Source organism: Xenopus laevis, chromosome 6S (assembly GCF_017654675.1).
Source record: "Xenopus laevis strain J_2021 chromosome 6S, Xenopus_laevis_v10.1, whole genome shotgun sequence".
Taxonomy (NCBI): Eukaryota; Metazoa; Chordata; class Amphibia; order Anura; family Pipidae; genus Xenopus; species Xenopus laevis.
The window spans coordinates 34,027,898-34,093,843 of NC_054382.1; the positions used below are offsets into that span (position 1 = coordinate 34,027,898).

Genomic DNA, 65,946 nt, shown 5'->3' on the forward strand with positions numbered 1-65,946 from the left:
ATTGTTATTTATTTATGCATAGAACTGTTTAGCTTATTTACTACTATTTACTGTGTCAGGAAGGAGCACCCTGCCTCACAGATGCTAGATAAATGGACACATTTACTGCTAGAATGTTGCATTATGGGCATGTGATGACTGAATCAATATTTCACACTTGTTTAGTAAATAAGGCTTTTGGGACAGGAGAAGGCAGCATGGGATGATATGATAGCTATAGTAAGTTGATTAAACTGGCTGCTTATTGGTTGATGAGGATTAGTGGGCTGTGTTGGAGCCTCATTGGTTCTTTGAGGAATGGTTGAGATCCTCATAAATTTATGGAAGCAGAAATAAAACTGGTGCAGCAAGTAAAAGCTTTGAAGGAGGATTTGATTTTTGGAGTAGCCAATTTATCTTCAGTAGAGATTTTCACAGCACAATTTAAAATGGACTGGAGTGAAGTAAGATGGGAAGCAGGAAGAAAGGGTTTGAGATAGTTGCAGTAGTGCAGACCTATGCAGTTCAGCTTTGGTCTTCAGTACTTATATAGAGTATATTTATGAAAATAGAGAAAGTTTATAGAAGAGTGACAAAGTTGATAAAAGGAATGAAAGGTCTCACTTATGAAGAAAGGTTGGTGCTGAAGTAGAGGCGTTTAAGGGTGGATATGATATCTATGGATAAATATATACGGGACCATACAGTAAATTTGATGCTTCATCCACCATGAATCCTTTCAGCACACATGATGGTATCCAATGAGATTAGAAGAAAGGAAGTTTTATCTTAAAATGCGGAAAAAGGCTTTTCGTGTTAAATACTGGGACTCTCTCTCAGGCTGTTGTACTGGTAGATACATTAAATGGGGCATAACGTCGCAGGAGGAGGGGATCATTCTTCCATTGTACAGAGCACTGGTAAGGCCCCATCTAGAATATGCCGTACAGTTTTGGACTCCAGCGCTCAAACAGGGAATTATTGAATTAGAGAGGGTACAGAGACTGGCCAAGTTGGGGATGTTCACACTGGAGAAGAGACGCTTAAGGGGTGACATGATAACTATGTATAAATATATGAGGATCATATAATAATCTCTCTAATGCTTTATTTACCAGTAGTTCTTTCCAGCTGACACGTGTGGCACTGGCACCCATTCCGATTAGAAGAAATAAGATTCTGGCTAAATATTCAGAAGGGTTTTTTACAGAGCTGTGAAGGTGTGGAATTCTCTCCCTGAATCAGTCGTTCATGCTGATACATTATGATTACAGAGAGCTTTAAAAAGGGATTGGACAGCTTTTTAGCAAGTGAGGGAATACAGGTTTATGGAAGATAGCTCATAGTACCAGGGACTGGTCTGATTGCCATCTTGGAGTAAGGAAGGCATTTTTTCCCCCTCTGAGGTAAATTGGAGAGGCTTCAAAAAAAGAATTTTTTGCTTTTCTCTGGATCAACTAGCAGTTAGGCAGGTTATATATAGACTTAAAAGGCTGAACTTGATGGACATGTGTATTTTATCAACCTAACTATGTTACTATGTAAGACAGGAGGAAAAGCCACTTTTTGGTTGGTTCAATAAATGGCATACAACCCTGCAGAGATAAAATTGTGAGTGCTTTCGCTTACTGTATTATCTGGAATGCTTGGGACCATGCATGGATCACCATACCATATGTCTACTAAAAACAATTAACATTTAATTGTTTGCTGTCCATATGGATTAATGCAGTTTAATTACCATCCAGTACAAGGGACTATTTTATTATTACAGATACAGATTACAGAATTTAGAATAATTGTGGACTTTATAGAAGACGGCCCTTTTATAGTTTGATGCTTTCTGGATATCTGGTTTCTGAATAAGGGAAATCATACCTATATTTTGAATCCACGGGAGACAAAGGCAATGTAGAAAGACCTACTTTTTTTCTTCTCTCAGGCACAACAAATTCTGGGCCCCATTGAACACTAAGAAAGGGCCTGCTCAGGGTTTGGGGGTCATAGTTTAGTTGTATGGAGCCCAGCTTTTCTGAGCGCCCCTGCCATCAATTTTTCAAGCAAAATGCAACTTTTTAATACATACATGGTTTTTGCTTTAGTTACTATGAGGGAATGCTATACCCTAAAGAAAGAATGCCAACACCATGCATACTTCTATGAAAAATAAGTAGGAATGAATAAATAAAGTACCTTATGGCTAGATGCTGTAGTTTCATTAAAATCAATTGATTTATAGTGTCTGCAGCTAACTATGTGGGAGGAAGAGAAGGCGACTGCATGTATTCATTGTACTCCACAGCAGCTGCTATAACAAATGTATTTGCTCAAATTATTTCTTGACATTAACTCTATACTATGTCTGCACTGTTTCTCATTCACCAGTTGAATTATTTTCACCTTCAGAATACCACTCACAACCTGTTGGATTTCTGTGCACAAAAGATAGGAGCCTAATTTGTGCATCTAAATGAATCAGACCAAATGTTCAGTTTTGTATCTGCTTTTTCTTACCTTTTTTTTAAAAAATAAATAAATAAATAAATAGACTTTACCCAAATCTCATGGATTGTGTTACACTGTAGGACTTATTTATAACCCGTATCAATAGTCGTGGTCAATTAAAAATGGATTCCGTCGTTGCTCACATATTGCCTATTGCAGTGTCAGTCCCACCTCCTGTTGCATTGTAAATTGTACTAAACATAAAAATCTAGATGAAAATCGATTTAGGTGTTGGGATGACTGACCATAGCACACAAGAAGCATACTGGGACTAGAAATGAAGAAAATAGTTGCTTTCATAACATCCTACTTCCTCCTTTAAATAAAAAATGGCTGCTTTTGGACATTCTACTCTAGGTATGGGATCCGTTATCTGGAAACCCGTTTTCCAGAAAGTTTTGAATTATGGAAAGGCCATATCCCATAGACTCTGTTATAATCAAATAATCCCCACTTTTCTCTGTAATAATAAAACTGTACTTGATCCAAACTAAGATATAATTAATCCTTCTTGGAAGCAGAACCAGCCTCTTGGGTTTATTTAATATTTACATGATTTTCTAGTAGACTTAAGATCCAAATTACAAAAAGATCCATTATCCGGACAATCCCAGGTTCCAAGCATTTTGGATAACAGATCCCATACCTGTAATATACATTCTTATGTCCTACGGCTACATTTGTAGCTACTAATTTCTGCATTTTAATGTGATTCTTCATATTGTCTTATGCCTATTATATAGATACTTTATATTTTTATAACCCTTTGTGCTAAATTTGCAGGTTGCTTTTTAACAAATACTTTTAATTTGTTACAAAGAAGAGCCTTACAAAGAAGAGTTTCTAGGGTTTTAGAAGAAATCTTTATGTTGGCCCTGCAACCAGTAATGGGCAAAGAGTCAGTGCCACAGAAGACGAAACAAAGGTTTCAGAGGAATCTTACAGTATGTGTCATATGCCATGGCAAGATTCATAATCCAACAAGCCCTAACGGCTGCATGCATGTATTTTGCTTGCACTGAAAACAAGGATGGAAAATGGAAATGAAGTGTGCCCTTTAACTTCTTTTGACAGAGATCAAACTGAGGCCAGTTGGCTGAGCTCCACCAGCGGAACTGACAGCAGAAGGAGATTCCACCCTTTTGTACCTCATTTTTCCCAGACGTTGCACTTGAATACTTACTTAGATTCATTGCAGTTATTGTTATTATTCCTCTTTTGTAAAGTGGCAATAAATTACACCGTTGAACCACATAGAATGAACAACTCAATACAATAACTTTCTGTGATCAGAGACCATGGGAAGATTTGTGAATAAATAATACTGAAAATGACAAACTCACCATGAGCTTTGACTTTACAAACGATTGCTCAATAGCCTATCATGCAGCAGCTTTATAAGAAGATGATAATACAAATAATTAAAGGACATGTAAACCAAAATAGAAAATAAAAGAAAACTTGCTCAGTGTGTTCTTCTGTGCATTTCTGAAATTTTCTATTTTAATTTTTTTCTATTTCACTTAAGTTTTCTATTGTACTGAACTGAAGCCTTAAATTGTGTAGCAAACTTGATTAGTGCCCTCTAGCTCTTCACTCACTTAAACCCCCTTCGCTCAAGAGGTGTATAAGTGAGCTGTATATATATCTGCATTGCACTGGATATCTGCATATTCCATTAACCATGAGACCAAAAGGTCAGCAGAGTGCAAGCAAGATTTCCCTAAATTTCCACAATAACAATAGCAACACCCTTGATTTTTAATGATACACTACAGCAGTGCTGTCCATTTAGTAAAACATGCAATAAACCTAATGTAGTAGATCTTTCAATTTCACCCCAATACAGTAGACCTTTCAGCTTCATCCTATCGCAGTAGACAATTCAAATTTACCCTAATGCAGTACGTTTTCTCAGCATTTGGGAAAGGTGAGCCCACATACCAGAAACATGTGCTATGCTTTTTAGGTGACTTTTCTGAACATTTAAACTGGGAGTCATTGTATTTCTTAAAGGAGAAGGAAAGCTACTGTGCAAGGAAAGCCCAATAGTGCAAGCTATAAGACTATATTTATTCTGTAGAATGCTTTACCATACCAGAGTAAACAGCTCTATATGCTCTCTCTGTTTCTTTCGGATGGCAGCTGTCATATTAGCTTGGATGTGACATCACTTCCTGCCTGAGTTTTTCTCTGCTCACTCATAGCTCTGGGATCAGATTACAGCAGGGAGGGGAGAAGGGAAGCAAACTGGGCCCTGGATGTTTGAGTTGAAAAAAAGGAAGTCTGATACAGAAGCCCATGTGTACACAATAGAAGGAAAGAAATGCTTTGTTTGTTTTGACAGCAGGGTTTACTGGTGTATTTATATAGACCTTTCTGATAAAGCTTACTTAAGTTTTGCCTTTTCTTCTCCTTTAACCATGGAATGACAGCATCCACAACTGTAATTGTACTTGTCTAATCAAAGTTGTTCTCGATTTTCTTAATGTGCCAATATTTTCCTATTTGTGTAAAGGGAGCTCTGACCAAAGGATTGACCTTCAAGTGGGGTTGAACTGAAAAAGTTCAGTGGCCTAGAGATTAATCAATCTGCCAAAGACACTAGATTTCTTTATCAGCCCGCAATGTCCTTATTTTAAAGTGTGCTTACACAGATACCTTTATTATGGGTGCTGTACACATGTAGATATATTTGACATCACAATAACCTGATAATTATTGGTAAATAGGCTTTTATTAGCAACAGAAAGGTAAGCCAACTATTACTCAACAAGTGCCTGCAATTTTGAATTACTTGTACATAACAAAAGAGGCACTTGTTTACAAAGAGATTTATGACAGAATTGGGTTGTTTTATTGGGTGTCATTTTGAAAGGCCTATCAAAAGGTGAACTTTCACCCATCGATAATTACTCTTTTAAAAATCCTATAGAAATAAATGGAGAATGGCGGAATTTCACTCTAGCAGACTGTGGTGATCTCTAACTTCCCTCTTTGATAAATATCAACTCCTTCCCCCTTTTAGATTGTAAGCTCTTTTGCGCAGGGCCTTCTTCACCTTTTTGTATCGGTTATTGGTGGCTATGTATGTAATTCTGTATGTGGTGTAAAAATTGTGACAAAATTTGCAACACATCTGCTGGCTTCCATGTGTAAAATACAGCATATTCCACCAGAAATTACTTGCAAAGGTCTGAAGCCATGTAAAATAATGGCATAAAATAACAAGCCTTGATAAATTAATATGAATGAATTAATACAGTCATTTTCAGAGTCATTCATTATTACGTACAAATTATTTTTTTATTACAAAACATTCTTTGAGATGGTCTTTTAGGACTGTTACACATTTTTTTTATCATTAAAAATCATGTGATGATTATGATGATGAGAGAAATAGCTGGATGCAATATTTTTAGTATGGGTATTGATAAATATGTTCTGTGTATTTCTAAAAGCAATGTGCTAGGTTCCTTTTCCACCAGCCTCTAATAATATGCTTTATTTGGTTATTCAAATATTGACCATGCTGGAAATAATGAATAGACTCTCATGTGTTTGTTTACTCATAGCATTCATGAACATAAATGTCTGTAAGCACATGTGAATAATGACAGCAGTACAGCTCCTCTCAGTGGTATTCTGGCAGAGATGCACAGCTACTGAGTATTGCTATGCCTTTCACTTCTGTAGATACATAAGGATTGCAGGTGCCCATCTGGTCTCTCAATTCCCGCAAGGTGCTTGGTGTATTGGAGCACGGCACCTCCAACAATCAATATCAAAGAACGAAATACTCCAGCACACGTTCTGCTTAAGGGTTATACCCGTGTTTAATGTCAAGCCGAAAAAAGGTTACAACGTTTCGGGGGCATACCCCTTCGTCAGGTGATCCGTGCCACCCACCTCCACCCTTAAATATTTTACAAATCAATCCCCCCCTCCTCAATTAAACAATAAACCGTATGAAGGAGATTTACCCCAAACAATTAAATCCTATTGCTCCCAAGGAAAAGTCCAGATCAGTCCAGCAGCTCATAAAAATCTTTCAAAAAATACATTTCAAAGAAGTATTCAAAAACTTTCCAAAATAAGTCCAAGGTTCAAACAGAACGTTTGAAAAAGTTCATGTGGCTACAGCAAATTGCATATACTGTTGGGAAGAAAACGTTTTTAAAGGGATACTGTCATGGGAAAAAAGAAATTTTTCAAAATGAATCAGTTAATAGTGCTGCTCCAGCAGAATTCTGCACTGAAATCCATTTCTCAAAAAAGTGCAAACAGAGTTTTTTATATTCAATTTTGAAATCTGACATGGGGCTAGACATATTGTCAATTTCCCAGCTGCCCCAAGTCATGTGACTTGTGCTCTGATAAACTTCAATCACTCTTTACTGCAAGTTAGAGTGATATCACCCCCCTCCCTTTTTCCCCCCAGCAGCCAAACAAAAGAACAATGGGAAGGTAACCAGATAGCAGCTCCCTAACACAAGATAACAGCTGCCTGGTAAATCTAAGAACAGCACTCAATAGTAAAAACCCATGTCCCACTGAGACACATTCAGTTACATTGAGAAGGAAAAACAGCAGCCTGCCAGAAAGCATTTCTCTTCTAAAGGGCAGGCACAAGTCACATGACCAGGGGCAGCTGGGAAATTGACAAAATGTCTAGCCCCATGTCAGATTTCAAAATTGAATATAAAAAAATCTGTTTGCTCTTTTGAAAAATGGATTTCAGTGCAGAATTCTGCTGGAGTAGCACTATTACCTGATCCGTTTTGAAAAAAACATGTTTTCCGTTGACAGGATCCCTTTAAGATTAACCAACTTTCCTACATTCTACAGGGATTTGTAGTTAAACACCACCAGGTTACAATATAAACAATAAGGTCTATAGAAAGGGTTAATAATGTACTGACCAACTCTTATTATTACAAGAGAACGAATTAGCCATACCTTTCCTTTGCATATTACTTTCTATCGGAAAGTTTCAGATTAGGAGAATCTGTAAAAAAGATTGGAAATAAATTAGGAACAAAACACATTAAAAAAGGTTACAAGTAACAAGCCAGGCTGAATCCCTCATTTAACCCTCTTGGTGCCTTTGTTTGCAACAACCATATTCAAAAGGCTTCACATTGTGCCAACTTTAACCTTAAATTCTGACTGGGTGCTACTATTTTCTCCAATATCTGCCATCTTAACTGTGAAGTCCTATAGTTCTCCTCAAAAAAATGTTTATACAAGAAGGTTTTATGTTTTTTCTTTTTTTCATTAGTTTCTTTAAATCTGTTCCTTTTGTGGTTGTTGGTAATTCCTGATAGCAGCCTTATGTTCCTTTAATCTTACTTTTATGGGTCGACTTGTTTGGCCAATAAAAGCAAGACTACATGGGCATTTCAAGCAGTAAATTACTCCGTGGGAATTACAGGTGTGAAACCACTTTACATAATGTTTTGTGCCTTTTTGGGGATGAAAAGTATAGTCCCCTTTAATGATTCCTTTTTTGAAAGAATTTTTTGAGCTGCTAGACTGATCTGGACTTTTCCTTGGGAGCAATAGGATTTAATTGTTTGGGGTAAATCTCCTTCATACGGTTTATTGTTTATTTAAGGAGGTGGGGATTGATTTGTAACATTTTTAAGGGTGGAGGTGGGTGGCATGGATCACCTGACGAAGGGGTACGCCCCCAAAACGTTGTAACCTTTTTGACAGTAAACACGGGTATAAACCTTAAGCAGAACGTGTGCTTGAGTATTTCGTTCTTTCACTTCTGTAGTACTGGGCAAGCAGGAAAAAACTTCATCTGACTAAACCCATACTAAATATTATGAGGGTTCTTCTGCCACCTGAGGCAATAACAGGACTGGCATGCACTGGGCACATTTGTGAAGCTGGGACATAATTTAGATTTGAAGACATTTAGGAAAAGATGCATTCAAAAGAATATTTTAAATTAAATGCCCAGTGATATCTGGGATAGTGCCTGGAGAAACAAATACACTTCTCTACCATCTTTTTACCATTCATTTTTTTTAAGATCTGAAGCTTCCAAAAAAATTAGACAATTCTTGTCTGGGGTTGGTAGGGGTGGCAACAAAAATGGTAAAATTAATTCATCTGCCCCTGTATTTAGTAATTATTCTGACCTACCCACCTCTCTGGGAATACAGACAGATATGTTTTACACTTCAATTGTAAATTTGACTGAAGACTCAGCTATTCTTTCCTAATTTAAAGCTGAATATTTTGCACACAAAAAATTTACCACGGGATTTGGATAGAAATGTATTTGTGCCATGATTCCACATAACAATTTCTAACACCCCACTTGCACAGTACTGTGCAAAACAACTAATTACAGTGATATTATGGGCGATCATATTATAGTGTAAGTTCAAGTTGCTACTTACAAATGTTATTCTCTGTCTTTGCTGGCACCTTAAAACACAAAAACAAAACTGTTAGACATTAATGGGGGAATATAATATGTTTCGTCTGTACGAAAAAGTTTGCAAATGTTAGCAACTGAGATTTTTATTGCTTGCATCTTTTTTGACTGATTTGAGACCTCAACAACTTCTTCACAGAGTTTGCAAACAAATGGCTTTTGCGAACATGCGCAGTGTATGTAATAATTTTTTTTCTCTATGGTCTGGAAATGAGCAATTTGTGAAAGAGGCCCAGGATTTGCTGGCAACGTTCCCCCTAATGACGGACTTGGGGCGACGGCACCCGGGTCACAGCGTGTTTGGGGTAAGATTTGCAGCTTTCTTAATTTTGGAGATATGCTATTGATGTCCTGTGTGGGGAGTTAGCGTTGACGTTACTAACTCTTGTATCTAAGCACGGGGTCTGGGGCGGTTGGCACCCGGATCATAAGATATTAACAGTGAGCGACACACAGATTATGAGAAAAAGCATGACTGAACTTAATACCAATCACCTGTGGAATTGATTTGATTTTAATGAAATCAGGGAATAATGATTGGGACTTTTTTCGTTAGTTTCGGATTCACCTTAAAACACAGCCTTTAACAAAACTGTTAGACATTAATGGGGGAATATAATATGTTTCGTCAGTACAAAAAAGTTTGCAAATCTTAGCGACCAAGATTTTCATCTTTATTGACTGATTTGAGACTTCAACGACTTCTTTGCAAAGTTTGCAAACAAATGGCTTTTGCGAAGTGCAGTGTATGTAATAAAATATTGCAAGTGCGTTTTTTGTGACAAAATATTTAACAAAACTCCAGAGCAGGAGTTAACCTTTGCTTAGCGATAATGAGCAATTAATATTCACCAAAGTATTATTTTATATTGTGAGCATCGCTAAACATTTGGAAAAGTGCCAAAGTGTGTTTTGAAAGTTTAAAAGACTCAATAGCTTCTCAATTATTTTATAATCCAGTCTTTCAGGTTTGGTGAAACGTCTGGATCTGCACGCATTAGGGCACACTCACACATGCACCTTGTCTGCCTTCTTCTCCCAGCAGGTGCAATGACTAGACCCAGCAACAAGAATAAAAATAAATATTAAAAGAAAAAAACAACAGAAATAGTAACTGAAATAAGCTATATGGGTCCCTCATCCCATTGGTCCCCTAGGATATAGCTTAGGGAAGCCTGTGCATTAATTTGCCCCTACGTAGGAGTGAATTTTAGCTGGCAACTTTTGGCTGTTTGAAAAGCTCCATATTGGACTCCTGCCTTTTCCAGTTGACATAAATGAGGGTATTTTGTGTCTTAAATTGTGTTGTGAGTTTTTCCTGGTGTCCCACCAGCCCAATCAAAGCCATAACCCTAAGACATTTACCCTCAAAGGAAATGTTTTATTTTGACGGCACTTTATTTTGACGGCACTTTCCCTTTAATGGGAAACTTCAAGCTACACCACTAAGGGATGGATTAGAACAGGACAATCAATACAAAGTGGTTGAAATGAATACTAAAGCAAATCAATCCCCAGAAGTCAAAGCACATCTCCAATCCAGGATAAATAGAACAGGGAGCAAACCACCAAGGCAATGTGTATGGGGGTTGGTGTACATCCCATGAGTGCAACTAAAGATGCTGTCTTTGGAAAGTGCTTTTAAAGAAAGCTTTTTAAATAAATAACTATAGGGTTTGTCTGGGAATTTCAGACACAGTTGGGAGAATTATGTGTAAATGCATATGATAGACAGATATGAAAGTGTAAGGCATCATTAGTGATTATTATTTTATGAGTCACATGATAGGAAGGCAACAGAGGGACGTCAGAAATTGTGGTGGTGGCATCATATCCTTCTGCCATCAGTAGAAATGATGTCTTTTCCCCAAGAAAATGCAGCAAAGTCTAATAACCTATTTAGTGTGTGCTTAGAAGGTATCCATTAGGCACCAGATGGTGTTGCTTTTAACTTTTATGAAGAAAGAGCAAGAACGCAGAATCTGGAAGGAAGATAATATATTTATTTTGAAACATTATATGGGCAAAGCAGAATTCTGTTGTGGGTGTTGTAGAGTCTGAAACTGGATGGTGACCATGTACGAACCTCTTAAAAATAGGAATTAAAATGAGAAGTGTGTTAAAAGAGCACATACATATTCACATGTTATGGAGATGTAGGGTGCATACAGAAGCAGGCTAATAAGAGAGCAAACCAAAAATGTGGGTACCCTTGTAGTTTTGCTAATTTGAATAATTTGAATGCATGTAACTGCTCAATACTGATCACTAGCAACACCAAATTGGTTGTATTAGCTCTTTAAGCCTTGAACTTCATAGACAGGTGCGTCCAATCATGAGAAACAGTATTTAAGGTGGCCAATTGGAAGTTGTGCTTCTGTTTGACTCTCCTCTGAAGAGTGACAGCATGGGATCCTCAAAGCAACTAGATAAAAAGATCTGAAAACAAAGATTGTTCAGTATCATGGTTTAGGGCAGTGGTCCCCAACCAGTAGCTCATGAGCAACATGTTGCTCACCAACCCCTTGGATGTTGCTCCCAGTGACCTCAAAGCAGGTGCTTATTTTTAAATTCCTGGTTAGAAGACAATTTTGGTTGCATAAAAACTAGATGTACTAGCAATCAGAGCCTACTGTAGGCTACCAGTCCATGTAGAGGCTACCGAACAGCCAAGCACAGCCCTTTTTTGGCATCCCCATAGACTTTTTCATGCTTGTATTGCTCTTCAAGTCTTTTTACATTTAAATGTGGCTCAAAAGAGTAAAAAAGGTTGGGGACCTCTGGTTTAGGGGAAGGCTGCAAAAAGCTATCTCAGAGGTTTAAACTGTCAGTTTCAAATGTAAGGAATGGAATCAGGAAATGGAAGGCTACAGGCACAGTAAATAATTATGCAGGCTGGGAGGGGTTCCCAAACTTTTTCCTAGGACTGTATAGGTATAAGCTGCTGTCAGGGAAGCCAGTCATGCTGAATAGGGCAAAAATATTTACTGTATACTAAAAAGATTTATATGAAAGACTGCATTTCACACCGAAATCCACCACGTCTATCTGCGCCCAAATGAAAGTTATGTTTCCCCTATAACTATGCCGTTATTGTGGCCTTGAGGGGAGGTTGCATCCATCATAATTACAGGTTATGCTTTAAACCGCACAACTGCATGTGCACATTTTTACAAATTAGTCATAATTGTGCTGCACATTTTTGTAGCTGGGACAGCGTATTTTTTGTTGCTCAGCTTCCAAACATGCATGATTCTTGCAGCACCTATTGACATAGCCTGCTGTGCAAACCTAGAAGGTGGTGGTTACTTCAGGGTCTTCCAGCATCAATAGATACACTTGTGAAAGATTCACAACAGGAAGAACTACAAACGTACAAAACATGTCTGAACTCCTGCTGCAGACTGGTAAATTATAAGGATTATAGAAATAGAAAAGTCACATATGGCAGTACTGACAATATGATAAGATATCAATAATAATAGCTGGATATGGAGGCCTCCTTGCTACATAAAGGGCCCACCTTACAATGGTCACCCCTCTCCTAATGAACACCACCTCTCCGTCCCTCGCCATGCTGCATACCTTTTACATTAACGTGTGATTGGGCGAGAGGGAGCAGGATGTTATGGGGAATGGGCCTGGGTCTTAAGGGTCACAGACCACTGTTTATTTTCCTAGAGTCCCACTTGCCCAGTTTGGCCATGAATAGCACCTAACACATCCAAACACTCTGGGCTGCGCTGACATACCAAACATTTACAGAATTTGTGAATGTACTGACAGCCATTCAAGATGCTGTATGCACTTGTGACTGAAAGCATGTTAATATTTGCCCACATCTAATTTTTTGACATGGGAAAATTTTCAGAGCTTGCATACCATCATAGCAGGATATACAAGCGAAAGTTTTGCATTTATGAAAGCTACTATATAACAAGAACACTTTGTGCATTTAAGGCTTAACATACAGTATGCATAATTAGGATTTATAGAGGGAAATGGAAGGCAATTAGGGGAAAATGAAAAAGGATGGTGGGTATGAGGGAATAATAATATTTTATTCTATTTACTTATAAAGGGAACAACATACTTGCATAGTGGTATAGTCTAGCAACATTAGGGTTTTAAGTGACACTTTGCCCAGCTCTACAGGAACATCAGCCATCCACCATCAGAAAAGCTTTGGCACATTCAAATTTTGGTTTAAACAGAGGGATCTGTGATCTGATAGGATTGCAGGATATTTCCTTCGTGTTGCCATCAGTGTTGGACTGGCCCACCGGGATACCAGGAAAACTCCCGGTGGGCCCAGGTGTCAGTGGGCCTCTTGCCTCTAACCATTTGGTCTATTTCATGATCATTCTCTATTTCTTTATGGGGGAAAAATGCTTAATAATGGAAGAATAGAGTATAGTATGTAGAGATAAAAGACTAGGAGAATAAAGAGATTGAGTGAGGAGAGGAGGAATAATGGTTTGGAAAGTGGGCCCATGGTCTAAGGTTTTCTGGTGGGCCCCTCGCATCCCAGTCCAACACTGGTTGCCATACCTGGATAAAGGGCTGGTAGCAGTAAATCTTGGGCCTGGTTACAGTCAATCCTGCAGGGGCACCAAGCTGCATCCATAGAACTTGTGCAGCGATTTAAAACAGAAACCCCCTATTTTGATGTGCACTGGAGCTGCCCAGGCAACAACTATCTGGGCCTGAACTAGGAAGGGTCCCACGTACTGTAACTTAGCTATATCTTCTCTGTAGTGAACTCTTCACAAACGTAACCTGTCGCTAATTGTTTTCTTGGTGCCAAATGATGACTTTATTGTAACAGAGTACATGTGCCATTGTGCAGGCCTATGAGCCACCAACAGCATCAGCCCTACACTCGGCTCCTCCCAGTGCTTCTGCCGCCCAGCCTCCCGCCCTGTTAGTGGGAAGTGCAGCTATGCCCGGCATTGTGTGTGCGTATTTGCGCTCCGCTGCCTTTTGTGTCTCACTGCAGAGCAGTGGAGCAGCCGGCGTGCTCTTTTGTCTCCTTCCCAGCAAAGGGCACCTGCCAGCGCCGGCTGCTCCCACTGTCCCCGCTCTCCCGGCACAATCACATCAAACCCCTGCACTGCCAGTGTGTGGTTTCTTCTAAGGGATACTTGCCGTTGACTGGGCGATACCAGAGGACACTTCCAGGGGGGGCTGAGAAGTTTCCTCTGTTTCTCTCTCTGGACTCGGAGAGAATAAAATGAAGGATCTGAAGAAGTACTTGACAGAAGGTCTGCTCCAGTTCACAATCCTTTTGAGCTTGGTCGGTGTGAGGGTGGACATTTACTTGCCCCCAATTAGGGAAATTATCCAGGGCACCAGCTCCGCCTATTCCCAGATCCCCTTCCACAATCTGAGGGACACTTGGGAGGGCTCCAGCCTGCACCCTAAAAGCCCAGACCTGGACTCCTTCTTCACTGCCAAGAGGTTGCTGGAACAAGTGAGGGCGCTGGGGGGGACACGGGTCCCAAGGACAGAGGTGAGCGCATGGCTGGTGCATGCTGACTCTGGAGATGCTGAGGAAGGTTCATTCAGTGCTGACCAAACGTTGCTCCCTGCAGATTCTAATGAGGAGACCCGCAGCAGCACTGACTCCCCTGCTAACAATCATGAAGGCCCCAGCCAGCAGTCTTCAAGAAGTACATTGCACCAGTGCCATGCAAGCCCATCCCAGCAGCAGCATATTGGTCCTGGGGCCTCCCCAACTTCATCTGATTATACCAAAGAGGTAAATACAGATATCACCCAATCATTCTGCTCCACTCATTTTACATTGCTGCGTTAAGCATAGCTAGCATTATGTACAGAGAATATAGGAGACAATGTTGAGGGGCCCAGTGCCCCTGGCTAATACCAGCTTCCTTTTTATATGTGGCCCCTCACATCATATATATCCTTCTTAAAAAGGGAGCCATAGAATTTGAATAAGTCACTTATTAATCTGTGCAGTCTTTGTGCTCCTTAGCCCCAGCCATGTGATTATTTCTACTGATCCGTTTCCTCGTATAAGATGCCATTGCCAACCAAATGGCAGTCAGCCCATCCAGCTCTTATATCAACGCTCCAGATTGTCCATTGCTGATGCACTGGTGTTGCGTAGGATGCTAGGCTGGAGCACATAACGCAGCTCCTTAGTAAAGCAGCGCCACACTGTCAAAGTCAGAGCTGCTCTAACTGCAGCTATTGTGCCTTTCTGTTCCACCAGTAGGTGCAAATCATATCAGTTACAGTAAACTATTATTATTTGTTCTTTACGGTGTTTTTATTTATATGTACTGTACCAATGTAGCCTATGTGGTCATATATATATATATATACCAATGTTTCATAGACCAGAACTCCCTTTAATGTAAAACAAATAATCTTTTATTGCATCTTTATCCAACGTTTCGAGGATGAATCCTTGAAAAAGGTCCCAACAGGGACCAAAACGTTGGATAAAGATGCAATAAAAGATTATTTGTTTTACATTAAAGGGAGTGCTGGTCTATGAAACATTGGTGTATACAAGATTTACCGTTCACCCCTGCCTTTATCAAGATTGATTTTGGAGTGCGGATACTCACCTGGAAGATATATATATATATATATATATATATATATATATATATATATATATATATATATATATATATATATATATATATATATATATATATATATATATATATATAGATTGCAGTGCACACAGAATTTTTTTTCGACGTTTCGGTCCTCTGCTGGGACCTTTCTCAAGAAAGTCTTGAGAAAGGTGCCAGCAGAGGACCGAAAGCTCGATACAATAAAGGATTACTGATTTGAAAAAATTCCCTGTGTGCACCGGCATCTACTTATCTATATATTTGAAATTCTGGGAGCACCAGGGTATATAACTTATCGGCAAGCATGTGCAGTGGCCTTGGGATGTGTTTATATAAATATATATATATTTGTTGGGCAATGCCAGGCCAGAGCATGTTTGTTGCCTACCACACCCTATACAGTTTTGTGTTACACACCTTGTAGATATCGGCAGCAGATACACAGAACTAACCTGTCTGGATTCTCCCTTGAATAAGAACATTCACGCTGTAATTACCAGTGAACATTCTCTAGGTGTTTACTGTATGCACAAGGCATGTTCTGGTACCAGAGATGACAAGGCCATGGGTAGTGACTGTCAGCAGGACACATGGTTTGCATGTAGATATATTGGGTGTAACCTCATAATGAACTTTGGGTTTTGTTTTCTCAGTTATTGCATCATCAATCCATAAAACAGGAAATATGAGAGTATTATGGTTAGAGGGTTTCAAAATTAGACGATTTTTCCTTCCGTGTACTAAAGACATTGCAACATTATGAAAATGACTAATACACTAACATCCTGCATCCCTCACATGTGCTGGGGAGAAATCTGCTTTTCATACTGTACTTCCTCCTCTCCTTTCACACAGTATAGCCTCCAGTCCAGATCAAGAAGCATCACGCAGGCCAGATGTAAACAGGCTGAAATCTCAAGTTATTCAATTGATTGGTCCATCAGATGTAGTGCAGTGATCCCTATTTACTTGGTTGTTTGTGCCTGGGGCCTAAAGTAAACAAGGAAGAGCTTCAGCTCTGGTCAGTACCATGTGCCAATGCTCCATCCACCAAAACAAAATTTTTCATCAGATAGGATTTTTTGTTTTTGGCAGACAAGACTCGTTAGCCCCCTACAGAATGCCATACCACCTGGACAAACAGTTGGGTAATATGATCAAATTTGGCCAAATATCTCAACCAAATCTGGGAATGTTTTGCCAGTTTTAGTCTATGAAGAAAAAAAAAAACCTTTTGCAGTGTGTGACTGTATTTCCTGTACATTATTATTCTATGTGCTAGGGGAAGTAATTTGTATTGCTCCCTTCACTTCCTCCACTCTTTAGCCAATAAAGGAAGTGAGTGTACAGAGGAAACAGACACTGGTTTCTGAACCTTTACTAATGTTCCACTGTTTAGTTAGCCATTTCTTGTAAGAAATATTGCATTGAAAATGTTTGTTTTACTTGGGGCAGATTTTGGTGCATTTCAATAAAAGCATGCTAGCAGCACACCCATTATGTACCCTCAGTCTGTGCATGCAAGGCACTCCTTAGTGAGTAGTTGAGGGGCCTGGGGCAAGCTAGCCAGTGTGGGGCCCCCATATCTGAGGAGCATAGTCTTCCCACTTAGAGTGTAAGCTTTACAGGCAGGGACCTCCTTCCTCCTTTCACTCTAACACTTAATCAGTGTAACTGTATTTTCAATTTATTTTAATTTTGTATTGACCCCTGTTTGTTGTATGAATGTATTGTTCTACTATACAGTAGAGTCCAGGACAGTTCCTCCTGTTTTCACCTCCCATTGAAGGCTCTGTGTTTAAGGCCTTATTTTTTACAGGCTGGAAATATATTTAGGCCATCAGCAATTGCTCAAGTTGGTGGATCTATGTTTTTAAAAACAAAAGCAAAGTCTATTTTTGGATGTAAATCATCCTTCAGTGTGAAAACATCGAAATTGCGTTTATCATGCTCTCCTTCATTGATCAGAGAGGTGATGCTATTCCCTATACACATACTCTGGATTCTGCCATTCTGCAGAAAGCATACCTGCTTTAAAGGACTGAGCTTGAAGGGGGTGACTTTTCCAAGACATTAATCGTCAAGTGAAATTTTGCCCATTGATCCAGCCCTGACATGCTTTTTATAATGAACACGTCAGGAATGCATCCATGTAAAATTACAGTGAAGTTCACCTCCAAATGCTTTCCCACAGGCAATTAATTAAATTGACAGTGAAATGCATTGAATACAGGATTTGGTTTCGTATTCGCCCAGGATTCGGCCTTTTTCAGCAGGATTCAGTCTAATCCTTGTGCCTGACTAAACTTATCCAAATCCTTAAAATCACGTGACATCTCACACAAACAGGATGTAAGAACATTTTTAACCACAGCTTCATTTGTGGAATGACAAGAATGTGTTGGGATTCTTTAAAAATGGAACCTCCATCTGCTGTTGTTCCATCTTTCTCCAATAGTTGCAAGTTTTTCCACTTTAGATGCTAAGAGTTTAAAGTGATACTGTCATGGGAATGAATCAGTTAATAGTGCTGCTCCAGCAGAATTCTGCACTGAAATCCATTTCTCAAAAGAGCAAACCCCCTAATTGCCATGTTCATTTTCCAAAATTTGGCAGGTTATGAAAGTTTGAACACATTTCTGTGTTTTTTATGTGTTATTACAGTTTTGCTAATGAAGGTGAATTGTCATTTAAGCTGCAAGTCACAGTTTCCCCAAGAGTCCTGCTTATCTTAAATTGTTACAATTGTTTCTTTGCTTATGTTAATTTGTAACAAATGTATCGAAGTGCACCTGCCACATCTCGTGGGCTCTCTGCCAAAAGCCAATTATGTTTTAGAAACTTTGTATCCTTTTCTGGCTGTTCAGTGCAGGAAATCAAAGAGAAAGTCGGGGCATTTCAGTAAAAATCGGGGACTGCGGGTTGAGCTGTCAAAATCGTGACTCTCCCACGAAAAACGGGAGAGTTGGGAGTATGTTAAAGTAGGATTTGGAATTATTTCTTAAGGTGACAGGTCCCCTGTCACCTTTTATCTGGAAAGACAGTATTAAATCTTTTTTAGAAATGAACAGATCAAGTTGTAATTGAGATTGTTGTTATATTCTGCAAAGAAATATTTGTGGGAAGATCATATTTATCCACACATTCCCCCACCTCTTCTCAGCTCCCACCAACAGGGCCAATTTGGACCATAGCCACACTGCAAAACAGGTGAATGGCTCAGAATTACCCATCATGCATGATACTTGGTAAATATCCAGTAAACTTACACTGATGGTAAAGGAAGGCAGATCTGAGAACAAAACTACTAGTATAAAAGAGAATTGTTTAATTCAGACACAGAAAGAAAACCATACATTATGGGGCACATTTACTTAGCTCGAGTGAAGGAATAGAATAAAAAATATTTTGAATTTCGAAGTATTTTTTTGGCTACTTCGACTATCGAATTGGCGACTTCGACCTTCGACTACGATTTCCACTTCGAAACGAATGATTCGAACTAAAAATCGTTCAACTATTTGACCATTCGATAGTCGAAGTACTGTCTCTTTAAGAAAAACTTCGACCACCTATTTCACCACCTAAAGCCTACCGAGCATCAATGTTAGCCTATGGGGAAGGTCCCCATAGGCTTTTCTAGCTTTTTTTGATCAAAGGAAAATCATTCGATTGATGGATTAAAATCCTTCGAATTGTTCGATTCGAAGTATTTAATCGTTCGATCGAGCGATTTTTCTTTTGATCGCACGAACAAAGGAAATGCGGTAAATCCTTCGACTTCGATATTCGACCCTAAGTAAATGTGCCTCTACATGTCTGAAGTGCTATACTTTTATTACTTTTAAGAGTGATATAGAAAGTTAAAAGTTCAAAACGGTGTGAAAAATCTCATAAAATGAATTATGCATTTAAGTCTTGCGGCTGGTGTATAAGCCTATACAGGTATAGGATCCCTTATCCGGAAACCCGATATCCAGAAAGCTCCGAATTACGTAATGGCTGTCTCCCATAGACTCCATTTTATCCAAATAATCCAAATTTTTTAAAATGATTTCATTTTTCTCTGTAATAATAAAACAGTAGCTTGTACTTAATCCCAGATAAGATTTAATTAATCCTTATTGGAAGCAAAATCAGCCTATTGGGTTTATTTAATGTTTAAATGAATTTCTAGAAGACCCAAATTACGGTAAGATCCGTTATCCGGAAAACCCCAGGTCCCGAGCATTCTGGACAACAGGTCCCATACCTGTAGTAACAGCAGCTTTCTTGACTTAAAATATCGTTTTCCCTTAGTTGTCCCTTTTAGCTTGTGATCCTTTGATCTTAAACACATACACACATGTTTCTAGCAGAGCTGTGCAGCTATTTGTGTGTTTCACCATTCCTATCATATAATGTGACTAATGCAGGGGACAACTAAGTTCACAGGAGTGCTCAGGAGTGCTCAGAGTTACAGGGCATGATGGGCATCGTTTGGATGGGAATGTCTTTGTCATAGAAATGCACTAGCTTTGAACTGGAAAACCAGCATCATCATTTCAGCTGTGCTCTGTTGTAGCAAAAGCACAGGACAGTGAATACTGTAAATACTATGTGCAGAGTGCCCCTCTGAAGATTTTTATGCAGGGGAGCCTGGCGCACTCTAGTTATGCCACTGTGGTTAAGTCAGGAATTGAGCAGAAATTGCGAGTGGTCATGGGACTTGTTAGAACATTGATCACGGACCTATCTCAGTAGGGTGACTTGACACATGGAGCATGTGGACTTCAAGAGTTTGGCTCATTCTAGCAGTGCCCATGGGAATGTGCATGGAAAAGAAAATATATCATAAAATCATCCCTAATAGATTGTTGCAAATGATACCAGTGGCACACACAGTGTTTACTCATAATTACACCAAAAGAGAAAAGGCCAATCTACTCTCTTCTTGGACTTGTGTGTCCACCGGTAGGCACAGCATCTGCCCATGACCAATGCCTGTCAGTGTGCACACAAGACATCGCCAATCGGAGTATATTGGCCTTTTCTCCACTGGTGTAGATACACTGGTGTGTGTTCCACTGGCCTTTATCCTAGGGCTTGTTTCTGTGTTATGGACTGTGGATTCCTGTTTTTGGACTAAAAACTAGGACATTTCACCCAACAGGAAGGGGCTTTAATGGAAACATCTGGTACAAGGCAAGGATATTGTGACTCAAGGCTTTACTATCTGACTCTAAATTGTGAGGTTATTACCCTGAACTGAAATAAAACAGCAAGCACTCGAATATGCACAGAAACATAAACCACAAGAAGTATTCAATACAAAATGTAATATTTTGTCAAATCACTAACTACATTACGCAATGCATGCAATACTATCAGACCCCAGATACGCAGACCAACCTCTGATATGTGGAAATAGACCAGTGGGACCCCATATCAAGCATGTGAAATAATAGAAGGTACATTTCTGCCATTTAGCAGTACCTTAACCTGCAGATACATATGGATAAAGGCAGGCGGAGGCCTGGATTTGTGGCAAGGAAATCTGGCCCTGGGCAGGTGTGTGTGTTTCATGTATATGTATGTGGAAATTGCAATATTTTTAACTAGAGTGTACAGAAAATGCAGGAAATATTATAATATTATAAGTGCAGTAATTCTGTCGCAGTCAAACATGCTTCCTGCTCTTTAGTATGGTCTTGTGTCTGTTCAGTGTACCAGTGCACATGTCCATGCTAGGGATCCCTGGAGCTACCATCACCCTGAACATGGCGGTCATTTCAGGGTTGAAGAAAAGTAATTCACCAGCACAACTTGGGTAATGATGGGTAATGATGGCAGGGAAAACCTTATGTGGGATGCAACGTTTCAGGGCACAACCCCTTTGTCAAGCATGGGGTTACACCCCGAAACGTTGCATCCCACAAAAAACTAGCAAGGGTTTTCCCTGCCAGCATTTCCCAAGTTGTGCCGGTGAATTGCTTTTCTTCTACATTGACTACAAGGTCGCCGATTCCTCTCTCGCTGGGCACCGGGGATTTGCATTGATCGGACGACCAGGTTGAGCGAGGGTAATCCTTTTCTCCATATGGTCATTTCAGGGGTTCCCACAGTGGATTGTGCCAAAAGTTGAAATAGTCTTGAGCCAAAAGAATTACATGCTAATGCCATTGTAATGCCATGCAAACAGAAGTGATTCAACCCCCACTTTGAAATTTTCACCCAATTGAATTTATTTTGATGCATTGGGTGCAGTTGTGGTATGCACAATTTCCTGTGGGGTCATGATGATGGAATTTGAGGGAAATTATGCTTTATGGGTAAAGAAGTTGTGATTTCTTTCCTAAAATTGCACTCTGCATACTTCATTGCTTTTGTAAATGCACCTTCATATATTTGTGGCCTGAAAGGGGTATTTCACCTTTAAGTTTACTTTTAGTATGTTATAGAACGGCTAATTCTAAGCAACGTTTCAATTGGTCTGCGTTATTTATTTTTTTATAGTTTATTAAGTAATAGCCTTCTTCTTCTGACTCTTTCAAATGGGGGTCACTAACCCCATCTAAAAAACAATGAGATACTGGAATATGAATAGGAGAGGGCCTGGATAGCATGTTAAGTAATTAAATGTAAAAATAAAATTGTAGCCTCACAGAACATTAGTTTTTTTGGCTGCTGGGATCGATCATTTGAAAGCTGGAAAGAGGCAGAAAGGGGAAGGCAAATAAAACATAACAAAAATAAAGACCAATTGAAAAGTAGCTAAGATTAGACTATTATATAACCTAAAGTTAATTTACCTGCCCCTGTAACTCCTTTACAGAATGCTGTTGTGCAGAAACAGAATACTCTTGTGTATTATATTACATACTATAGAATTGGAAGGGCCTTTCACTTGTAAACATGGCAATCAAGATTTCCAAAGGAAAGTGTTTTCATGTGTATTCCATAGCAGACAATAGGGGGCATCATGGGTGTTAGATCTCCTGAAATCACCCCATGTGACATTGCACTAAGACATTATATTGAACTGTTGTTCAAGGAGGTAACTGGAAACCTTTTGCTTTTACTTGTCATTTCCCAGCCCCAACTCCCCTAATACAAAAAAGAGGCAAAGCACTCTGGTTAATAAAACAGACGTCTGTCTCTCTCTGACACGGCAGCAGCTGCCACAGAATTAACTGAACAATAGGCTTAAAATACAATGTAACATCTGCTGTTCCTTAATCATATGGAGCCTGTGTTGAGCCAAACTCTTACCCACTTTGCAGGGATTCAGTTACTTGTCATAGTATTTCAGTGGATTCTCAGTATAATCTCCTGGCCCCTGGTAATGAATAATGGGTATTGTGCAGGAAATCCACATACATCACATTGCAGTTTATAAGGTGCTGCCCCACACCATAGACTCTTATTTCTTTCTTATAGGGATATATTTGGGGATATATTTATGTGATAGCCCCAAGAAGGCAGTGTATCCCTATTTCTAGCATGTTTTTATTGCCTAACCACATGATGACTTGATTAAAGTATCTCAAAATGTATTTCTTTCTATATTAAATGTCCCAGGTATGGGATCCCTTATCCGGAATCCCTTTATCCAGAGAGCTCCGACATAGGGATATATTTATCAAAGAGTGAATTTAGAGATATATCTATTGAAAGATCGGGAATCCATATAGCTATTCAGCATGGCCGAAGGGACCAGCCCCAGTTCCAAGGCAGTCAAAGTCCGAAAAGTTTATATCAAAAAAGATATATGTCCCAAGGACTCTTAAAGTAAAAACAAGGATAATTTATTGATATTCACATTTTATTAACATGTATTTATATAGCGCCAACATATTGCGTAGCACTGTACATTTAAAAAGTATTCAGTACATACCACCCCACATATCCCACCTTACGCGTTTCGCACCCTCCGGCGCTTAGTCATAGGTGTGTCTCAGGTGAGACACACCTATGACTAAGCGCCGGAGGGTGCGAAACGCGTAATGTGGGATATGTGGGGTGGTATGTACTGAATACTTTTTAAATGTGAATATCAATAAATTATCCTTGTTTTTACTTTAAGAGGCCTTGGGACATATATCTTTTTTGATATAAACTTTTCGGACTTTGAATTTAGAGATAACCACAGTCCACTAGTGTGAAATACTGCCTCTCTCCATTCGTTTCTATGGGGTTTTTAAAGGCATATTTAGCAAAGGGTGAAAGTTCACCACTTGATAAATAGGTCATCTTTGCATACAAGAAGCCTGCTGGAACATGCACATTGGGCCAAGTCAGGAATCGGCTTCAACTGCGCATAAGCAAATTGGCGTTGAGACCCAAAGACTATGTAAATATGACTAACATAGAAAGAATTATTCTCTGCCCTGTTGGTCCTGCCTTTCAAAACAACATAGCAGCTTATTAATGGACTTATGAAGAGACGTTCAGTTACGGTTACATTGACAACTTTAAAACCTTTAAAGCCCTGGAAATTTGTTTAGAAAGTCTTCTTTCATTTTGGAAAAATGTGTACAGTAGAGTATAGCAGCATTGTAATATCAATATTTTGTAAATCAATAATTTGTAAATATAAATGATCTGTTATATCTTCATGGCCGTGTATTCCTATGGCTTTACAAGCTCAGTAAGAAACTACAATCAACATTAACAACCATTGGGTTGATTTTTGACTGCCTTATGTGAGTGGCAGATGAGTCCTCTTATATTTGTATTCTGTATAATTAGTCCTCTGTACTGTATCCTATAAGACCAGTCCACTTATTTTGTATCCTAGAAAACCAGTGCTCTTAAATTGTATCCCATAAGACCGGTCCTCTTATACTGTAGCCTATAAGACCAGTCCTCTTATATTTTATCCTATAAGACCAGTCCTCTTATATTTTAATCAATGACCTTGGTCCCCTTCATCTCCTGTTTAAGAGCAGATTTGTCTTCTTGATTGACCAAGACAAGGGTGGGCAGCAGAATGTTAGTTGGAAAGAGTAATGGGCAATACCTTTATTGGCTGTGTAATTTCCTGGCCCTGGCAGTTGCCATATTCAGAAGATCAGATGCAACAAATATAAATATCATATAGCGTTTTTATGCTAATTATCCTCTGTTCAGCAACTGAAATGTCAACATGTTCTTTTACAAACTAGAAACAAGAAGAGAAACTGGACTGCTGTCCAAGCACCTATGATTACAACTCTCTGCATAGCGAGTCTGGGAAAACCGAACTGGATGAAGATGTTGCACTAGAAAACATTGAGGAACCTATTTCAATAAGGGACAGCAATGATATTGACCTAAGTGGCGAAGATAACCAGAGAATAGAGGTAAGAAAGGAACAGGATTCTGGGATGAAGACAACACATAAGCCTGCACAACTGAACGTAAATAGAAATTGAGGAGTTATGATCCACAACTGTTTTGTTTTCTATGCCCAACCCCTTACAAGGGGTGGGGGTGGCAGAATATAATGGCAAATGAGGCTGATGCTTGGGATCTCCAAGATAATAGCATCAAGGGAGTCTGTGGCAGAAGTCATTAGGGCTACTAGCTTTATAGTTGCTATCTTAGGGCAGAGACACACGCTGCTATTTTGGGACATTAGTCACCCAGCGACAAATTGCTTCTTCGGGTGACTAATGTCCCCAAACTGCCTTCCCTGCAGCTAGAACGTAAATCGTCGGCGGGATGGCACTCCATGAAACGATTCGTTTTCTGAAGTTGCCTCACAAGGAAACTTCAGGTGACTTCAGAAAGCCAAAGCGATCCTAGTGCCATCCCACCGGAATTTCAGGGAGATTAGTCGCCGAAGATTGGTCGCTGGGCGACTAATCTCCCAAAATAGCAGCGTGTGTCTCTGCCCTTAAGGGTGGTGGCAGACAGGGAGATTAGTCGCCCAGCGACAAATATTCTCTACTGTGGGCGACTAATCTCTCCAAATGCCTTTTCCGTCGGCAAGAATGCGAATTACCTGCGGGATGGCATACATATTGCTTAGGAATTCCAAAGTCGCCAGCGATTTGCATTCTTGTCAGCGGGAAGGTGTTTGGGGAGATTAGTCGCCCGTAGTAGAGAAGATTTGTCGCTGGGTGACTAAGCTCCCCTTCTGCTACTACCCTTATAGGTTTTCCAGTGTTGATTTAGAATAGACATACAGTAACAGAAAGAGCACTAAACAGTAGCACAAAGAGGTTTAAGTAGGAAGTGTATAATAATGTGGGGAGTAATTGCATTGTTACCACCTCTCATGTTGCATAGTGACTTGCACTCGCATGATCCTGTGTGTTATCCAGTTGTTGATCCAAGGGCCTCAAATTTAGATCAGAGTTTTCCCACCCCTTGGCCAAGTCAGGCAAATTAGACCTATTGGTGTATAGTCAGCTTTACACACTCGGGCAATTCTGTGAGTATACGGAGGCCAAAAAGCTCTCACACTTGCACTTTTCAGCTGGAGAGTAATAGATGATGAAATTGTGATTAGTATGTCATGCATTTACAATTGACTACGTCCTGTAGTGATCAGCTTGATTACAGCGCTGCAAAATATGTTGGCGCTATAGAAATACACGTTAATAATAATAATAATAGCTCTTATTTTTGTTCTTTCCATCATATGTTGCACAGATCGACAGGAATACAACAGAGCCATCCCTGTTTTTTGAAGACTTTATCCAGCTACTAGCTCAAACAGAAAATACACTTGAGGTAATGGGGTTCTTGTTTAAATGAAAGGATATTCTTGAATTCATGGCAGTTAAATGATAACCACAAGTTAAAGACAAATGTTTTTCTGTGCTGATTAGATGAGCCAACAGTGAATGTGAGCTGTGCCTCCTGCTTGCAGCGTCTACCTGCTATTTTACCACTGGATCTGCTTCCCTTTCCATGTGGATAAATCCAAATAAAAATCCCTTGTGCATGAACCCTAAAGCATCAGAACCTATTTATATCCACAAGTGCTGTTGCAGTCCCTGCGTTTTCCCTGCATTCAGTTGCATGTAGGTACTTGTGTAAAAAAGTACTCCTTGCACTTCCATATAGTTATGCTCAGCGGTGCTCAGTCCTTCTGTTCCAAATTGAGCGCTGCTGCATCTATTGACACGCGGGAGCCCTGAAGCTACCACCTCCTGACCAGGCAGTTATTCCACTGATGCATAAATAACAATGCATTTGCATGCTGAACACTGGAAATAACACCAGACAGACTTCCACACAATTGCTTCTAACTTGTAACTAGATGCATGCACACAGGGCGTAACGACAGAGGAAGCAGACCCTGCGGCTGCAGGGATTCTGTCATGATTTTTATAATGTAGTTTTTATTTCTAAATTACATTGTTTACACTGCAAATAATTCACTCTGCAATATAAAATTCCATTCCTGAACCAGCAAGTGTATTTTTTAAGTTGTAATATTGGTGGGTAGGCACCATCTCAGGTCATTTTGCCTGGTCATGTGCTTTCAGAAAGAGCCAGCACTTTAGGATGGAACTGCTTTCTGGCAGACTGTTGTTCCTCCTACTCAATGTAACTGAATGTGTCTCAGTGGGACCTGAATTTTACTATTGAGTGCTGTTCTTAGATCTACCAGGCAGCTGTTATCTTGTGTTAAGGCGGCAATACACGGGGCGATGTCGCCAAACGACCAAATCTCTCTCCAATATGCCCACCTTGAGGTGGGCAATATCGGGCTGATCCGATCGTGGGCCCTAGGGCCCAACAATCGGATCCTAACGAATGGTAACGGGCGGTCGGATCGTGGGACCACATCAACGAACAGATGCGGCCGCGATCCGACGGGATTTTTTTGTCCCATCCGACGTGATCTGGCCGACTTTCGGCCAGATCTCGATCGGGGAAGCCCGTCGGGGGGCCCCATACACGGGCCAATAAGCTGCCGACTCTGTCTGTCGGCAACTTTTATCGGCCCATGTATGGCCACCTTTAGGGAGCTGTTAACTGGTTACCTTCCCATTGTTCTGCTGATGGGCAGCTGGGGGGGGGAAGGGAGGGGTGTGATATCACTCCAATTTGAAGTACAGCAGTAAAGGATGACTGAAGTTTATTTAAGTCACATGACTGGGGACAGCTGGGAAACTGACAATATGTCAGAATTCAAAATTAAATATAAAAAAATTTGTTTGCTCTTTTGAATAATGGATTTCAGTGCAGAAGTCTGCTGGAGCAGCACTATTAACTGCTGCGTTTTGAAAAAAAACAAAAAAATTTTCCCATGACAGTAGCCATTTAAATATATATTGGTAAAACAGGACAACCTCTTTATATTTTGTGAGCCCTAATATAAATTTGCTGTGGGGCCCAGTAACATCTAGTTACACCACTGCATGCAAAGTTGCTTTCATTTTGCTCAGCTGGGTGCAATTCCATGGCCAACTACTTTCTTTCCTTTACAGACCAGGTAGAGTTAATGCCTGTCAAACCCTTGATTTATGAATAAGTGAAGCACAACCATGGAAGCAAGGACAATGACACTGTGCATTTTGCTAATGCCAAGTTTGTAAATGGTGATCTTTGTTACCAATAATTAGCTGCAGAGCTGTGGAGTCAGAGGCAATTTTGATATCCGGAGTCGGTTTCGCCAAAAATGTTCCGACTCGTAATAACTTGCAATAAAAAAATACAATACAATCTGCAATGTCCTATTTCACAGATAATATTCAAAATAAAGTACTTCTCTGATGTAAGAATAAAGCCCAGTTTGTAGCTGTTTCACTAGTGTGAAGTCCATCTGAATTAGTATGCATTCATACATCATTTTAATCTGGAGTATACAAGCACTGAAAATCATCCAAAGAGCTTCAATGAAGGAGGATCTGGCAGAAGCAATTCTGTTTTATGAACAATGCTTTAGTTATTTTTTAGACCAACTAAACTAACTATTGGTCTTCATTGATTTTTTATAGGTTTTGAATTATTTGCCTTCTTCTACTAACTCTTTTCAGCTTTCAAATGACCCCCATCTAAGAAAAAGAAATGCTCTGTAAGGCTACTTATTATTATTGCTACTACTATTTGTTACTTGTCTTTCTATTCAGGCCCTGTCTTATTTCATATTCCAGTCTCTTATTCAAATCAGTTCATAGTTACTAGGGTAATTTGGACCATAGCAATCAGACTGCTTCAATTGCAAACTGGAGAGTTGCTAAATAAAGAGAGCTGGTGCCAGTAACACCAATAATTGAAAGTGTTTTAAAGTAATTAACATATATATGCTTTTTATATAAATATACATTTTTTTGTTGCTGTTCCTTTAAAAACAGAGGAGTCACAGTTGGAATCGAAGGTACAGATATGGGACCTGTAATCCAGAATGCTCGGGATTTGGGGTTGTCTGGATAGGGGATCTTTCTGTAATTTGGATCATAATACCTTAAATCTACTAGAAAATCATGTAAACATTTAATAAACCCAATAGGCTGGTTTTGCTTCCAATAGGGATTAGTCATATCTTAGTTTGTATCAAGCACACAGTACTGTTTTATTATTACAGAGAAAAAAGGAAATCATTTTTAAAAATCTGGATTATTTGATTATAATGGAGTCTATGGGAGACAGTCTTTTGTAATTCAGAGCTTTCTGGATAACGGATCCCATACCTGTACTATAAACTGAGTAGTCGAAGTCGAAAGATTAGCTGTTGGGTAGATGCAAAAACATGCTCATTCCTGCATCTGCTTCCCCTTGGATAGGGTCCCTCTTAGCTCATGACAAGGTTACAGATACATGATAACACTGCTTTATCAGCCATTCAGCCTTGGTTCCAAAAATACTGTATCTATGGAAGCAAATGTGTATTATTAATCATTGCTGAGTAACAAAGTAACATTACAGGGATCCTGGTGTGTAACTGCTGGATAATAAGTATGGGGGAGCAGAACTTTAGCCGAGTATGATTCACTTATTACCTTTATGCTTCTCTCAAGGTGGGCTGATACAGATATGGAACTCCAGCTGCCAAAAATGAGTCATTTTGTCTGTCAAATGTTAGTAACTTTGAAACAAAAACAAAATAAGGCAGGTTACAAAATGACACACTTACCTATTTTCTGTGCCGTGTCTTTATTGACCGTAAAATGTTAATAGTGCATATGGTCTCTTCCATTTATAGGGTACAAATGAGAATTCACTTAATGCTACACAACCACCTTACCGAATCCCTCAGGGAAACTCTGTAGGAGAGCTGTGGCAGGATCTCCTCTCTCTTCCTGATTTAAATGTAAGTAACTAATTGTCATCCTTAAAAGGGATGTAAAGGCAAAAAAAATAAAATCCCATTTTTACTTTCTTTAATGAAAAATAAATCTATCCCCATTATACTTTAGTTAAAAAATGTGTACCGTTTTTATAAGAAACCTGACTGTATGCAGTGTTCAGCAACTTTTACTTGCGTGCATGCAGCTGGCACACATCATTCTCGAGGTTTAGAATGACGTCAAGTTTACGCTTGCGGCAATTCTGAGCAGCAACTTCATTTTACTTGCACTGACTGCTGCGGCTAGGATGGTCCCTTGCTGCTCTGCAGGGAAACGATCATACTTTCAAACGACAGGAGGGAGGAACTTCCCAGAACTCGAGCAGCTTTGTTTGTTTCCCTGTAAAGCAGCCGGCGACTGCAGACCCAGTGCAGTCTGCATATTCTGATTATAATCAGTCTTGCTGTTTCGGCTTCTGGCAGGTATTATTTAACTTGTGCTGTTTTGATAATTTATGACGATCCCTAAGCTTAGTTTTCCAACAGCAGCCCAGACCACACTGAGCATGTGTACAGTCTTGGTCTTGCAAAGATGGTTTGACAAAGTTACAAAATGATGACCCTCTGCGGCCAACTTTGAAAGCAAAAATCATTTGATTAATTGGGCTTCTGGTGCAGTAAGTTGTATGTTTAGTATACAAAATACTTGTAGAAGAAAATCACGTGCACACTCAGGCCCTTCGGATTAAATTCCGCCTAGTGCTCAGACCTATCAACTGACGAAGGGGGAACTCCGCCGAAATGCTGTGACGCAATAAACGCACAAGGGGCTAGTCTCCTGTTTGAATTGCCTTGTGTGCCAGTCCTATTTTCTTGCTAGTTAACAAAATATATTTCTAGCATTAATCTATTTTAGACGTTAGTTCCCCTTTAATGTTCAGGCATTGAGAGAATCCCCACTTCAGCTGTGCAACCATACATTTACACAAGGAAACGTGAACATACATGAGCACACAAAGGGAAATGAACATCAAGTAACACATCTCAGATTTATTCAATTTCCAAAAAATACTTGTTTCAAGTAGCATGCCTCAGTTTGGGTACAATTGTGCAAAATAGATATAGCGATATCATGAAAGGGAATCTTTTGAATTCATACACATCTGGGTAGAAATGAAGCAGATTTAGGCATAAAAGTGCATAAGTATTGATTTTTGCATCTGCGAGGGAGCAGAGGTCAGCAGATCACTGATTCTTGGCCTGCTTTTATACACAGAACACGAATCGGCCTGGCCATAACATGCCAGATAGTAGCCTTGCTTAACGTGCCACTATCTAATAGATAGAATGACCAGCCTCCACCTTCCAAATCTTCTCTTGTATCCCTGCTGTTTGTGTTTTAATTACCTAACAAGATTCCGGAAGATATATTATACTGACCTATTCAGCTTGCAAATAGAAATCCTCGAACAATATTTCTATTTATTTATAAAATGTAATACATTTCTCTATAGTCTTATGCCCGGCAGGCAGACGGGTGGTATCCAGAAGATATTTTTAACTGTGTTTAGTTTCTTGTCAGTATCCACTGTTTTCTCTCATTGTGTAAAATATAAAATTCCATTTAGTGATCAATATTTTTTTCATTATCAGATTACATTGGAAGACATACAGCCTGTTTCTAATGTCAGCAGTTGTAGAAACTCCTCAACACAGAATGCTGATGATTTTGGAGAGACGCTCAGCCAAGATGTGACTTTGCGGGAAGTTATGTTCCCTTCAAACCTTTCTTCCAGGAGAGATGAGAATTTGGGCCAGAGATCAGAACCCTTTTCTCCGTTAAATTCAAGTACCAACTCAGAAGAAAGTTTAAACCCAGCTAACCTGGTGCAGTTTCTTCCATCTACTGACAACAGCACTAGAAATTTAACAACCCACGACCTTTTTTCTGGCATTGATGATAATGTGTTTGATGAGATAAATCTGATGTCTTTAGCCCTCGAAGAAGGCTTTGATCCCCTTGAAGTTTCTCAGTTATTTGAAGAGCCAGATTCTGACTCCGGACTTTCTTTGAATTCAAGCCATAGCCCGACATCAGTCAGTATTTCCGATTCTTCATCAGTCTCCTTTGGTGAAGATGAAGGTGCAGCAGGGTACAGCAGTGATTCAGAGAGTGTACTGTATGATGGCCTGGAAGGAGCAGTTGGTAGTAGCTGGCCAGAGATTAATAAATTCTCTCACCTGGATTATCAGCAGAACTATTGCGACAATATAACTATGCACAATGTACATCATAATCACACATACAATCAGTTCCCCAACCAATTAGAACCAGTTCGTGATTATCATTACAGCTTGACAGCAAAACAGGGCAAGTTGAGCAGCCCGTGTGCCAGTGGCATGGATAAAAACCTCAGTCGTGATGAACGGAGAGCGAAATCCCTAAGAATTCCATTTTCAGTCGATGAGATTGTCAGCATGCCTGTGGAGATGTTCAATAATATGTTATCCAAGCACTGTCTTACAGAGTCCCAGGTAACAGTCATACGAGATATCAGACGCAGAGGCAAAAATAAAGTTGCTGCTCAGAATTGCCGCAAGCGTAAACTTGACGTCATTCTAAACCTCGAGGACGATGTAGGCCAGCTGCAGGCGCGCAAGGAAAAGCTGCTGAAAGAGCGGGCACAGTGCAGTAAATCCATGAGCCACATGAAGCAGAAGCTTAATGACCTTTATCGGGATGTGTTTAGCAAACTGAGAGATGAACAGGGGCGGCCTGTGAATCCAAGCCTATATGCTCTACACTGTAATAGCGATGGGAGCATCATGGTTGTTCCAAGGAGATTATTTAAATCTGAACAAAAGCAGGATATGCAGAAAGAAAAGAAGAAATTAAATATTGTGAACAAAGACTTTGCTAAAACATTTAATGGTTACAGCTGGCCATAGATGCAAAGTTCCGATCGTACGAATCGAGGATTCGTATGATTTACAGACCATGTGGAGAGTCCCGACATTTTTCGTCCGGCGGAGATCGGTCGTTTGGTCGATAGGACAGGTTAAAAGATTTCTGTCGGCTGCCGATAATTTTTCTGCATGTATTGCCGATCGGACGATTTTCAGTGGGAGACTGTCACCAGCTTTGGTCGGACATAGATATCGTACGATTGCTGTCAGGGGCAGAACATCGGCTGATTTGTTCTTTTACTACTTTATTTGATCTGAATGGTTAGTGGCAGGTCGGGAGATGGAGAAGTCCGATCGTTCGAGGATCCGAATGATCGGATCTTTGCATCTATGGCCAGCTTAAAGAAGATAAGCCTATATCATATAAACAAATGGTGATTGGATGAGAGTTGGAAGTTTTTAAATATTATAATATTTTTAGTTTATAAACACTGGACTTCCTGAAATAATGGACACGATAAGATATGAGCATGATAATGTAACAGACACTTACGTATTTGGATGAGAAATCTCCTATAGCCCTATCTCCGCACATATGGAATAGCTGCTTTTCCTGTTCAAATACGGCTCTATACATAGCGGTCAATACCGTAGTAGTGTCTGCATGGAAATACTGCCCAGAGGATTTGTAAGTCATGCAGCTTCATTGCCTTCCTGTGGGTGTTACTGACGTGTAGGTTATGAGGCTTAGATATGCTGTTTTATACGTTTCATGGAACGTTATAGGTAGATTTTCTAAAAGTAAAAATCAGGCCAATTTTCTGGTAAAATTGGAATATTAAGGCTTACGATGAATTGAAATCTGGCAAGTTTTCTCTTGTTGTTGCCACCATAATCGAAAATGACTGTTGATTTATAAAGTGACCTTAGATTTAGTCTCTTGCACTGGAGCACATTGCCCTAGCTTTACATATTCTTCTTTTCTTTGGCGCAAGTTTGTTGTGGTGTTTATTTTTATTTATATATCTATGCCGTCTTTTAAAGGCTTTAAATTATGCTTTTGTACTTTTTTTTTATTTCATACTCTGCTTTTTTTTTTTTAAATGGTCCTGGTGGCTAATTATCGTTTGTTCATATACGTAAGACTATTGTATTGAGCAATCTGGAGTTGCTGGTTTTATATTTTTTACATAATTTCTCCAGGACAAAGGCTAGCCTGTTACAACATTTGTTTTCATTGTTTTTTTTTTCTTTTTAACCAATACCATATCTGGTATAGAGACTGATGTAATTTGAATTAATGCTGCAAGACAATACACCTGTTTTCAGAAACCTGCCTTCATTGTTTTGTAAAAGGGATGGTTGGGTGGACATTACGGTAAAATAAATTCTTATTTTAAGACTGGCATTAGAATAAAAAGAGGGAAACCATTTACATTTTTATGTTTTGTATAAATGCAAAGTGTTCTTGTGTCTTTTGAGAACATTACTGACCTACCGCTATTTTAGTCCATCTATTGAACATTTTTCAGTTTACTGGACTCCAGTCGGCTGAAAACTAATTTTATGAAAAAAGAAACTTGTCACGTTGCTCTGCTTTAAAAAATTAAGTAAATCAGAAGGGACCAGTCACCTGACATTTATCTGATCAGTTTTAAACAGAACCTTTTCTCACATGATTAATTTTCAGCCGACTGGAATCCTGTCAGCAGAAATTAAAGCAAGTGAATTCCTTAAGAGAACCAGAAAAAAATTAAACAAAAACAATTACTCTGAAGAGCTCACTGAGCAATTTTACATTGATTCGTTTTGACTGTTTATATTTTCTTCAAAAATTAGATCAATGCATAACTTTCTAACAAGAAAAACACCAAACCAGTATGTAACCCTGACCAATATATCTGCCAAGAAAGCCTACTTGCTTAGGATATCCATAGTTTGACTGCCGAAACATTCCTTCCTGAGTTGATGAAGAATACTTTCCTACAGTCTGAATAGATATCCTAGAGCAGGGACCCCCAACCTTTGTTACCCATTTAAATTAAAGTTGGAGAGCAACACAAGCATTCAAAAAGTTCCTGGGATTGAAAAACAAGGGCTGTGATAAGCTACTCGTTGGCCACTATGTGTACTGGCAGCCTACAGGAGGCTCTGTTTGGCAGTACAGCTGGTTTTTATACAACCAAAACTTGTCTTCAAGCCTGGAATTCAAAAATTAGCACCTGCTTTGAGGCCACTGGGAACAAGATCCAAGGGGTTGATGAGCACCAAGTTGTTCACGAGCCACTGGTTGGGGATCCCTGTCCTAGTGTGTCCTGGAGTGTTCAAGTGACAATTCTTTGCATCATCAATGTTAAAGGGTTTGCCTACCAGATTTTAAAGCAGGAACATTGTATTAAAATGAAAGCAAAAAGTCAGTGGGGGTTGTGATGATTTGCTAGAACATGGAAAAGATTATACACAAATGAAAAGAAAACAACTAAGCCCTGTAGTCGAAACATTAAGTCCAGTATGTATTCTGACACTTTTATTTTATCAGCATATTTTGCGACAAACCCCATTCCTCTAGATCAAAGGTCCCCGACCTTTTTTACTCGTGAGCTACATCCAGATGTTAAAACAGTTGGGGAGCAACTAATCATAAAATATGTTTCTGGGTGATAAATAAGAGCTGTAATTGGCCATGGTATGTGGACAGGCAGCCTACAGGAGTCTCTGTTTGGCATTACACCTGGTTTTTATTCAACCAAAACTCCAAGCTGGAATTCAACAATGGGGTTGGTGAGCAACATGTTGCTCATGAGCACTGGTTGGGGAACACTGTTCTAGATTATAAATTATGGCAGACATACACTGTAAATCGTCAGTGGTAGAAAATATGCATTCTCAGGCCTGGAATTGTGGAGAGGCCACCAAGGCCCGGGCCTAGGACGGCAGGATTTTAGGGGACGGCATGCTGTCCAACCACACCCACATTGGTTCAGAAACACTGGGGATGCGCAGGAGATATAATTTTTCTAGTTTTTAAAATTTCCTGTGCGCCAATTATTTTCATTGCAAAAACCCATTGTGTGTTCATATTTTCTATTGTAAAAAGGTCATGACACAATATCATATATACTTGGAGGGAAAGAAGAGATTCTAAAGAAAAAAAGTAGCATTTATGAAGAATTCAAAAAGAAAGTATTACTTTGTTCTCAAAAAAAAAAACAAGCCACAAATTGTGGGAAGTGGGGTTAGGATTCTTTCAGGTTTTCTAAGGTCTTTTACCTGTTGGAACAATATCATAATCCTCTAGATCAGGTATGGGACCTGTTATCGAGAATACTCGGGACCTGGGGATTTCTGGATAATGGATCTTTCCTTAATTTGGATCTTCATAATTTAAGTCTACTAGAAAATCATGTAAACATGAAATAAACCCAATAGGCTGGTTTTGCTTCCAATAAGGATTAATTAAATCTTATTTAGGATCAAGTACAATACTGTTTTATTATTACAGAGAAAAAGGAAATCAATTTAAAAAATGTGGATTATTTGATTATAACGAAGTCTTTGGGAGACGGCCTTTCCATAAAGCGGAGATTTCTGGATATAGGATCCCATACCTGTATTTACACTGTGCTCATTGTCAGAAAATGCTCATCCATTTTCAGGGATCAATAATTTGGTGGGGTGTTAAAGTTCTCCATGTCCCATAAAACAGGGAACAACAGAACACATTCTGATAGATTGATACATTGATCTGCTCTTCTGAGAGTCACAAAAGTGTTAGAACGTCTGTGCCTTAGTGCTTCTTGCCAGCTTGCAAGACCTAAAGGGGTGGTTCACCTCTAAGTTAATTTTTAGTATTTTATAGAATGGTAAAATCTAAGCAACCTTTTAAATGGTCTACATGATTTATTCTTTAAAGTTTTTGAATGATTTGCATTCTTCTTCTTCTGAATCAGCTTTCAAATGGGGGTCACTGACCCCATCTAAAAAACAAATGCTCTGACATTACCACCGACCAAATGGACTCCATAGGGGATTTCTGTTTGAACACCCCCTTGTTTAAAGATTTTAGGTTTAGTACCGGCCTGAAGGTGCCCTTCTTCTTCCACGCGATCTTCTTCCTGCTTTGACCGGCGCATGTGCAGTAGGAGCATTTCGCCGGTACGATCTACTGCGCATGCGCCAAAAGTACATCGTGACTTTTGGCGCATGCGCAGTAGATCCGTACCGGCAAAATGCTCCTACTGCGCATGCGCCGGTCAAAGCAGGAAGAAGATCACGTGGAAGAAGATGTCGTCTGTGAACTCCCTGGACTGGATCTGCTCAGAAGGGTAAGTAACAAGTTAGGGGCATTTGCCCAGCGGGACGGGTAGGCCAGGGGGGAGGAGGGAGGGTGGACAAAACACAGGAGAGGGGGAGGGTTTTTGCGCCAATTAGGTTTCCTTCCCCTTTAAGACCAAAAAGAGATTTGAGTAAAAACCTCTGTAAAGTTCTTTGGCAGGTACTGGTACAAAGACATTGTTGTGCTTCAGTTCATTCACAATTGCAGCTAGAGCGAGTTTTATGGATGGTTTTTTGGTGTGGATGAGCATTTGTAGGAGCAGGAGGTAGGCTGTTGAATGGAATTCGGTACCATTCTGTTATGATTGAGAGTACCCAATTGTCTTGTATGTGGTCTTGCCATACAGGAAAAAACTGTTGAAGACGGCCTCCTACCTGCTCTATGCTGAGCCTGGAGTCAGGCTGAGTTGGGCTTTGACGGACCTGGCTTCCTGGTCTGTCTGTTGATTGGACTAGATAGGCCTACTCTTCTTTGTCTCTCCACTTGATTGTGAGGGGCGAAATGTTGTGTTCCGAAAGGAGCGGCCCTGGGAGCTCCAAGGCCTATTGTAAGATCTATTGGTCTGTTCAGATCTGGGTGTTTTGCCCGATGGTAAAAAGGTGCTCTTGCCCCCTGTAACTTCAGTAATAATCTGCTTCAAGTCAGGTCCGAAAAAAGTATCCCCCGTGAATTTTAGATTCATTAATTTGGTCTTGGATGCTGTATCTCCTGACCAATGCCCCAACCAGAGTGCTCTCCTTGCCACTACTGTGTCAATACTGGTTCTGGCTTCCAGCCGTACTATGTAAATGGCAGCGTCTGACAAAAAGGCTAAGGCTGAGCTAAGACATTTTAGTTCCTCTTGTAATTCCTCTAGTGAAGTGGGGTGTTTTTGTAACTCCTGACACCAGAATCTGGCGGTACAGGCTAAACCTGCAGATGCCACTGCCGGTCTGAGAATAGATGTGGCATGTGTATACCCCCTTCTAAGAGACACTTCCATCTTTTTGTCCATTGGCTCTCTGAAAGCCGCGTCCTCTGTTGGAAGTGTTGTGTTTTTGGACAGGCGTGCCACTGCGGAGTCTACTTTAGGGGCCTTGTCCCATATTTTATGTTGTTCCTCAGGAACAGGTAAGTGTTAAGGAACCGTTGGGTTTGGGGAAGATGGTGATCTGGTTTTGACCATTCGCTCTCTATAATCTGAGATACGGATTTAAAGGATGAGGTGATAAGATTGGCGCAGTCTAGGCATACTCCTTGTTCCACTTTCCGTAATTTATGTTTTTATTTTCACACTGAACTATTCCTTTAAGGACAGTGAAACATCCTGTGCCTTAAAGGAACAGTTCAGTGTGAAAATAAAAACGGTGTAAATAGATAGGCTGTGCAAAATAAAAAATGTTTCTAATATAGTTAGTTAGCCAAAAATGTAATATATAAAGGCTGGAATGAACAGATGTCTAATAAAACAGCCAGAATCCAACTTCCTGCTTTTCAGCTCTCTAACTCTGAGTTAGTCAGCAACTTGAACGGGGGCCACATGGTACATTTCTGTTCAGTGAGTTTGTAATTGATCCTCAGCATTCAGCTCAGATTCAAAAGCAACAGATATGACCCATGTGGCCCCCCCCTCTCAAGTCTCTGATTGGTTACTGCCTGGTAACCAGTCTGTAAACCAAGAGAGCTGAAAAGCAGGAAGTAGAGTCCTGACTGACATGTTACATCAAATCACTCCAGCCTTTATACATTACATTTTTGGCTAACTAACTATATTAGAAACATTTTTTTATTTCGCACAGCCTATCTATTTACCCCGTTTTTATTTTTACACTGAACAATTCCTTTAAAGGAAAACTATACCCCCCCAAACAATGTAGGTCTCTATAAAAAGATATCACATAAAACAACTCATATGTAAAATCCTGCTTCATGTAAATAAACCATTTTCATAATAATATACTTTTCTAGTAGTATATGTCATTGGGTAATCCTAAATAGAAAATTGCCATTTTAAAAAATAAGGGCCGCCCCCTGGGATCGTAGGATTCACTGTACTCACAAACATACCAACAAACCATACATGTTAGGTCACATGAGCCAATTAACCCTTTAAGTGCCACAGAACGTAGAATCTACGTTCTGTGGAAAAGTAACTTGAAATGCCACAGAACGTAGATTCTACGTTCTGCAGCACTTCCGGGTTGTGGAGCGGAGGAGCGGCTGTTAGAGCCGCTCGCTCCGTTCCGCTTCGATCCCCTGCCCCTAGGCAACGAGCAGAGCAGGGGATCGAGTGGCCCCTGGGGCGCGATCGCCCAGGGGCCCAAAAGCAGCAGCAGGCACGTGTTACTTACGTGTCCTGCTGCTGCAGCCTGCACTGCGCCGTTGATCTCCGCCCCCACAGCACAGGAACACGAGGATCGTCGCAGATGTCTTCCTGGGACCCCTCCACATCGTGTGCAACAGTCTTCAGCGACTTTTTCAGGTTAGTGCAACAATTACACACACAAACACACCAACACACACTTATTACAGTAATACACACTTAGATTCACACTTACACACACTTACACATACATTTTTGGGGATTGGGGGGGTCACTTACACTCACTGCACTTACACACATGTGCACACGCACACACGCGCACATAACATGTAATTTACCATTTGTACACACGCACACGCACATACATGGCATTGTGGCTTTTTTTTTTTTTTTCTTATCGCATCGTCTCTTTTTTTGGCTGAAAAAAATGTTTTATTGCCATTACCAATAGCGTATTCGCTAACCGTACTGTGCAATATCTTTTGTATGTTATTTCGGTGATTATATTGCAATTTTGGGTATTTTGGTGCATTTTTAGCCATTTTATTGAATTTTTAGCCATTTTATTGCATTTTCAGCTCTGCATATGTTGTGTTCACTTGTTTCTAGCCGTATAACCTGTTTGGCCCAGCTAAAATATTCAAACTGTGATTCTGACGGCCGATAACACTATTCTGGAAAAAAAAACATTGATTTTTGTGGTTTTATTGGATTTTTTTTCATTTCACTCTTTACTGCCTTATTTTGTTTTGCCTTGTAAATTTTATCTACTATATATCCATTTGGGGGTCTCTGTGCGCCACATAGTTTGGTATATCTATGCATATTGGGCATCAAAGTGTTCCGTAGACCCCTGGCGTTCATATTTAGGATGTTTTATGCTGATACGTTACGAAATGTGGGGCATATAATGGGGTAAAATTCAAGCTTTGTGACGATTTTCAGAAATTTGATAAAAACCGTTATGTTCAGCATTGCTTTGCAGTTTGGCAGTTTGTAGTAGAAACACTTATTTACCCATATTGGATTCGTCAGAATGTGTACTTTCTGAAAATATATGGTTTTCTGGGGTCTCTGTACTGTTAGGGGGGTCTAATGTCGCATAATACACACACCAGGTGCTTATATTGCAGCAGCCAGAGCGTCAGCTGTGAAATGTATATACACTATTGTCATTTGGTGGTCTCTGTGCGCCACATAGTTTGGTATATCTATGCATATGAGCATCAAAGTGTTCAGTAGACCCCTGGCGTTCATATTTAGGATGTTTTATGCTGATACGTTACGAAATGTGGGGCATATAATGGGGGTAAAATTCAAGCTTTCTGACGATTTTCAGAAATTTGATAAAAAAACCGTTATGTTCAGCATTGCTTTGCAGTTTGGCAGTTTGTAGTAGAAACACTTATTTACCCATATTGGATTCGTCAGAATGTGTACTTTCTGAAAATATATGGTTTTCTGGGTCTCTGTACTGTTAGGGGGGTCTAATGTTGCATAATACACACACCAGGCGCTTATATTGCAGCAGCCAGCGCGTCAGCTGTGAAAATGTATATACACTATTGTCATTTGGTGGTCTCTGTGCGCTACATAGTTTGGTATATCTATGCATATTGAGCATCAAAGTGTTCAGTAGACCTCTGGCGTTCATATTTAGGATGTTTTATGCTGATACGTTACAAAACGTGGAGCATATAATGGGGTAAAATTCAAGCTTTGTGACGATTTTCAGAAATTTGATAAAAACCGTTATGTTCAGCATTGCTTTGCAGTTTGGCAGTTTGTAGTAGAAACACTTATTTACCCATATTGGATTCGTCAGAATGTGTACTTTCTGAAAATATATGGTTTTCTGGGGTCTCTGTACTGTTAGGGGGGTCTAATATCGCATAATACACACACCAGGTGCTTATATTGCAGCAGCCAGCGCGTCAGCCGTGAAAATGTATATACACTATTGTCATTTGGGGGTCTCTGTGCGCCACATAGTTTGGTATATCTATGCATATTGGGCATCAAAGTGTTCAGTAGACCCCTGGCGTTCATATTTAGGATGTTTTATGCTGATACGTTACGAAATGTGGAGCATATAATGGGGTAAAATTCAAGCTTTGTGACGATTTTCAGAAATCTGATAAAAACCGTTATGTTCAGCATTGCTTTGCAGTTTGGCAGTTTGTAGTAGAAACACTTATTTACCCATATTGGATTCGTCAGAATGTGTACTTTCTGAAAATATCTGGTTTTCTGGGGTCTCTGTACTGTTAGGGGGGTCTAATGTCGCATAATACACACACCAGGTGCTTATATTGCAGCAGCCAGCGCGTCAGCCGTGAAAATGTATATACACTATTGTCATTTGGGGGTCTCTGTGCGCCACATAGTTTGGTATATCTATGCATATTGGGCATCAAAGTGTTCAGTAGACCCCTGGCGTTCATATTTAGGATGTTTTATGCTGATACGTTACGAAACGTGGAGCATATAATGGGGTAAAATTCAAGCTTTGTGACGATTTTCAGAAATTTGATAAAAACCGTTATGTTCAGCATTGCTTTGCAGTTTGGCAGTTTGTAGTAGAAACACTTATTTACCCATATTGGATTCGTCAGAATGTGTACTTTCTGAAAATATATGGTTTTCTGGGGTCTCTGTACTGTTAGGGGGGTCTAATGTCGCATAATACACACACCAGGTGCTTATATTGCAGCAGCCAGCGCGTCAGCCGTGAAAATGTATATACACTATTGTCATTTGGGGGTCTCTGTGCGCCACATAGTTTGGTATATCTATGCATATTGGGCATCAAAGTGTTCAGTAGACCCCTGGCGTTCATATTTAGGATGTTTTATGCTGATACGTTACGAAACGTGGAGCATATAATGGGGTAAAATTCAAGCTTTGTGATGATTTTCAGAAATTTGATAAAAACCGTTATGTTCAGCATTGCTTTGCAGTTTGGCAGTTTGTAGTAGAAACACTTATTTACCCATATTGGATTCGTCAGAATGTGTACTTTCTGAAAATATATGGTTTTCTGGGGTCTCTGTACTGTTAGGTGGTCTAATGTCGCATAATACACACACCGGGTGGTTATGTTGCAGCAGCCAGCGCGTCAGCCGTGAAAATGTCTATACATATTGTCATTTGGGGGTCTCTGTGCGCCACATAGTTTGGTATATCTATGCACATTGGGCATCAAACTATTTAGTAGACCCCTATGTTTATATTTAGGATGCTTTATGCTGGTAATGATACATGGACAATACGTTGCTGGAAAGTTGAAGCTTTGAGGCAATTTTCAGATATTTCACCAAAACCGCCAAATTTGGCAAAGCCTTGCAACTCAGTAGTTTGGAGCAGAAAGGCATGGGTACCCATTTTTGATTCTGTAGAATGTGTACTTTCCAAAAATGTATGGGTTTGGGGGGTAAACATATATTTCTGTGTTTTTACCCCACAAAAATGCAGACAATGTGCTGATTTTTCATTAGCTGACGTTACCCACAGGACAATTTGTATGTGCTAACTTCATTTTGGGGCCTCTAAATGCCATATACTTTGGTAAACCTATGCACAGTGGGCACCAAACTGTTTGGAGGACCCCTGGCAATCACAATTTGGGTGCTTTTTTGTGATACGTAATGATACATGGGTGATATGATGCTGGATAGTTGAAGCATTGAGGCAATTTTCAGATATTTCACCAAAACCGACAACTTTGGGAAAGCCTTGCGACTCAGTAGTTTGGAGCAATAAGGCATGGGTACCCATTTTAGATTCTGTAGAATGTGTACTTTCCAAAAATGTATGGGTTTGGGGGGTAAACATATATTTCTGTGTTTTTACCCCACAAAAAATGCAGTTAATGTGTTGATCTTTCATTAGCTGAAGTTACCCACAGGACTATTTGTATGCGCTAACTTCATTTTGAGGCCTCTAAATGCCAGATACTTTGGTAAACCTATGAACAATGGCCACCAAACTGTTCGGAGGAACCCTGGCAATCATATTTAGGGTGCTTTTTCTTGGTGCATAACGATACATGGGTGATATGGTGCTGAGAAGTTGAAGCTTTGAGGCAATTTTCAGATATTTCACCAAAACCGACAATTGTGGGAAAGCCTTGCGACTCAGTAGTTTGGAGCAGAAAGGCATGGGTACCCATTTTAGATTCGGTAGAATGTGTACTTTCCAAAACTATATGGGTTTTGGGGGGCAAACATATATTTCTGTGTTTTTACCCCGCAAAAATGCAGTCAATGTGTTGATTTTTCATTAGCTGAAGTTACCCACAGAACTGTTTGTATGCGCTAACTTCATTTTGGGGCCTCTAAATGCCAGATACTTTGGTAAACTTATGAACAATGGCCACCAAAATGTTCAGAGGAACCCTGGCAATCATATTTAGGGTGCTTTTTCTTAGTACGTAATGATACATGGGTGATATGGTGCTGGGAAGTTGAAGCTTTGAGGCAATTTTCAGATATTTCACCAAAACCGACAACTTTGGGAAAGCCTTGCGACTCAGTAGTTTGGAGCAGAAAGGCATGGGGACCCATTTTAGATTCGGTAGAATGTGTACTTTCCAAAAATATATGGGTTTTGGGGGTAAACATATATTTCTGTGTTTTTACCCCACAAAAATGCAGTCAATGTGTTGATTTTTCATTAGCTGAAGTTACCCACGGGACTGTTTGTATGCGCTAACTTCATTTTGGGGCCTCTAAATGCCAGATACTTTGGTAAACCTATGAACAATGGCCACCAAACTGTTTGGAGGAACCCTGGCAATCATATTTAGGGTGCTTTTTCTTGGTGCGTAACGATACATGGGTGATATGGTGCTGAGAAGTTGAAGCTTTGAGGCAATTTTCAGATATTTCACCAAAACCGACAATTGTGGGAAAGCCTTGCGACTCAGTAGTTTGGAGCAGAAAGGCATGGGTACCCATTTTAGATTCGGTAGAATGTGTACTTTCCAAAACTATATGGGTTTTGGGGGGCAAACATATATTTCTGTGTTTTTACCCCGCAAAAATGCAGTCAATGTGTTGATTTTTCATTAGCTGAAGTTACCCACAGAACTGTTTGTATGCGCTAACTTCATTTTGGGGCCTCTAAATGCCAGATACTTTGGTAAACTTATGAACAATGGCCACCAAAATGTTCAGAGGAACCCTGGCAATCATATTTAGGGTGCTTTTTCTTAGTACGTAATGATACATGGGTGATATGGTGCTGGGAAGTTGAAGCTTTGAGGCAATTTTCAGATATTTCACCAAAACCGACAACTTTGGGAAAGCCTTGCGACTCAGTAGTTTGGAGCAGAAAGGCATGGGGACCCATTTTAGATTCGGTAGAATGTGTACTTTCCAAAAATATATGGGTTTTGGGGGTAAACATATATTTCTGTGTTTTTACCCCACAAAAATGCAGTCAATGTGTTGATTTTTCATTAGCTGAAGTTACCCACGGGACTGTTTGTATGCGCTAACTTCATTTTGGGGCCTCTAAATGCCAGATACTTTGGTAAACCTATGAACAATGGCCACCAAACTGTTTGGAGGAACCCTGGCAATCATATTTAGGGTGCTTTTTCTTGGTGCGTAACGATACATGGGTGATATGGTGCTGAGAAGTTGAAGCTTTGAGGCAATTTTCAGATATTTCACCAAAACCGACAATTGTGGGAAAGCCTTGCGACTCAGTAGTTTGGAGCAGAAAGGCATGGGTACCCATTTTAGATTCGGTAGAATGTGTACTTTCCAAAACTATATGGGTTTTGGGGGGCAAACATATATTTCTGTGTTTTTACCCCGCAAAAATGCAGTCAATGTGTTGATTTTTCATTAGCTGAAGTTACCCACAGAACTGTTTGTATGCGCTAACTTCATTTTGGGGCCTCTAAATGCCAGATACTTTGGTAAACTTATGAACAATGGCCACCAAAATGTTCAGAGGAACCCTGGCAATCATATTTAGGGTGCTTTTTCTTAGTACGTAATGATACATGGGTGATATGGTGCTGGGAAGTTGAAGCTTTGAGGCAATTTTCAGATATTTCACCAAAACCGACAACTTTGGGAAAGCCTTGCGACTCAGTAGTTTGGAGCAGAAAGGCATGGGGACCCATTTTAGATTCGGTAGAATGTGTACTTTCCAAAAATATATGGGTTTTGGGGGTAAACATATATTTCTGTGTTTTTACCCCACAAAAATGCAGTCAATGTGTTGATTTTTCATTAGCTGAAGTTACCCACGGGACTGTTTGTATGCGCTAACTTCATTTTGGGGCCTCTAAATGCCAGATACTTTGGTAAACCTATGAACAATGACCACCAAACTGTTTGGAGGAACCCTGGCAATCATATTTAGGGTGCTTTTTCTTGGTGTGTAACGATACATGGGTGATATGGTGCTGAGAAGTTGAAGCTTTGAGGCAATTTTCAGATATTTCACCAAAACCGACAATTGTGGGAAAGCCTTGCAACTCAGTAGTTTGGAGCAGAAAGGCATGGGTACCCATTTTAGATTCGGTAGAATTTGTACTTTCCAAAAATATATGGGTTTTGGGGGTAAACATATATTTCTGTGTTTTTACCCCACAAAAATGCAGTCAATGTGTTTGATTTTTCATTAGCTGAAGTTACCCACGGGACTGTTTGTATACGCTAACTTCATTTTGGGGCCTCTAAATGCCAGATACTTTGGTAAACCTATGAACAATGGCCACCAAAATGTTCAGAGGAACCCTGGCAATCATATTTAGGGTGCTTTTTCTTAGTACATAATGATACATGGGTGATATGGTGCTGGGAAGTTGAAGGTTTGAGGCAATTTTCACATATTTCACCAAAACCGACAATTTTGGGAAAGCCTTGCGACTCAGTAGTTTGGAGCAGAAAGGCATGGGTACCCATTTTAGATTCTGTAGAATGTGTACTTTCCAAAAATATATGGGTTTGGGGGTAAACATATATTTCTGTGTTTTTACCCCACAAAAAATGCAGTCAATGTGTTGATTTCTCAGTAGCTGAAGTAAAGTCCTGATCAATTTGGATGTGCTAACTTCATATTGGTGTCTCTAAATGCCAGATACTTTGGTAAACCTATGCATAATGGGTATCAAACTGTTCAGTGGACCCCTGGCAATCATATTTCAGGTGCTTTTTCTTGGTACCTAATATAGTTTGGGATATGCGGAGCAGCAAAATAAAACCTTTGCAATGATTTTTCAGAATTTTGAATTTTTTTTTGAAAAACCGCTATTTTCAGACAAGCTTTTATGTTTGGTAGTTGGGATTAGAGAGACATAGTTACCCATTTTGTAATCGGCAGAATGTGTACTTTTCAAAAATGTATGGTTTTCTGGGGTAAACCTACGTTTCAGGAGTTTTTGCCTTGGAATCTAAAGCATGCCGTTTTCTGCCTTAGTGCTTTCAAAATTCGGCAATATACTGCCGGGAGTTTTTGAGGTACAGAAGTCCTAAATCTCCCTAAAACTATACATATCTGGTATTGGCACGTTCGAGAGACATAAGGCTTTCCAAATCAGTTGGATTTTCATCCGTAAAATGAAATATTTTTCTGGTATAAATTGATATACGATGAAAAATGGTAATTTTTCATTTTTTTTTGGTATTTAGCACTATAAATTTTTTTGCACAGGTGGAAATACATGAAAACTCAGGCAGATTTAGAAAGCTCAGTTTCTACCGAAAAAAACAATGTATAGTTTTCCTAGGTAAACTATAGGTTTCCCCTCAGAAAATGCCCCTAAATTGAGAGAGCACAAAATGTTTCAAAAACGGCTGGCATTTCGCGTAACCAAAATGTGAAATTCTGCTGGCACTTAAAGGGTTAACAGACAGAGTTGTGTCTTGCTTCCACACTATCTTCCTGTTACAGTTAGAGTTGAAGTATTTCTGGTCAGGTGATCTCTGAGACATAACAGAGACCATCATGAAATGGTGGCTCAAGGCAAGAGATGTAAAAGGGCAATATTTACTTAAATATATATTCCAGTTTGGTGAGATTCTTTAATATGCCACTTAATATGATATGAACTATCTGTTGCTTAAGTGTTCATTTTGGGGGTATAGTTTTCCTTTAAGCTACTAAAAATGACCCTTTAAACAAAACAATGATTGTTTGTCCATATATTGCAATATATTTAAGATGGCCAACTACGTCAAAGTCATCCCATATCTGGCCAGTCCTATGCTCAATTTTCATCTGATTCATTAAGAATTCTATTGCTTAATTATACATTTTACAAAGGGGCTAGGTTTTACCTGCAACTTACTTGCTGCTTTCAAAGTAAAATTCCCAAACTTGGCTGCCCTTTTATTGGCCACCAGTGGGATCACCTGACTATAGCTGGAAATGGTGGGGGCTACAACATGGAGCTCCTGTATAAATTATAACACAAGTGAAAGTTGTGCTCACCACTAATTTTTAAAAACATTAAGCAGGAGGTGCAATGAGGCTGTGACCACAAATTCACATAGAATACAAGTCCTCTGCACCCATTATCAATTTTTACTTCGCTTTAGGAGTGCTCCCACACCCCCCCTTTTGTATTTGAAATGTAGCCTGAAGCTGTGGCTGAGCTTCATGTGGTTTGTAGCCCCCCCATACCTACCCCGTTTAACTAATGGTGGCTTTATGTTTTTAACTGCATCTAGTAACACTTGTGTATATATTGAATTACAGGAGCCCAGGGAATGTGCACGGATTAATTTGGCAGTAGCACTTGCATTATACTTTAATACATTTTTACTTCGCCGTAGGAGTGCTCCAACAACCCCTCTTTTGCATTATCAATGGGAACTTACTAAACTTTAATTTCTGGATTTCTTTTTTTAGGTAAATTTGCCCCCGAAGTGAGTTTTATAAGAGGTATAGCTTTTTTGACCAGTTGTATCTGTTTTTAATGTAGGTGGGCGAGGACCCATCCAGTGCATGGCAATATTTATCCTAGAACAATAAGGATCTGTAACTATTCTTGGCATATCTGGACAAGTTATGGTCATCTACTATACCCAGAAGACAGACTAGTAGAAAGACCACATTAAGAAAATCTAAGAACCTAACAGGGCATGAGCAAATCATATGGTAAAATGTGGCTGATAGTTTATTACATCAGGGACATTGATGTTTTATTGCTCTTCCTATTTTGCTTTGGAGCCTGTAGTAGAAAATAGTGCCTGCCAAGACATCAACTTAAAGGGGTTGTTCACCTCACAAGCTACTGGTTGGGGATCACTGATGTAGAGCCTCAACCTTTTGAACCTGTGAGCAACATTCAGAAGTAAAAAGAGTTGGGGAGCAACACAAGCATGAAAAATGTTCTTGTGGTGCCAAATAAGTGCTGTGATTGGCCATTTAGTAGCCCCTATGTGGATTGTCAACCTACACTGAGGCTCTGTTTGGCAGTACACAGTTTTTATACAACCAAAATTTGCCTCCAAGCCTGGAATTCAAAAATAAGAACCTGTTTTGTCGCCTCTGGGAGCAACATCCAAGGGGTTGGAGAGCAACATGTTGCTCACAAGCTACTGGTTGGGAATCACTGATGTAGAGAGTGGTATGCGAGACAACTTGCAAAAAAATCTCTCCTCACAAAACTTTAGAAATATATATAAGCTTTATTAAACTTTGAAAACAGAGCCAGCCTGTTGAGTTAGACATGTAATAAAAAAGTTAAAATCTGTTTAAATTTAGGACTTTCTTCAAGAAAATGACGCTGTTGACCTTCAGTAGAAACGGATAGCAGCAAGAAAATACCCTTCAACGGCCCAATTCCAGTTTACTTCACTGTTGGATGAAAAACAAAGTTGCATTTAGTGGAGAAAACCAGATACCACATATTATAGTCCTCAAACTGTTTTAGCCTTGCTTCTATTAGCTTTTCTATCCCAATACAAGCAAGGCATAGTCTCAGTGGTTAGGACTGCTGCCTCAGCACTGGGATCTGAAATTGAATTCCAACCAAATTGCTCAACTAAAAAACCAAATCAGCACAGCAATAATCTTAAAAGGGATTCTAGAGGGCAGAGACACCCAAAGATTCAGGGAGATTTAGTCGCCTGGCGACTAAATAGTCTCCTCTTCGGTCGATAATCCCCCTGAAGAGCTTTGTCTTTTAAAGCTGCCTCACATGGAAACCAGGTGACTTCAGAAAACAAAGCAATCCAAGTGCCATCCTGCTGGCGATTTAGGTTCTAGCCGGCAGAAAGGCTTTTCGGGGAGATTAGTCGTTTATCTCTAAATTACACTGCAATTAATTCACTCTACAATATAAAATGTCATTCCCAAACCAGCAAGTGTATTTTTTTTTTTTTAGTTGTAATTGGTGTGTAGGCGCCATCTCAGGTCATTTTGCCATTTGCTTTCAGAAAGAGCCAGCACTTTAGAATGGAACTGCTTTCTGGCAGGCTGTTTCTCCTACTAAATGGAACGGAGTGTGTCTCGGTGGGACCTGAATTTTTTTGAGTGCTGTTCTTAGATCTACCAGGCAGCTGTTATCTTGTGTTAGGGAGCTGCTATCTGGTTACCTTCCCATTGTTCTGTTAGACTGCTGGGGGGGGGATGAAAGGGTAAAGAGTGTCTAAAGTTTATCAGAGCACAAGTCATATGGGCAGCTGGGAACCGGACAAGTGCTTTGGAAATGGTACACAATTCCTGGTTGCCATAGACTACTTCTGCATAGAACACACTAAGGTTAATTTTAAAGTTAATCTACCTCAGTCTCCAGTAATATGGGAATATGACATGAATTAACTTAATTGGGTGCAATATTTCCTATTCCATTACCTGTAGTTTCTTAATGGTTGACAGAAGAGACAACCAGAAGCATATTTGAGGAAACAAGCTTAGTCTTCTCAGCCTGCATTTGTCCATGTTCGAACCAACAGCTAAAAATCCAGCAAAAAAAAGCAACATTTTAATTCAGTGTTATAGGATAGAGTGTAATCTAAATGACATTTTACTTTTCAGGCGGTAACTAAATGCAGAACATACTATACCGTATACCATATCTTTGTGTGGAAAGAAAGAAAATAAGTTCTTACCTACAGAAGTATAAAACTATATGTTCTACCCCTCAGCTTTCGTTGCCATCCTTAATCTAGAGTAGCAAAAGTTTTATCCAGAACGTTAGCTCAGTTTATGTCTGAACTTAGTAGTCGCTTTCAGGGGCTTCTCTTGTACTAGACCCTGGGCAGAGTACCTCGCTGGGGTTTATTCCTTTCCTTGCCATTGAAGAAGCAGATGCATCTAAAAGATCTAAGCAGGTGTCTCTTTGCAGAGATACCCCTCTGTTATCTATATACTTTGCTCCTTAAGACTGCAAACAAACACATACTTGACATCGTTGAGACATTTTACTACTCCTTGCCTCGTAAAACACAAATCTAGAAAGACAGTTTCCGTTTGAATTATTTTATTAAATGAAAGTGTACAACAGCTTAACTATACACACTGAAAAATTTTTAAATAAAAAGGCTCATATTACACCATGATCCTGGCTAATTTTCAAACCGAGGAAAAAACAAAACAAAAAAAGTCTCAAGTGACCTGAAACTTAAAAATATAACATTATCAAAAGGAATGCTGCTGCACTCTTTACAATGACCACTACAACAGTTAAAAACCTATGAAACTGACTCAAAGGCATATAATTTACAGTCCTTCCTCCATCGTAAGGTAATGTACTTAAATATATTCCAATCCATTCACAAAATGGCTCTCTGCATCTGCTCTGGTGTCTTCTGTCATATCACTGCATGTATTATGCATGACTGAGATAAGTCTCCTTAACATTGTTAATTCGATAACCTGCAGCTGCGTTACACCTCTGGGCTCTCATCCTCTCCTATTTATACAGTGAAGCCTGTTTCGATAGAAGTAAAAATAGGTTATGCTGTTATCCAACTAGCCAATACAAAGACAGTTCCATCCTCAAGCTTAAACCTGTTGCTAGATGCCTGAATATATCTATAGTTTGCTTCAATGTATTACAATTCCGTGTTACTTACCCAAGAGGGATTAAAAAAGGTTTTAAATTTAATAACGATTTCTTCCTCCATATCCTCCACCATTTCCACCACTAGCGTTTCCAGGACCATAGTTTCCTTAAAAAAATAAATAAATAAAAAAAAGTTTAAAACTCTAATAGCAAAATGAACAGTAAAGTTACATAAACTCTTCAAGACACAAAAAAGGGCCATAGACTTACTGGGCAGAGACAAACCCAACTGCTAAGAATGGACAAAAGTGATGGCAAATACTACGGCATTTTTCACACAGCAATGAGCAGGTTTCCTCACTTATGTAACGGCTGAAACGTATAACTATCTGGACTCAACCAAATTTGAGCCTCACAATGCAGTGACCGCTTTATTAATCGAATCACAGAATAATCCATAAAAGCTCTGGAGCAGGGGAGGAAACACCTAAGAATGCAACAATTGAACTTTACATATTTCAACATGCAAGTCACTAGTAAAATCCGATACCTCCTCCATATGGTCCTCCTCCCATACTCCTGTTTCCACCAAAGTTTCCACCGCTCTTCATTGGTCCATAATTGGAAGACTGCTGATTATAGTTACCAAAGTCATTGTAGTTTCCACCACCACCATAGTTTCCTATAAAAGACAAAGCGTCAGAACACACACAAAAAAAAACAAAAACAACAAAATAGATCAGCCAGTACTTCCTTACCTCCGCCATAGTTGTCATAGCCTCCTCCATATCCACCTCCTTGGTTGCCATAGCCAGCACCACCTCCATAGCCTCCTCCTCGTCCTCCTCCATAACTGGGTCCACCTCCATAGTTGCCACCTTTGAAAAAAAAAAAAAACAATTAGTATTGAAGCAGTTCAAAACGAAAAATTTTCCCGTAAAAAAAAATAAAATACATCAATAGATTAAGCCTTTGCATGAAAAATATGTTTTCCTTGCAGTCAGTGCTGTTGGATAATTCCATACTGAAAGACTTTTTTGAAACTCTCCAGACTGCAATTTCAGCAATCTGGTCGCTAGGGTCCAAATTACCCTAGCAACCATGCACTGATTGTAATAAGAGACTGGAATATGAACAGGAGAGGCCTGAATAGAAAGAAGTAAAAAAAATAACACCATACTTGTAGCCTTACAGAGCATTTGTTTTTAGATCAGTTTTTTAGATTAGGTCAGTGACACCCATTTGAAATCTGGAAAGAGTCAAAAGATTGCAAAAAATTCAAAAAGTATGAAAAAAAAAAAAAGTTGCTTAGAATTGGCCATTCTATAACAAACTAAAAGTTAACTAAAAGCTCAACCACCCCTTTAAAAGAATTGTTCAGGGGTGTGCCCATAAGCCTATGAGTAAGTACCCCAGTAGGAACGAAACTAATCAGGGCGTCACCCTTATGTCCTAATAAGTGGTTTAGGATTTTTGACCCATGGACTGGGTGAACTGAGTATATTTGTCTGTTTTCACTACGTCTGTTATTGGGCATTAATTCACAGTGGTATGTCCTTATATTGGCACTTTGCACCAATTTCTTTATTTTGATCTAAAAGACTTGTTATATTGTAAGCCTGTATGGCATTTCCAGCCCTACAATGTTGCTATGGCTCACATGAGGCACGGTGTTCACACAACCATGAATTCTGCAAGTCTGTGGTTTATACCAGCCATTGAATGTACAGATCTGTGTCATATTCCCTGTTACAGTTGAACCTTTTCCTGACAAGATCGTAAAGGGCATTTGTCAATTTTGCCTCCTGAGAAGCTTCTTTGTTGGTCACTTATTAGGATAAAAATTTTGTTTTCGTGCAGATACCTACCGCCTTGACCACCACCATATCCATTATAGCCATTATCACCATAACCACGGCCACCTCCATAACCATCTGTAAAGACAAGAGTGGTTCAGTAAAATAACCAAATTTCCCACCATATTCACAAGTCTCTAATCTCCACTTATGTGAATGTTTTATTTAACATTATAGATTGCCTTTCGCACAGCATTTCAAACATTTTACGAATTTGACTTTAGATCTTCCTAAACCAGTCAGTCTGTCATCAGTTGACTTTCTGCTGTACATTTGTTGCCTACAAGTGATTGTGAGATTCTCTGCCATATAAAAGGCCAATATGGCACATTTTATCACATATCCATTTCTATTTATCTCACATAGGAACATGTACACAAGACCAGCTTTATGTTGGCAATAAACTACTTTTTTTTTTTTTTAATACTATTTTTTTTTATTTATATAAACCTGTAATTTCTGGTATAGAAAACAGGGCTTGTACCACAACATTAGGCTGCTAATAGCCATTAATATGCCAATTAGTCTTCCATAGTCCATTTAAAAGAATGTAGACAAAGAAACAACGGAGAGTGAAGAACAAGTGGAAGCGTTACACTAAGCTTTACTCCATTTTAAAAATGCCAGCAGGAATGGTTAGTTGTTTTTCATAAGTTTTGTGAATGCAAACAACAAAGTGTCTAAACTGTTCTTTCACCAAAAACTGAAGTGTGACCATTGAGTCTGTATTTTGGGAGATTTCTGTTTGTGAATATGGAGATTTACATCATTTACATATATTTTAACACCACTTTCACACCAAAAAATGTCTCCCCCACTTGTGAATTCCCTCATTGGTATTTGAGATTGTCACAGTCCAATTCTCTGAAGTTTTCCCAGTCTAGGTCCTCAACATTTTTGTACCCCAAAGCAGCATCGTGTGCTGTACTAAAGCCAAGGCGTTGATATTGGATATGCTAGATATTCCTAAACTAAGGAAATTAAGCAAATGACAGTTGTAAGGCAGTGGTGAAGAGAGGAGAAGAAAAAAAAAAAAAAAAAAAACATACCAGATCCTCCTCTGAAGTTGCCTCCTGGTCCTGAACCAAAGTTTCCACCACCTCTGGAGTCTCCGAAGCCAAAGTTGCCTAAAATAAATAGATGAAATCAGAAGAATACACTTACAAGCACATGCATATACAAATCAAGAGCATGATAGATTAAAAGGGATGAAGGAAGAAGAGGGGGGGGGGACAAAATATGTGCCTTAATCTCTTACCGCCTCTATTATTTCGAGTGTTCTGAACATCTTGCATTTCTTGTTTAGATAAGGCTTTTCTTACTTCTGCGTTGTGGCCATTTATTGTGTGATACTTTTGCACTACAAATTGAAAAGTTCAGTGTTACAAACGAATATTTTTATTTAAAAAAATAAATTGTCAGCAGCTACAAACAAAATGTACTTACGAACTATCTTATCAACTGGGTCGTGATCATCGAAGGTCACAAAGGCAAAGCCTCTCTTCTTTCCAGACTGTTTGTCTGTAATGATTTCAATGCTGTCAATTTTGCCATATTCCTCAAAGTACTCTCTAAGGTGATGCTCTTCTGTGTCTTCCTTAATGCCACCGACAAACAATTTCTTAACAGTGACGTGGGCACCAGGTTTTGCAGATTCCTGAAAAAGAAAAACCAAGAAGCACATTTATTATTTCAGTTGAAGCACAGATTTTAAAGATGGTTATTGAGCGAGACATTACCTCTCTTGCCACAGCTCGTTTAGGCTCAACTACTCTGCCATCAATAGTATGCGGACGTGTTGCCATAGCTGCATCAACTTCATTCATGCAAGAAAATGTTACAAAGCCAAAGCCTCTGGACCTTTTACTTGCAGGATCTCTCATGACCTAAAGTGGGGAAAAAAGGTAAAATGTTAAGACTATTTTATATATCCACTTCCCAGAAGATTGAGAGCTGTATGCACGTAATGTTTAACAACCTGTAATACATATGTATTAGTAGAAGAATGATGTAGTGATCTTAAAAAAAAATAAAAAATGAAGCAGGGGTATTTGGAGGGTCATAGATTTGCCTTTAAAGAGATGGCAAAACGATCAGATCTATATAGAAGAAGGCAAAGTATGAAAAGCCATGTCTTGTGAAACACCCTCATTGCAACAAATCACTCGACAAGTGTATTAACGTATACTAATGTACTGATGGAACTGCACTAACGGATGTGCTTATTTCAGAAACTCAACTATAGTTTATCTAACAAGCTGCTATGTAGCTATGGGGCCGCCATTCAAAGCTGAAACAGGAGAAAAGGCACAGGATACAAAGATGAGCTCTAGTATACAATGGGATTATTCAGAGATTATTGGTTATCTACTGTGAATCCTGTGCTTGAATGGCCATGGCTACACAGCAGTTGTGTTTCTGAAGCAAACAACAGTTCTACCAGTGCAGGGCAACAATACATTGTTTTGTCATTCCCTTAAACATTTATATTTGCGGTGTTAAGAGTTCCTTAAAAGGAGTAGTATACTGCCTTGTTTAACACAAACACAATGAACAGGGCTTTTTTTTCAAATATATATGTATATATCTATTGCTTTAATCACAACTAGCCCCCGTGTTTATTTCTTGAGCTAAACAGGGAAACAAAAGATACTCTGCTTGGTCATTTAAAAGAGACTATGCCTCCCCTCTTCCTTTGTTGTGACCATTTGCTATGAGGAGCCCATTGTGGGGGAGGGGTGTTAACTCAAGCTACAACGATTGGTCCTTAAGAGGCGGAAGATTAAAATTTCAGTGCAATCTACATGTTCACCACAAAAACAATAATGAAAAGTAAGGCATAATGCATGTCCAGCACAAGCCCTATTTGTGGAGTATAAAGTCCCCTTTAAGATAAACAACATTTTACAGCTCTAAAGAAATAAAAGAGTGACCTTGTCCTGACTGTACAGGTTTTGTACAATGGCATATTTGAAGTAAATATATTTTTCAAAGAAATTTATTCTAAAAACATGCTCAAAAAAATGTTTGTAAGATCATATTAAAACGTAAAAAAAAAAAAAAACCCAGATGGAGCCTAACGTGTTTCATGCTTACCTATCATAGAGATTGGCTATGACTAGGTAAGCATGAAATGCGTTAGGCTCCATGGGGGGTGGGGTTGATATTTTAACATGATCTAACAAACAACATTTTTTACTTAAAGAGCGTGTATCTATTATTAGGGATGCACCGAATCCACTATTTTGGATTCGGCCGAACCCTTTGCAAAAGATGCGGCCAAATACCTGAATCCTAATTTGCACATACAAATTAAGGGTGGGAAGGGGAAACCATTTTTACTTCCTTGTTTTGTGACAAAAAGTCACACGATTTCTCTCCCCACCCCGAATATGCATATTCAAAAATAGGATTCGGACCGGCCTGGCATAAGGATTCGGCCGAATCCTGCTGAAAAAGGCCGAATCCTGGATTCGGTGCATCCCTATTTATTATAATATATTTCTTTGAAAAGTATGCTATACCTCTGTTTGGTCACTAGAGGTTTCTAGTATGCCAATAATGGGGATTCATTTTATTTACAGCTCTATATCCTACAATTAATAGTGTTAATATTTGATGTAAATGCCATGAAGGGCAAGGCTATATTGGCCACTAAAGATGGTACAGCCCAACACTTACCACACAGTCTGTAAGCGTTCCCCACTGCTCATAGTAATTCCGTAGACTCTCCTCTGTTGTTTCAAAGCTGAGGCCGCCAATGAATAGCTTACGGAACTGTTCCTTTTCCCTCTGTAAATACACAACATAAAGACACAATTTAGAGAAAGTTGGTGCACACTCAGTACCCACTGGGGGTCATTTATCAACACTGGGCACATTTGCCCATGGCAACCAAATTGCTGCATTTATTCTGGCTTTAAAAAGCTAATTCCTGATTGGTTGCTCTAGGAAACTGCCCATGGGCAACTTTGCCCGGTTTTGATAAACGAGTCCAACTATTTCAAGGTCTGTGACCCCTGCAGCGTTATCAAGGAGGCACCAGTAACATTGATACATACTCCAATTTTATTATTTCCGCACATTTCCATATTTTAGGAATAATTTGACGTGCGAGAAAGGGTCAGTGCATTTCGATTTGGCCCCGCACATCACGTGACCCTGGCCACTAGCAGAACTCCCGCAGCAGCAACAAGATGGCGGCAGCGAAGCCGCCATTATCTGAAACTCTCCTATTGTAACAATGGAACTGATGGTCTCCTGCCTGTGTGCGGAGTAGTAGCATCTCCCCACGCCCTTGATAGAAAGGCCTAACTAGAATCCAGACATCGCGGATAAACGTGGCACATCTGCACTTTGCTGCGCATTTGCCCCTCTAGTCACCGGAACACAGGCAGCAGATCAGCGCAGTACCCGTGCCCAGTTAACATGCAACACTTTCTATGGCCGCTACTGCATATACATCTTAAATAGTAGATGCAATGAACTCACCTCCATGTCTGCTGCAACTGGAACCTAGATAACACGATAAATAAATAAATACGCGGCCTCGCTGATTCTCTGCCGCTCCGAAACTGAGATTAAATGGCGACTGGCGAGCCCTGCGGTCTCCAGAATCTTCCAAAGCCGACGACCCTCCGCGCCCCTACCTACGTCACTTGTAATAATCCAATGGGAATCTGCAGGGAGGGGCTATGGTCGAAAACCGTTGTCGTAACCCGATCCAATTCAGTATGGAAAGGACGTGCCGCTTTTCAAAATAACAATTGGAACAAAGTAGTTTGTTACGTACGTTGCGAAGCGGAATACGATTTAAACATAGCCTGGTACCAGTTTCATCGTAATCATATTCAAGAATCATAGTACGCCTTTCTGACAAAGACCGGAATAGGAAAATGTAGTAGGGGGTGGGAATTCTGTAGGCATTGTGGGGATTTTAATTTTGTGAACAATGGGGGTCATGGAACTAGGTGAAATGATTATACCTACAGGCTCAGATTAAAAAAAAAAACACGTTTTTTCTTGATCGTTATATCTTTAAATGAAATATGAAAATATGATTGTTCTAGTGTAATTAATAAAGGTGGATATGTCAGTCATTCCCATAACACTACCCTCAGAAACCATTTGCTTCACATGGGCTCTGTTGGTCACACTAAACTATAGTAAATACTGGACTAAATATGAGTTTCCCCAATGAATCAGATCATCTGTAGGGCTGGTAGTAGAAAGTTGATTGAACCAATGATGGGCAACAGTTACATGCAGAATTATAGGGATCTCACAAGCAGCCCCTTTTTACTTACACATGTGGCGTAATAAAATCTGTGCACTGTACAGGCTACTTTATTTTCATACACTTGTGCTATTGTTTTTTAATTCAATGGCACAAGTGAATTTTTGCTTCCATCGATGCAAATTATTTTGGACCTGCCCGCCATTCAAAGTAAACGAAATAATGTTTAAATGTATGTATAAATGTGTTATCTGGATGGATGCACATGTGCAGTGTTGTATACTCTGCCTGTGTGCGTAGAAAAGTACACACACAGGCAGGACAAGCATTATAATAAATAAAATAAATATACAGAGATTTCATGTCTTGTGGTAAAAGACACAGTTGGAAGGAGGTCCCTTTACCTATAATTTACAGTTTATGTGGGCGGATATCACACATAATCCACAAAGGTTTTGATATTGGCCCTTAAGTTAGGGCCACACTGGGGCTGAAAAAAGCTAGCCAAAATCCGCTGCACGATTTCTGCCCTGCCACTGGCAGTAGCATCCTCTATTTTACACATTCAGAAATATTGAATCAGAAGCAGCACAAACAGACTCAGCAGATTTCAACGAAGAACCACGAATCTCTGCATTTTAAGACAAAATCCACCAAAGTCTGTTCACCCTGCTTCTGATTCAAAATGTTTGAATAAGGAAAAAAGATAACGCTACCACCAACAATAGGGCAGAAATCAGGCAGCGGATTTCAGCAAGCGTTTTTCAGCCATTGTGCATTAAGTGCCAGGACTGGAAAAGACTAGATAATGTTCTAGTGCTCCCTTTACATCTGTAGATCAAATTTCATAAAGCAGTTGAATTGTAGAAGCTCCTTAGCAGGTTAAGCTGCAGGGAACAAGAGACCCATTGTTTAAGTATAGGGATTGTACATTTAGGGATGCTGATTAAAATGGGGGCTTGCTGTTTGGTACTTTAATGGATTACACTCACTACTACATAGAGAATGGTATTATAGGGTACTCTTACCCATCTTTATATAAAGTACAAGGGAATAGGATGGTGTACATACATTGGCTCCTATAGTCACCTACTAGGGTGCCAGATGGCCTACTCTAGCTCATCTGCATATTCAAAGGGACTTTGAGCCCTCCCATGTGCAAAGAACAAAGCACCAGATGGATCACAACCTCCCATCTGTATATACTTCAACATCTTTTTGCACTACCTCTGGTATATATTTACATAGGCTATAGATAGGTTGTGCTCCCCTTCATCATATGTACTCTGAACTGGGGGGGGGTGCAGGCCCACTAGAGCTGCCATACAGGGGCCCGCAACTCCCCTTGGGCCCTCTGCCACTAGGGTTACCTATATATTATTAATAACACTGGGATCAACCTTCATCCGGCCAGGCTGGTAAAATACCGGCCATGTGGCAAACCTATCTGCCACCCCAATGGCCCCCCCCACCACAACCCCCTTCGCCTCCCGCTAGTGCACACCTACTGATATCTTCAGAGGTCAGGTAATCTATCAATAGGCCGTGGGATCAAGTCTGGGCTGGTGGGGCCCATGGGAGCCGGGCCCGTCAGGTTTTTTCCAGGGGTGACACCGGCACAGTCCAAACATATACTCAGACAAGGACATACCTAAACATTACTGGTTCCCACAGCAGAATCTAGAATGGGCTTATTTGTCAAAGTTACAAATATGTTCTCAACATATATATTGAAGTATGAATCATTCAGAATCCCTACTGGTCCTCTATACACCAGGTGTTGCTGGGTCTGCAGTTTCTACTACAATTCTACAGTTACTACAGTACTTGTATTCAGGTATGGCTACCAGGACACTACATGGGTTGCATTTTCTCTTGAAGCCCAAGTTTCTGCCAGAAAAGAATGATTGCTATTTTAACCATCTTTTAGAATTGTTGAATGCAGCAAAAACTAAAGCAATAGATAAAAAGGGAAATCTTTTCTAACCCAATCAAATGTGATTATGTTATCACTATAGACATAAGTGTGGTTAGACCACAAAGGTTATTTACATTTAGATTGCTTTTTCTCCACCCAGTTTGCACTTCTGTTGTGTTTGTGTGTGGGGGTGGGGAATGGGATACAGTACAAATGGGATTTGCCCCTATAATATATAAGGCTGTATGCCATACAGAAAGAATACATTACTGCATTGTTACTAACATTTAGGGTGAGGGCACACTTGGAATGTGGCCTGTTTATCTTTGCCTGTAGGGAGGCGGAGAGAAACGGATCTGCTCCTATACACTTAGGTGTTTGTTGCTGATTGCAGCTAAACAGCTTGAATATAGCTGAAAATGCACTGCACTTAGGTCGCCGCGTCTCTCCACCTGCCTACATAACGCAGGTGGAGAGAAGTGGGCTGTATGCCTAGTATGCCCTTACCCCACAGTTCTAAGAACAATGTTGCTGGCCTTGCACCACATGAGAATTTTACTAAAATTTGGCATCTACAGTGTCGGACTTGGCTGGCAGGACAACTGGAAAATAACCGGTGGGTCCTGGTTTTTGTGACCTAGATTTGCTCCCAGTTCCACCCCTGATCCTGATCTCAGCCTCAGAGGAAGAGAAGGTATGGCTCATGGGGGAGGGGGCAGTGTTGGTGGGTTATCGCATCACGGAGGTAAGAGTTTGCAATGGGAGTACATCCCAATCTGACTCTGGGCAGCTATGGTATTATCAGCATTCTGTCAGTTCAACAAGATGTATTGAATAACATTTATGCAATCACAGGGCTGTTGTGGATCACTGCTGCTATCCCATGCAAACTCATCGCAATTACATGCTACAGGCTACTTGTTAATCAAGATAAGCCAAGCCATTGTCTGTCATTCAGTCTGTGCCTTTCAGTCTTCTCTGTTGACTTGTTGATATATAAAGAGGTTTCTCTGCACCAATTTTTCAAAGTAACCACAGAGGGGGCAATTAGTAACATTCTGAATAATTTCCCATGGCAATTCAATTATCACAAAAATACTTCATGTGAATTTTTCAGGAACTTTTTACAAATAGTAAACAAATGTAAACAAAAGTGTGAAGTTATAGAGTCAGGTGAAATGGAAATATACCTTGTTACCTTTGCTTAAAACACTACATTATTGGTGTAGTGTGTGCACAGAACAACCCTTCTGTGCCAGTTGGTAAGATGCTGATGTATTTTACATGTACAAGACAATTATTAACATGTATTTATATAGCGCCAACATATTGCGTAGCACTGTAAAGTAACTGTGATTATACAACTACATCACATGAATTACATACATAGAATATATGGAGTAACAAACATCACAATCAATACAGGTACAAAGAGGTGATTTCATCAGACTATATTTGCTTCTACTGCCCAAAAAGGCAAGCCATTTGAGATACCCTTTATTTTATAGATGTAGTTCCAGTACTCCTATAACTAGGGTTGCCACATTTTCTGAAAAAAAAATACTGGCCTATATTTATCTTTTTTCCCCTACAAATAACATTGGGATCAACCATCGTTTTTACCGGCCAGGTGGCAACCCTACCTGTAACCCTGTCTATGTCTCCCCTTACACTGTCTGAGTCAGCTTAGGCATGCTCTATATAGAAAGACAATAAAATTAGCCCCTAGTTAGGTGGTGATGGCTAAGTGGTAGCCCCGTTCATAGATCAATCTAAATAACGCAGGTTGCTCCTATAGTCACCAGAAAATATAATGTTACTATATGTGTAAGACCAAATGCTTTAACTATAATCACTGCTTATGTACAGGGGATATTATTATAGTTCTTATTTACATGATGATACATGCCTTTCTTTTTTGAATAGTTACAGGTTTATTGTGTGCAACTCATTTGTTGCTATATTCAGCATATCAAAAGAGAAGGAAGACGTGAAGAGGACACACCCAGGGAGAGACACATTATCATTACAAATGCTGTTATAATGTTTAGGGCTTTGCCAAACTAAATGTGCATACTAGGGCAAAGACGCCTAAATATAAGGAGCAACCACCTCTCCATTTTCATGTTTCTTACTGTGTTTTTGTATTAGCCTTTGCAGCATCTTCATTTCACTCCCTATCTTAACTTATATTGCTCACTTATATATACAGAATTGCTTTTGGCTACATTCTGTGTTTCACTGGTGAATTATTTGTGCCATTTTACCACTGAGGGCCCAGTACTTTTGCCCCGTGGCATAGGTTGCCCAAAACATAAATAAGGAATCCAATAGGTCCCAATCTGGTCAGCAAACTAGTAGAGTAAGGGCAGTAGCACACAGGATATTCTGTGCTTCCTTCTGTATTTTTGGGATATTATGTGATTTAAGGGCTAGAAAAAGTTGGTTTCAAATAATTTCAATGCAAAGCAACTTTGGGGAGTATTTCCTCCCTAATGCTGAACTCCTCTAGATTACTATTTATTTTTGTCCTGTTCAGTGGTTAGTATTTCTGCCTTGCAACACTGGAGTACTGGCTTCAATTATTACCAGTTCTCAGGGCCCTCCTGCCATGAGGCAAGGTCACCTTGCTTCGTGCCTCTTTTACCAATAGCTGGTATAAAACTGCACATTATTTGAGAAGCAGTGGTAAGTTCAAATTACACTTTAAAGAAAAAAAAAACACAAAAAGGATATTCCTAAGAATACTCTTTTTATAGACTGAACATACCGTACCAGCCCACTACCCAGCCTACAGCTTGCATATAATGTGAATCTTGTTAATTAAATGCTCTCCACTCTGGCTGTTTAAAAGTTAATAGTAAGGCTCCACTTAATCACTTACAATTTCTTCTCCTCCTCTAACCTACTGGGCTCCCTGCCTTGGGAATTTACTTTGGCTGTTGGCAACTGAGCATGCTCAGTTTTTCTCAACTCAGAATACTAAACAAACCCTCCAGTCTAGCAGCCAATAAAGAAATGGCATTTCTGGTTCCTATAGAAACTCGACTCTAGTTGTCTGGTCCTATTTTTTCGCCTAACCTCCTCTTCTAAGCACAGTCTAACCACTACAGTGCACAATCCAAGGGCTTTTATAGCAAAGTAAGTTTTGCCTGTGCATTCTTGATTGCACATGCACATGTGCCTTTTGCAGATATAAATGTCACTGATGGAGTGTCAGAGGGAGAATGGCTGCCAGGTGAAAGCTGCTATTTGATTTAGAAAAAGGAAATGGCAAACAGAGGGCATATATGCAGTACAAATGATGTGGTTTGGGTGGGGGAGATATTCCCAACTTATATACCTGGTAGGAGAATATAGGGTTTACTGCTGACCAGAATAATATCTCATATATAATGTCATATTATATTCTTAGGTATGCATTTCAAGTATACAGAAAACAGCCCCACCTTCTCCACAGGCCCAATACTAAGGGGGTTATTTATCAAGGTCCGAGTTTTTAGACCATCGGACTTTAATAAATCTCGAAAAATTCTTAGTTTTCCTTTTTCCTCCGAAAACCACAAATTATTATAAATTCGGATATTCAGACCTTGATAAAATCTACATATTGTCAGCCTAGGCCTGGCAGTCCTGTGCATGTGTAGTGCCAGGGAAGCAGGAGAAAAAAGTTGGGGAGCTACAGGGAGCATCTTCTTTCTGAAGCACAGATCTCTCCTACCCTTTGTAGCCCAATTCTTTGTTATGCTTTAGTTTTCATTTTATTTAGAAAATAAGCTTACAGTATATTTATTCTATAAAGGTATCTTATTCTATTTATTCTACCTCTGTGTCTCATAAACTTGATACAGTTCTTGATCAGATAGGGAGTCCCTAAAGGCAGATTAAATCATAGGTATAGCAGTGTACATATGACAGGGATGGAAATACAATATTAGCACCATAATTCTTGTGCTGCAGTGCGAGTAAGTTAATTGGGAGTGTACTATATACAGTATTTTGCGTACAAAAGAGGGAATGTTTTTCAAAGAACAAGAGAAGTTGTTTGTTATATCCAAAAAAAGTAGCATAATGTCATGTAGGAAAACAGATGCCAAATTACAGGGTTGAACTGCAGCATGTGCAGAGCCTCCAGGAATCCATACAATTCAGATTGCTCCTCCTTACCTCTTTGTTAAAAGCCTATAAATGGTGCCTTTTGGCACTGATATGCCATACAACATAACTGCAGTTTACTTTTTATAACCCCTGTAAACTGCATTTGCCAGATTAGATTTTTAATACATGTGTAATATCCGTCTTCAAAGTGTAGCTTACTTTTAAATTAATTTTTGGTATGATTTATACAGTGATATCTCCTGACAATTTGCATTTGGTCTTCATTTGTTTTGTTTTTTGTTTTTTAATTATTTAGCTTAGCTTTGGAGCTCTCCAGTTTGCAATATCAGCAGCTGTCTGGTTGCTATGGTCTAAGTTACTATAGTTCCTAGGTAATGGTTTGAGGTGGCTCTGCTAAGATACACCCATTACTTTCACAGGCAAAACACAAATTTATGCTCTTATCCTATCCAGTTTAGACTACTGCAATCTCCCACTAACTGGTCTTCCTTACTCCCACTTCTCTACGCTCAGGCCTGGATTTGTGGCGAGGCCACATAGGCCCGGGCCTAGGGCGGCAAGACTGTAGAGGCGGCATACCGGCCAGCCGCTTGCATGTGCACACACGCACCTGACTGTGGACAGGTTGTTGCGCTTGACGTTTGTAGGCAGTTTTGTTTGTAGGTGTAGCTGGGCGCTAGGACCCTGCGGCGCAGAGCGGCCTTGGGGCGCTGAAGCTAGAAATCCGGCCCTGTCTACTCTAGAACCAATCTTTAAGGATAATTAAACCTTTAAAATAAGTGAATAAGTGAATGTAAAATTGATGAGTGTGCTCTTCTAAGCACTTTTGTAATTTACATTCATTATTTATTTTGTTTTTTATTCCAAGATATTAAGGGATACATGTACTGTTAATATGAAAGAATTGTGTTACAGCGCCACCTGCTGGTCAGTTTTCCACCAGTCTGACCACCAAGTAGTCAAGGAAGAAAGAAAGAGGCTGCTCTGATGTTCTCCTGCTTAGGAAAAAAAAATAGAAGCCTTTCTCACATCTTTCCAAAGCAGAAGAACATCAGAGTAGCTGGAGAAAAAACTCAAATTGAGTTTTTAAAATTCTAATCAAATTAGATTCAAGTTCTTCACCCAAGTTTTGAAAACTATAATTAATTATATAATTAATTGTATAATTAATTTTTTAATAAACGAACTCGAAATTCGACCTTTGATAAATGTGCCCATTAATATCAACTTTTTAAGACACAAACAAGGGTAACACCTATTGACGAGTCTGTATATAACAGTTTGTTATGAATTTTCAGTATCATATATAGTAAACTTCACTATGACATTGAAGCTGTATTAAATGGACACTAAATTATCATGATTTTAAGATAGGGATATACAGAGGCTATAAGTTGGCTCAAGTCATAGAGTATCTATTAGAGTGCCTGCTCCTCCTTAGCTCAGCATTATTGTTCTTCTCTGTAGAGCACTGCAGGATGTAATTACCTACCCTGAGACAAGTATTTGCATAATGGAAGTCCATATTTTTCCT

At 39.6% G+C, this 65,946-nt stretch overlaps 2 protein-coding genes across 4 annotated transcripts; one reads left to right on the forward strand and one right to left on the reverse strand.

Annotated features, from left to right (window-relative positions):
• The first annotated feature begins 13,845 nt into the window (after positions 1-13,845).
• Positions 13,846-32,757, forward strand: nfe2l3.S (nuclear factor, erythroid 2 like 3 S homeolog). Of its 2 annotated transcripts, XM_018269235.2 has the most exons (5): positions 13,848-14,699; positions 24,699-24,875; positions 26,173-26,253; positions 29,678-29,785; positions 31,415-32,757. In XM_018269235.2, the coding sequence occupies exons 1-5, from the start codon at positions 14,172-14,174 to the stop codon at positions 32,708-32,710; spliced, it is 2,190 nt and encodes a 729-aa protein (XP_018124724.1). In that variant the 5' UTR covers positions 13,848-14,171; the 3' UTR covers positions 32,711-32,757. The 2 variants fall into 2 exon arrangements, with proteins under 2 accessions (XP_041423441.1, XP_018124724.1); XM_041567507.1 differs by lacking the exon at positions 29,678-29,785 and having other exon boundaries at positions 13,846-14,699.
• A 16,185-nt stretch (positions 32,758-48,942) lies between these two features.
• On the reverse strand, positions 48,943-57,790 carry hnrnpa2b1.S (heterogeneous nuclear ribonucleoprotein A2/B1 S homeolog). Of its 2 annotated transcripts, XR_001936244.2 has the most exons (12): positions 57,631-57,790; positions 56,821-56,931; positions 54,879-55,025; positions 54,586-54,796; positions 54,398-54,499; positions 54,189-54,266; positions 53,152-53,217; positions 52,042-52,161; positions 51,834-51,965; positions 51,354-51,449; positions 50,131-50,231; positions 48,943-49,131 (listed from the first exon to the last, which is right to left on the reverse strand). XR_001936244.2 is itself a non-coding variant. In NM_001086921.1 (11 exon segments), coding segments are annotated over 10 exon segments (1,041 nt in total). In that variant the 5' UTR covers positions 57,637-57,720; the 3' UTR covers positions 50,742-51,208; positions 51,354-51,381.
• Between the last annotated feature and the right edge of the window lie 8,156 nt (positions 57,791-65,946).

Excerpts from the sequence above, each read along its gene's own strand:
- nfe2l3.S (XM_018269235.2), top strand. The coding sequence starts at position 14,172 with ATGAAGGATCTGAAGAAGTACTTGACAGAAGGTCTGCTCCAGTTCACA. Across the intron at positions 26,254-29,677 it reads AAACAGAAAATACACTTGAG|GGTACAAATGAGAATTCACT; the intron begins GTAATGGGGTTC and ends TTCCATTTATAG. Across the intron at positions 29,786-31,414 it reads TCTCTCTTCCTGATTTAAAT|ATTACATTGGAAGACATACA; the intron begins GTAAGTAACTAA and ends TTTCATTATCAG.